The following is a 72,089-nucleotide window of genomic DNA, read 5'->3' as shown; positions in this document are numbered from 1 at the left end:
TGTTTATTATTAATTCATAGGATCAGCTGAGGATTTGACTACGAATTCAGAATAATAAAGTGAGCATTATCATTCCATGGGATCGTAGATTCGACCATAGAATCGGAGTAATTAATATTTATTTATTACCATTTATGAGACCAGTTGTGGATTCGATCATGAAATCGGAGTAATGAGATAATACAGTTATTGTTATTCTATGAGATCAAGTCGTGGATTCGATCATAGAATCAGAACAATTGTTTATTGCCATTCCATGGGACCAGTCCATGGAATAAGAGCAATTGTTATTGCCATTCCATGGGACCATTCGTGGATTCGACCATGGAATAAGAGCAATAATAGATTATTCTGGGAATTCAGTAGTGAATGTCACGGCAGAATTAATCTTAATTAGGAATAATTAACTTTGTGGCTCTATACTAGCAGAGGAAGCTGTCTAGGAGCATTAATCATCCCGATATGAGCTTTTTGGTAAGTCATATCCTTTATATAGTCAGGGTAAACTCGTTGTTTGTTCCTGAAGACGTTATCGCTCTATACTAGCAGAGCGAGCTGTCTAGGAGCCGTCCATCTCGTGATACTATATAGAAATAATCACTGAAAGTGTTCAGTGTTCATGAGATATGCCGTTGTCCAGTCGTGAGACTACATATCTACATGTACTCTGAGAGAAAGTACTCTCCGTTGAGAATTCAATGAGAGACCCGTGTCTCAATACTCACGTCTGATTGCTGGATCAGAGCTTCGTATAATTATGAGTTTATGATTTTATCCCTTGTCGAAAATCCACCATCTACATTAAGTCCCCTGCTTACTGAGGAAAGTTGTGTTCCTCAGTCAGTATTAAATGGTCCGGCCATAAATAATAATACCAGTAATTGAACTTAGTCGTAAGTTGAGACGTTACCGGATTTAGAGAGCATGAGCAAACCACGACTTGATGAAGGCTTCAATGTCATGATTGGAGCGTCGTTTGATGAGCATAAATTGATGTTGAACCGCTGGTTTGGACGACGAGTCCGTGGTCGGTTAGGATTCGCGGGTCGGGCCCAATAAGGAAATCCTTGTGAAATTAGGTTTTGGAAATAAAATTTGGTATAAAAGGAATTAATCCTTTTCTTTTTTTTTTTATTTCTCCTTCACACACACGGCCAGCCCTTCATCACCTCTCCATCACCTTCACGTCAGTAGCGAGTGGAGGAAAAAAATTTGCCGGAACTTCGCCGTCGTCCGACCTCCGTCGCCGGCCAACTTCCGGCCGACTCGCCAAGGTTTCTTTTTTTTTTTTGCTGATTTCATGAGTTTTTCATGTTTTGATTGTGATGAAGTTATATACATGTGTGTATATTAGTGTGAGTTTTATGAAAAAACCCTCGTTTTTGAAAACGTATGTTCGTTCGATCGTTAGTTTTGAAAACTAACTATAATCCCTGATTTAGGAGAGATTCTTTTTTTAGTATATGAACCTAGTTCCAGTGATAAAACTTAGTGTATGAGCTTTCATGTGTGCCACGGTTTTATCATAAAATGAGTAAATTTTCACGAAATCGAAATAATCCTTCGTTTTAAAGGCAAATTACGACGACTCGAAGGGAAATTCATATGATGAACTTGTGTCCAGTGATAAAATTTTGCTTATGAGCTTTCATGTAAATACAAAACTTTTGAAGTAAACCTTCGTTTTAAAGACAAATAACGACGATACGAAGGAAAAATAGTTTTTTTTATTTATATATATATATGCAGCCGTGACATATATTGTGCAAAATATGATGATATATTTTATTTTCATGAGTTTGTTTTCATTAAATAAAATCCTTGAGAGTTTATGTATGCAAGTTGCATTAATTGCTGCTTTTTTCGAAAAATCAAAGCGTGTGTTTTGAGGAACCTTCGAAGATAGACAATATATTTATAATGAAATATTTTATTGTTATAAACTTCATAGGTCAGTTGTGTGAATGTTCACATTATGAAAATTGTGTCCGTGATTTTATGAAAAATCAGTTTCGGAAATTAAATAAAGTTTCGTTCATTTTGCAGTTTTCGAAGAGACGAACGATTTTGAGGTGTTAACTCTTACGGCATAACTACTACCATTAGTAGAATTGTGAAGAGGTAAGAGTTCAGAGTTACCTTTTTTGCTGATGTTGGTTTGTTTACATAGTAGTAATCTTTGATCTCCCGGTTCCAGAAAATGTCGACCAACAACAACAACAATTACGATTATTGGTATTCCTCTTCTTCCTCTGGCTCTTCTGATGAGGATTCCGATGCTCCGGTAGCGAAATCAAAGGCTAGGGTTCCCCATGAAGGGGCGAATCCTAATGTTCCCTTGGGTGAGCGAAGAGTCTCTTTTGCTGAACTCAAGAAAAGAGGAGTTGAAGACAAAAAGGAGGATGCCCGTCAACGTGAGAAAGATCGCACCCGGTGTAAGAGACAGAGGGTTGAGGAGAAACGTCGATTCTTGGATGGAGTGCCTTCTGATTCTGATGCTGATGCTTCTGAAGGAGAGATCACATTGGAACCATCCGAGCGTTACATTAAGCCTGATCGATATGAAAGAGAGCATCAGAGGACGATGAAGAAAATTGAAGCTGAAGCTGCAGCAGAAGATAGCTCGGATTCAGATGATGATGTTATCTTCCGTCCACCGGAATTCACCAATGATTCTGACAGTGACTCTGAAGAAGATGATTCCGAGAAGGACAGTGATGATGAATCTGACAATTCGGATGAGTCCGACGAGTAGTTTTACTTCCATCTTCTTTAAACGTTAGAGCATTCCCTTTTAGTCTTCATAGTGGATATCTTTCTTTTGACTGTTTAAATGACTTTACTTCAATTAGACTTTTCTTCTGAATGATGAACATTTTTTTAACATCGATTTATTCTAATCCATGACATGGACCAATGTCCATACATCCAAATTAATCATGACTTTTCGATTTTCATGAGAAGTAACATAACACACGACTGAGAATTCATGACGTGTACAAGGCCGCGTGGCCTATCCTTTGACCCGTGATGTTCAGTCCCTAGTGCGTTATTTTCCTCCGCGTCTTCAGTATCGATCTTTGAAGCCTAGGGTTTCAGTGAAACTCGTAACTGTGTTGACTATTCGTGAGTGATGACTATCGCCTGATATATATATATATCTTCAAGACTCCAAATCTATGATCCACGCAAATATTTCTTCCATTCCTGAGTCAGTTTCATCGTGCAGAGAAGTTTTGATCCTACCTCCTTGTCATCATGTCGAGCAATAGCATTTCTTCTCAAGATGATCTTCAGTCGAAGCGTGAAATAACAATGTCTATCTCAGTAAGTTATACACTTATTCTTCTCCTTTCTTGTCTCTGTTCGATCGATATTGTTGATCACAAGAGAATGATTTGTCGTAGGACTGTAAGAAGAATGATACTCCTCATAATGCAAGGCCTAAACGGACTGTTAGAGCTCCTGCCCGGTATGGATCGGCTCGTGCTGAAGTTGGATCGTCTGTAAGTAAACTTATGACTCTTGAGATTGTACTGAGTCCCGGGATTAACACTCCTTCGTTTCATCGTAGGCGGATGTCCGGTCGTCGTCGATGCTAGACGAAGAAATAGTGGAAAGTCCGTGACCATGGTTGAGGTTGAGGAAAGCAGCAACTAGGCATGTGAAGATTCTGCAGGATCCGTGGAGACTAGAGACAGTGTCCATGTTCGTGAATACCCAACCGCTGGACTCTTATTCGAAGCTCCATTGATTAATACCTTCCCAGACAATGAAGTGGTCGGTGGATTCGTGATTCCCAAATGTCATGCGCCTTTGTACACAAAGATTTGGAAGAGGTATGGTCACATTGCTACCACAGAAGCGTGGAAAGGTTTTCTTCCAACACTTTTAACCACGGTAGCGGGGCTATTGACGATCATCGAGGAAATGAACCAGATGCATTTGCGAGACTTCAAAAACCATTAACTGCACAAATGGGATGAAATGATCTCGAATTGTGAGATATTTCGATTCAATGTAAGCTGGCCCCGTCGTCGTCTTGAGATAATCAAGGTTCATAAGGCGGCAGAGGCTGCCGATGTAATTTCCATGAATGCCGCTTTACTAGATGAGGAGAGGATACTGGCTCTGGAGTCAGCAAGGGTTGAGAAAGCGGTCGAAGACTTGAATGCAAAGACCATGATTTTTCAGAAGAAGCTTGACGAGGCTTCTTACAGGGATTATACGTTGCTGGATGGTTTGCTATGAGTGAGCATTTGTGGTTGTTGTTTTTTGAATAAATCTGAGTTTCTAGTTATGTGAAACAGTTGATCATGGTATGAACGAATTTTGCTCATTTATGAAATGTTTAATGAGCAAAGGAGCATTCACATGCTCTTTGGAGGAATGAAATTACATTTTTGAAAATGCTTGAAATGATGAAGAGGTAGTTTGTTTCATGGATCAGGCATAATAAGCTTTGAGCCATTTGCCATTGATGATGTTTCCTTCCTTTCCTCCATCGATTACTAAAATTTTGTAATATCCTCTAGACACTGCTTTGATAACAACATATGACCCTTCCCATTTAGGAGAGAACTTAGGAGCATACATGTCTTGTTGAATGTGCTTTGCCGTCTTTAATACCACATCTCCTACTTGAAATGTTCGAGGTCTTACCATTTTGTTGTAGGCTCTAGAGATCCTCTGTTTGTAAGCTTCCACATATTTTTTCACCTTGGTACTCCTTGATTCAAGCATATATATCTCAGCGATCCTTGATCTGGAGATTTCAGCCTCATCCCATTGTACACCACTGGATGCTGCAATCCTGGTTGAGGGAACTTTGATTTCTGCTGGAAGTATGGCGTCGGCTCCAAAGACAAGGGAATATGGTGAAGTACCGATCGAGCTCCTTGGTGCAGTTCTGTAAGCCCATAGAGTCATGGGTAATTGCTCATGCCATGATCGAGGATTGTCATGAATCGTCCGACTGATAATCCTGATCAAAGTCTTGTTGGTACTTTCTGCTTGACCATTTCCTTGTGGATAGTAAGGTGTGGATAAGATTTGTTTGATACCATATTTATTGAGCAGATTCTCAACATCTTGATTGGAAAAAGGAGTTCCGTTATCTGTGATGATATGCTTAGGAACTCTGAATCTGCATATTATGTGCTCTTTAATGAAGGCGGCAATCGTAACTCCAGTGGTGCTTCTAATAGGAATAACTTCGACCCACTTGGTAAAGTACTATGTCGCAGTGATGATGTATTCATGTTGTTTTGAAGATGCTGGATTGATCTTCCCAATGATATCTAGTCCCCAGATGTAGAAAGGCCACGGACTATTCACAGAATTCAACGGGAGACAAGGAGTGTGGATGAGATTACCATGGGTTTGGCATTGGTGACACCTATGAACGTGTGGGGATGCATCATCTTCCATGGTTGGCCAATAATATTTCTCATGAATTTGAAGAAATAGTTTCCTCTTTCCTTGATGTTCTCCATCATGTACTTCCTTCAGGATTGTAGGGATTTCGTGTTCGGCTAAGCACCTCAGTAAATTCCCACCAAAGATTTTGCGGTATAAGATTCCATCGAGATAGAAGAATCTCTTAGCTTTCTGAATGAGTTTGAATGCTTGCTTCTTTTCCAGTGGTAGTTCGTTATCCCGGAGGTATTTGATGTAAGGATCCTTCCAATCCCTGGTGCGGTGGACTGTCAAAATCTCCAAGTGATGAGGAGGTGTTTGGCAATCAGGACAAGATCCTTGTAAATCTCTTGACTGAATTTCCATGGATGGCCAGTAGTATCCCATTATTTGAAGCTTTCTGTAAAGTGTTACCACTAACGTTTGCCCGCAGATTTCTTCATGTATGCGCTTGAGTTGTTCTTCCGCTTCGTTGCTCCCAAGACATCGTGATAGAGATCCATCAGGGTTTCGATAGTATAGTCCTCCATGGAGCAAGAAGTAGTTCTTCAATTCTTTGAGGCTGACTTGGCCTTATGAAACAGAGCTGCTCAATTCATGAATGATGGGTGATCGCCAATCGTTTGATGGAATGTCTTCTATCTGAGTGAGCCAAGTTGAAGATACGGTACGCCTTTGTACAGTGATCGTTTTCTCCGCTCCTTCAAATTGCAGCTTGGAGGCGAGAGTTGCTAGGCAATCAACATACCTATTGTTAGTCCGTCCAGTATGGACGATCGTTGCGTCAGCAAAATAGGTCAACAGTAGCTGAGCTTCAGTTCTGAATGTAGCAAGTGTGATTTCCTTGAGAGAATACGTTCCATTCATCTGGTTGACCAATAATTTTGAATCCCCCCTTATCTCAAGGTGTGTTGCTCCTGCTTGCTTGGACAAGGATAATCCTAATAGGAAGGCTTCATATTCTGCTGAGTTGTTGGTGCAGTGGAAATCTAACTTGAACGAATGTGAGAAAACTTCACCAGTATTATACCCGCTCCTCTGGTGTCACTACTAAGGGTGGCAGATCCATCAAAGTATAGAAGCCATGTTTCTTCCTTGATGACCAAGATGTCTGGGAATTCGCCGGGCACTTCTTCATGTAGTGTTGTTGTGTCTTCCCCTGGAAAAGCAGCGAGCAAGTCTGCGACCGCTTGACCTTTGATGGATTTAGGTGGCGTGCAAGCTATGTCAAATTATGACATCTGGAGTAGCCACTTCGCTGGTCTCCCTATCAAGGCTGGCTTTGATAACAAGAACTTTATGGGATCAGCTTTGGAGATGAGTACGACCCTTTTAGATAGTAAGTAATGTATGAACTTCTGGATTGCATGTACCAATGCCAGGCATGCCCTTTCGGCCTTTGGATATCGGAGTTGAGCATCTCTCATTGTGCGGCTGAAGTAGTAAACCGGTCGTTCGACGCCTTCGTCGTCTTCCTGAGCGAGGAGTGCGCCGATGGCGACGTCACTGGAGGCTGTGTAAAGAGTCAGAGGTTGTCCCTGCACTGGAGACCTCATGACGGCCGGTGATAATAATATCTGTAATATTTTATGGAAATCTTCTTGTTGAACAGCTGTCTAGGTGAAGCTTTCTCCTTTTTTCAGCAGAGGTGTGAACGAAGCAATGAGTTGAGCTAATCCAGGAATGAAGCGTCGAATATAATTTACCTTGCCCATAAAGATCTGTAGTTACGTCACGGTTCGTGGAGGAGGCATAGTGGTAATAGCTTTTGCCTTGTCTGGGTCGACTTTGATCCCTTCAGCCGTGACCAGGAATCCTAAGAATTTTCTGGAAGAAACTCCGAGTGCGCACTTTAAAGGATTCATTTTTAATTTGTATTCTCTGCATCTTTCAAACACCTGCATTAGAACTTCGAGATGAGATGCTCGAGTCTTCAATTTTACCACCACATCATCAACACAGTCTTCTACTTGCTTGTGCATCATGTCGTGGAATATGGCAGTCATGGCTCGTTGATGGGTGGCACCAGCATTCTTTAATCCAAAGGCATCATAGTGTAATGAAAATTCCCAATGGGAGCACGGAACGCAGTCTTGTTGGCGTCATGTTCATACATCTTGATCTGGTTGTACCCACTATAGCCATCCATGAATGAGAACATACCGTGACCACTGGTTGTATCGACGAGCATGTCAATGTTGGGTAGAGGAAAATCATCCTTTGGACAACATTTTAACAAGTTCCTGAAGTCGACACAACATCTGATTTGACCATTTTTTTTCTTAATAGGTACCACATTCGCTAGCCACGTTGGATGAATAATAGGCTTGATGAACTCTGCTGCCAACAGTTTCTGGATTTCAACCTTGATTTGCTCCTCGACTTCGTGTCTAAATTGTCTGGGCGTTTGTTTGACAACTTTTTAACCAGGGACGATGTGCAGGTGATGAGTGACGAGTTTGTCATCCAGGCCTGAAATTTCTTCGTACGTCCAGGCGAAGACATCTTGATATTCTTTCAACAATTTTATCAGCTCAGTCCGCTCCTCTGGTGATAGTCCTGAACTGATCAGGATTGGCCTTGGATCGTATTCAGTCCCAATGTTGATTGTTTCAAGATCGTCAGTGGTAGAGTCAGTGCCGTCCTGTAGTTGTCGTGGGGCATCTTGGACTTCTTGTTCAAGTGATAGCTCACTCTGACACGATTCTTCATGGTGAGGAGACTTTTCATCGTTCTCCCCGATTAATTGCTAATCTTTCCGTCGACGATAAATGACTCTCCCTTCTACATCTCGATCGGTCGTGAAGTTTGACACTGGAGTTGAGACTTGACCATTATGGCATTTAGTCGGTGTAGTAGGTGACTTGATCATTTTAGCAGCTGAGGATGACGGATCGTTATCAGCCTTCTCAATAGTCTTCCAGCTTGAAAGTGGAGCATTGCGAATCCTGCTTGGAGGTTCGGGGACGCCCTTTTGAGATTCAAGGAACTCAGTATCATAAACGGGAGCATAAGGAGATGATGAAGCCGGAATACGAACGATCTTGTTGTCGAGCAGAGCCTTCATGCATTTATGGTATGTTGAAGGAACCACCTTGTTATCATGGAGCCATGGGCGTCCCAGTATTATGTGGTAGTCAGGTTCTTGCTCGATGACATGAAACTTTTCTTTCGATCGAATCGGCCCAACCCTCAAATCTATGTATGCATATCCATATGTATGGCTCTGGATTCCTTCAAATCCTGTCATTAGGATGGGATAGCGAACGATTTTACCTTGTGGGAATCTGGCCATCCTGAGAGTCTTCATAGTGACAATGTTAGTGGAAGCACCGGTGTCGACAAGAGATCTTCTAAATTCGGTGCCTTTGATGAAACCAGTAACATACAATGCTCGGTTGTGTCCTTCATCCGTCATGCGATCTTCTTCTCCAAAAGAGATGTTGTCGATCGAATGCACAGGCACTAGGGAGACTTCTTCAACTGATGGTGTTGGTGGCGTTATTTGCACGCTGGATGATATCTGGTTGAGTGCTGAAAATGTGTCTGTGCGCTGATCCCTGGAGAAATGTAGGAGTTCACATAGATTTTCAATCAAATGTGTGACCTCTTGTTCCACCGTCTTCTCGTATGTGGTGAAGCTGTTGATTTGAGGGTCAGATGACGCTTCAGTCCCCGGTGTTGAGGCTTCTGGAGCTGAGATACCGCCTAACTCGGATGTTAATCTTATGAGAAAGTCGAGGATGTGGTTTATCGTCTCCTTCATCAGGTCCATGTTCCTAGTATGGACCTCTAGGATTTGATCCAATTCTGTCAAAGTCGGGATCCCTCTGCCTTCAATGCCGCCAGGTGTAACATGAGGAATGTTTCCGTTTGAAATATTCTGATCTGAATTAGTTGAATTAGTCCTAACACCAACCATCTTGTGGAATTGTGAGATTGCAACCGAGAGAATGATCTCCCACTGTGGTCGCCAATCCGTAGATAGGGAAAAACGATTTGCTGGTTTTTAAGGAATTGAGGAGACGACCGTGCGGAGGAGACTCCTCGAACCGAGCGAAATTTTAAACCTCACACAGATGCACCGCTGCAAAGGGGGTGCTTTAGATTCGAGAGATCAATCTGTAGTACTCCGGCCTAAATCAAGACAATGACCGTTCCAGAGTAAATTCGGTCACAAGAGAGGATGGGTTGATTTGTAGGAGGGAAGCTGGGAAATGTGTGGAATCAATGGTAATCAAAGATTGTGGGTGTGTGAATTCTGAATATGATAAGCTCTGAATGATTGAAATTGCTCAATTGAGAGTAGTTGCTCAATTGATGAGTTGATGATCTCGTGTTGTCAATGAGACGTGAGATTGATGATACTGTTGATGCTGATGATTCAATCATAATTCGGAGACTTATTTATATTGCTGGAATTTTAGACACCATGATCCCATGAAGTGTGACAGTTGATGGAATCAAGGAGTGGGGAAGTGGAGATCGTGTTTGAAACCAGTTGCTCAACGTGTGGAGACTTGGTCGATTTTCCACCCACTACCTCGTGAATTCCTTCAAATGATTGCATGACTTGCTCACATTCCATCGTGTGTTTAAACACACGTGCCGTAGACCGCCGGACCAAAACCCTAAGTGATACCCCCCAAAGTGACACGATTGACGTCTCGTGGTATGTTAGTCAATTGATGACTTCGTGGTTTGATGGGACGATGAGTCCATGTAGTTGCTGAGTTGAGCATGATGTTCTGAAAGTCATGAGTTGAACATGTCATGAGACAGAGGTATAGTTCTTACGATGAAGTGGGCAAGTATTGCTCAATCGATGGATCGTTGAATATTGATTGTTGAACCAATATTCCTTGGTTTGAGCAAATATTCATCATCTGAGCAAGTGTTGCTCATGTGATGAATTGTTGAATATTTGATCATCTGAGCATGTGTTGCTCATCTGATGGATTATTGGCAGCGTACCAAAATATTAATTAGAATACTGTTCGTTGAACCGAGCATAATTAATAAAATTAATGACCATGAGGTCATCGTAAAATTATTAAGGTTGGAATCTGAAATATGATCCTTGGATACAGAAACCCTAATTTGATCAATTGTTGATCAATTTATGGTTCGTCAGAATTTTAACCATGGGACGAAGGAGGGAGCGACTACATGGGACCGTGGATCAACCATATAGTGTCCATATGCTCACGTGAGCAAATACAAAGAACTCCTGAAGAGTTGACGATTTGTTGGTGAAAGAATGATTAAATGCCGGTTTAATCATTTATTCGAAGATGCTCATCTGAGCCTTAGGTGAGAAAACCTAATTAATTATGACGGAGTGAGGGACCGACCATGGGGTCATGAAACCGGCCCTGGGTAGTCACGTGACCGCCTGATGATCACTTCATGAAAATCCAAAGTGTTTGGAAGAGTCTTGGACCTAATACGTGCAATTAGGTTAAAAGATCAAGGTGAGATAGGAAATCGATAGCAATAGACAAAGTATATCTAACCTCAAAATCCGGTATTATAACTCCCGAAGAGCATCCTAGATTATTATTCACCTCACAAGTTGAAACTTGTGGAATCACAAAGTCTGAGACAAAGATACTTTGTGATTTCCATATATCTTGTTTGAGTGAGAAGCTGAACAATCAAAACAAGATCAAGATACTCGAACTATCAAGATAAAGATAGTTGGACCTGGCTTAAAGAATCCCAAGATGAAGTCTTTTTAGTCGCTAAACCCTAGAAGGGTTTTAAGGAGAGAACGACTCTAGTTTACAACTAGGACACACATAATAGTGTTAGGGATTCAAATATCCCAATTGTTTTAGGTTCTCCTTGTGTAGACTTTCAAGACCAAGGTTGCTTTAGGTTTAAGCTAAGATAGCTTTGGAATCAACCCATCAATAATCACCGTTAGATGAAAAACTTGACTTGAGATTAACATAGTAGAGTATACACTCTGGTTAGGATGAACCGTAGCGAATCGTGTACAATTACATGTTCATGTGGGTTAGCCGAAACTAGCTAATTGAACGATAAGCTTAATCATTTTCATATAACACTTTAAGACTTCTCTTGGATCACACATATGATCAAAAATGTCTAGATAATGTTTCTAGAGAGTTGTTCAATGCCGATTATCTCATAGAAATAATTATGATACATATGAAACTATTCGACAGGGTAAGTATGTGTATTGTACCTGTTCGTGAATGTTATTGTCATAGTACGTGTACCGCGTATGGATACCCTTAAGATAAAAACGAGTTCAGGAACTCACATATCTTTTATGGTATGCATACCTAATTTCGTTTTGAAACCAACAGATCTTTTTCGGTTTGCATATTAGGTATGCATACCTTTCCTAGTTCACGATCAACGGACTTTTTATGGTATGGATACCGGGTATGCGTACCAAAAAGTCGTTGCTGAACTATAGCTACGCCGGTACGTGTACTGGGGTACATATACTGCGGCTCTGGACTTATAATAGTTCTCCCAGTATGTGAACTGGTATGCATACTGTCATGTATCCAGATTAATAGTAGTTCGATGTCTCTCTAATACTCAATATGAAATATTCCCGAATAACATCAATGACACATATCACTGTTCCAGAATATTTCAAATGATTAAATCTTGAATTATGATTAGTCTATAAATAATAAATTATTCTAAACCAAATTCATCAAGTATGAACAACTGTTCATAAGCTTATATAGTTATATTTCGAGAAGATATTCAAGATAAACTTAACTCGAAATTTTTATTATGCATATACTGTCTAATTTAGTCATGCGACAATGTCTCAAAGATAGAAAAGTGAAAACTTGAGATATAGGTGGTTCAATTTTCACTTACCTTTTGATGTTGAAGATCTCCAAAGCTCATGTTAGTCTTCGCCTTCAAACGGTAGAACGCAGTGATATATGAATCTCTACAACACTCTTCTATCTTAATCCGAGACTGACTAAATGTGGACTAGAAATCAAGATTTAGTTTTAACAACTAAATTTGACAACAATCTTAAGATATAAACACTTGCGAGTTCGACCGAGCAATGCTCTAACAGTCTCCCCCTTTGTAAATTTTAGTGACAAAACTATCAATATATATGGATTAAAAAATAAAGCTTTTGTAGATGGGGAAAAACGATTTGCTGGTTTTTAAGGAATTGAGGAGACGACCGTACGGAGGAGACTCCTCGAACCGAGCAAAATGTTAAACCTCACACAGATGCACCGCTGCAAAGGGGGTGCTTTAGATTCGAGTGATCAATCTGTAGTACTTCGTCCTAAATCAAGACAATGACCGTTCCAGAGTAAATTCGGTCACAAGAGAGGATGGGTTGATCTATAGGAGGGAAGCTGAGAAATGCGTGGAATCAATGGTAATCAAAGATTGTGGGTGTGTGAATTCTGAATATGATAAGCTCTTAATGATTAAAATTGCTTAATTGAGAGTAGTTGCTCAATTGATGAGTTGATGATCTCGTGTTGTCAGTTTGACGTGAGATTGATGATAATGATGATGCCGATGATTCAATTATGATTCAGAGACTTATTTATATTGCTGGAATTTTAGACACCATGATCCCATGAAGCGTGACAGTTGATGAAATCAAGGAGTGGGGAAGTGGAGATCGTGTTTGAAACCAGTTGCTCAACGTGTGGAGACTTGGTCGATTTTCCACCCACTACCTCGTGAATTCCTTCAACTGATTGCACGAATTGCTCACATTCCATCGTGTGTTTGAATACACGTGTCGTAGACCGCCAGACCAAAACCCTAAGTGATATCCCCCAAAGTGACACGATTGACGTCTCCTGGTATGTTAGTCAATTGATGACTTCGTGGTTTGATGGGACGATGAGTCCATGTAGTTGCTGAGTTGAACATGATGTTCTGAAACTCATGAATTCAACATGTCATGAGACAGAGGTATAATTTTTATGATGAAGTGAGCAAGTATTGCTCATTCGATGGATCGTTGAATATTGATTGTTGAACCAATATTCCTTGGTTTGAGAAAATATTTATCATCTGAGCAAGTGTTGCTCATGTGATGAATTGTTGAATATTTGATCGTCTGAGCAAGTGTTGCTCATCTGATGGATTATTGGTAGCGTGACAGAAATATTAATTAAAGTACTGGTTGTTGAACCGAGCATAATTAATAATATTAATGACCGTGAGGTCTTCGTAAAATTATTAAGGTTGGAATCTGGAATGATGATCATTGGATTCAGAAACCCTAATTTGATCAATTGATGATCAATTCATGGTTCGTCAGAATTTTAACCATGGGACGAAGGAGGGAGAGACTACATGGGACCGTGGATCAACCATGTAGTGTCCATATGCTCACGTGAGCAAATACAAAGAAATCCTGAAGAGTTGACGATTTTTTGGTGAAAGAATGATTAAATGTTGGTTTAATCATTTGTTCGAAAATGCTCGTTTGAGCCTTAGGTGAGAAAACCTAATTAATTATGACGGAGTGAGGGACCAACCATGGGGTCATGAAACCGGCCCTGGGTAGTCACGTGACCGCCTGACGATCACTTCATGAAAATCCAAAGTGTTTGGAAGAGTTTTGGACCTAATACGAGCAATTGTGCAAATTAGGTCAAAACTGTGAAAATTGATGGGACCGGCTTCCGTGAGCCAAAGAGCCAATATTGGTCGTTCAAGATAGGTTGCTCGTGTCCCCAAGGCGTCCGCGTCTCAGTCCTGAGAATTTTGATATTTTCTAGCGTGCAATTGAGCATCCATTCGAGAAAATATGTCAAAATTAGGGTTTCGACGAAACTGAGGAAAACACCATGAGATGATGAAAAATAATTATAAAATAAGGAATGATGAGGTGTGGGACCGCCGTGGTCAAGGCATGGTCGGCCGGTCGTGATCACAGTCCCGTGGTGCTTTTTCCTTACTTTTATAATATTTTGATGATTTTATGAAAAATTCATAAATTTTGAGAAATTTGATGAATTTAGGGAGTTTCCATGAATTGAAGGAGTTTTCATGAGTTCATGGAAGCAAAATATTAAAATAATAAAAACACTGGCCTGTGGGACCATGGAGGCATGGCCGGCCGGCTATGGCCCGGTCCCATGAGTTTTAATATTTTTTAATATTTTTTTAGGTATTTTTGATGATTTGAAGGAATTTTTCCCAATTTGAGAGAAATACCATAAAATCAAGGAATTTGATGAATTCAAGAAAAAATAAGATAAATAATAATAAAATAATAAAACAAATGGCGTGTGGGACCGACTAGGGCATGGCCGGCCGGCTAGTGGCCCGGTCCCACAAGTTTTCATAATTTTATTTTATTTTATTATTATATGATGATTTGTGCAAAACTACAATGAAATCAAGGATTTTTTCATGAAATTAGAGAAATAATAATAATAATAATAATAAAATAATAAGGCATGGCCGGTTGGCCAATGGTCACGCCCCACACGCCTTCCTTAGTTTAATATTATTTTTTATGGATTTATGGAAGTACCATGAAACCGAGGAGTTTCCTCGAGACGAAGGAAAATTGATCAGATGAGAGAATTTTCATCAAATCATGGAAAATAATAAAAATGTATTAAAAATATAAAACTAGTGTGGAACTGACCACGGCACGGTCGGTAGGTCGTATGTCCGTGTTCCCAGCACCTTGGTCAATATTTTTAATTATTTATTATTTTCTTCCCTATTTTGCATAGGTTCATCGTTTCGTTGTACTTTGAAATACTCGTTCGTACGGTGACTATTAGTGCATCGTCGTTGAATAACCTTTCACCATTTGAATCGGGGCTTACTTAGAGGTAGCTCAGACTCCCGGTTGTTGATTATTTATTACTAATTGTGGAATTGAGTGGAGAATAATTCACAAAACTGAGTAATAAGATGTTTATTATTAATTCATAGGATCAGCTGAGGATTCTACTACGAATTCAGAATAATAAAGTGAGCATTACCATTCCATGGGATCGTAGATTCGACCATAGAATCAGAGTAATTAAGATTTATCTATTACCATTTATGAGACCAGTTGTGGATTCGATCATGAAATCGGAGTAATGAGATAATATAGTTATTGCTATTCTATGAGATCAAGTCGTGGATTCGATCATAGAATCAGAACAATTGTTTATTGCCATTCTGTGGGACCAGTCGTGGATTCGACCATGGAATAGGATCAATTATCATTGCCGTTCCATGGGACCAGTCGTGGATTCGACCATGGAATAGGAGAAATTGTAATTAGGAATAATTAACTTTGTGGCTCTATACTAGCAGAGCAAGCTGTCTAGGAGCATTAATTATCCCGATATGAGCTTGTCGGTAAGTCATATCCTTTATATAGTCAGGGTAAACTCGTTGTTTGTTCCTGAAGACGTTATCGCTCTATACTAGCAGAGCAAGCTGTCTAGGAGCCGTCCATCTCGTGATACTATATAGAAATAATCACTGAAAGTATTCAGTATTCATGAGATATGTCGTTGTCCAGTCGTGAGACTACATATCTACATGTACTCTGAGAGAAAGTACTCTCCGTTAAGAATTCGATGAGAGACCCGTGTCTCGATACTCACGTCTGATTGCTGGATCAGAGCTTCGTATAATTATGAGTTTACGATTTTATCCCTTGTCGAAAATCCACCATCTACATTAAGTCCCCTGCTTACTGAGGAAAGTTGTGTTCCTCAGTCAGCATTAAATGGCGATTTTCCGGCCACAAATAATAATACCAGTGATTGAACTTAGTCGTAAGTTGAGACGTTACCGGATTTAGAGAGCATGAGCAAACCACGACTTGATGAAGGCTTCAATGTCATGATTGGAGCTTCGTTTGATGAGCATAAATTGGTGTTGATCCACTGGTTTGGACGACGATTCCATGGTCAGTTAGGATTCGCGGGCCGGACCTAAGAAAGGAATCCGTTTTAGTGCAGACGCTCGTTCGTTCGTTAGTTTAAGAAACAACAAAATAGACCCGAGTCTAATGATAAAAATTGTCTATGAGCTTTCACGAAAAACAAAATTTTATTTTTAAAATATGTGAGATCTCACAAAGTGGAATAAACTCTCGTTTCAAAGGTGGATGCTCGCGTGAAGGAGCAAAATATATATATTTTTCAAATTCACGTGAGTTTCACATTAAAATATATTTTGTAAAATCAATGTTTTGATTTTGAACAATTGTTGAAAGTAGACAACCATACATGGTGAAAGAATGTCTATATGTGAGTTTTCACAATCATAGAATAGACGTCTGTCCAGATTTTGAGAAACCAGTGAATGTTCACATTGTAAAATTTACGTGGGTTGTTCACGGTTTTGTGAAAATCATGTCAGAATTTTGCTCGTCTTAGCAGGTTTGAAGGAACGAGCAAGATTTGAAGTATTAAATCATGTACTGTTAGTGGAATCGTAAACAGGTAAGAGTTGAAAGTTACCATTTTTGCAGACGCTGATGTGAGCATCTTTATTCCATGATTCGTTGTTTTGCTGAATCCTGCACTTTGTATAAATGATGCGCTGAATGTTATGCATCTGTCACAGCCACTTTGCAAGAATGACTGACTCCCATGATGACACTTTCAAAGACGATGTTTCCAAGGATGACATCTCCGCGGGTGTAACTTCAAGAAATGGTACTTCTGGGACCTCTGAATGATGGTGAGAGATCCTTCATACTGAGTTGTACTCCTGGTTATTTCATCAACTATACCACAGGATGATCATGTAGTGAGGTTTCAGATCAATGTAGACTCCTCGGAAATGGAAGAAAGTCTTCGGGGCGGAGCACCCAGAAGTAAGGACTACAGGATGTTAGCAAATGACGTGCAGTCTCCAGCCGTTTCTTTGGTGAGTTGTTAGCGCTCCTTGTGTCATGACTTTTTTCTGCCCGTGCAATTAGGATCACGAGACCAAGGTTTTGTTATTTCTTTTCAGACCTTTTCTCCATCGATTGACGGTCTTCAACTTGTTCCCAGGCAAACAATTCAGGAATCCAGTACTGATGAAGAAGTCGATGTAAATATCTCTTTCGTGCAGGTGATCGCGGCATCTCCTTGAATGAAATAATAATAATTTTTGTTGATGAATCTAGGAAGAAATCATTGTAGATAAGAATCATGTTGATGAAGCACACTCTTCTTTGGGAGACGGGAATATGGAGAATTCCCGAAATCCCGAACCGAATGGAGATAGCGGTGTTGTCAACGGAGATTCTGGCATCGTCGAACCTTCAAATGATTTAGAGACTCCCTTAGTAAGTATATCTCCTGTAATTTCTTCAAATAAGTATGATATCGCTGATTCGTTAATGAATGAATGAAAATCCATGTGAATTTATGGATAACTTTGCCGAAATACGTCACTGGAAAATTTCCGACTTCAGATTTTACTAGAAACGTTGTAGAATCTTCGTCCGAAGTCGGATTTTCGCGGTTTGAATATGTATCTTCAAGCCCAGGAAATTTCCAAGCTTTATCAAAGAAGCTCTTTGAAGTTTGAGCATGTTTAGGGTCTGAAAAAGGCGAAATAGTGAACTTCCAGGAGACCTTCAGAACTTTTTCAGATGGCATGTTGCTCCATGTTTTAGCCACATCTCATTGCTCGTTCATCGGATTGTCATGAAATTTTGAGACGTTGTAGTGGAAATCCATACGAAGAGAATGGTATATAACCCATCTTAATATTCCTCGTATATTGCTCCCAGTTTGTCTTTTAGTACAGGGCAGATTACAGTTTCTTCAGACGAGGTTACCGTAAAACGTATTTTCATGACTTTCATGCTATTTGCTCGTGCCTTGAGTGTATAATGATTAATCTTGATAATGTTGGATTGCTTGTATGATGTATTTTATGATCTCATTTGGTTTCAATATTAAATGACTCTAATCCTCATGTAATCTTCGTATTAGGTGCCAAATGCCGAAGTTGAGGATATTGAAACCAATGAGGATAACTCAAACTGCCCTGGAGTTATTGATGAAGAGACAACCATCTCTGCACTTCAAGGCCATGAGAAGGTTGTCATTGAAGTCTTGGAAACTCAGATTGTTGCTGCTTCAGTGATAGAAGAAACCGAAACACCAGTAGAGAATACTGAAGAAACTGTTGCCCTGGAGGCTGCTCCAGTAATTGAGAACCGCATAGTGGTGCATGAATATCAAAGTGCAGGAGTTGCTTTTGATCCTCCGTTCGATGCTTCACTACCGTATCATGAACTAGTTGGCGGATTCAGCGTTCCCATTGGATATGCAGGCTTGTACGAGAAACCGTGGAAGATGTATGGGCACATCGTCGTTACCAAGGATCCGGAGCATAGTTATTTCTTGACGAGGCAAGTAGAATCCATATTGCGTGTTATAAATGATATCCGCATCACAACTGGAAATACTGTCACCCGGGATGTACTCTTTGATTGGGAGTACAACTTGAAGAAAGCTGAAGAACTTGGCTTCAATCTGAAGTGGCTTCGTCAAAAGATTGATGCTATAAGGAAAGCGGTGGAAGGTGACACTTCTTTCACCACCAGTGATGCCGTGTTGAAGAAGATGTATGAAGAAAAGCAGAAATCTTATTTTGCTGACTTTCTTTAGTTTTCTTTCCATGATATCTTGAACCTTGGACTTCTGAGAGATGTGAGGTTTTATTCTGGTCTTGATTTCTTGATCGGTTTTGGATTGTGAAATCGATCGTCTTGACAAGTGGACCGCCAGTCCCCAGTATTTTGTTAAGTCTCTCCCTTTCGTTTTCCCTTCTTCTAATGAGACCTAGATAGAGGACCCAGGTAAAAAAATTGATGTGAAGACCTAGGTGGTCGAAGTTGGAGGTAACTTGATGAAGGCTTTAGCGGAAGGACCTGGTGGACACCGATCGATTGTGGAAGTTATGAATCCCGTCTAAAAATTGTTGTTTGCATGTTGTACGCTCAAGAAGCTGTAGGAACCTCATACGACGTCGGAATCTGACGATTGACCCCAAATTTCGAAGCTAAGAGACGTAGGAATCATATGCAACCAGAATGCTTAAGTTTGGAGATGTCTAGGTAAATAAATAAAGTATGCACTTTCATAACTTGTAATCCCGTGCAAATTTTCAGATTTCATAGACCTGACAGTAAATGTCGTATCATTCGGCTCGTATGTCTGATTGATGCGCCCTTTTGGTATGTTGTATAAGAGACATAGAAGAACATCTTTTGTTGAGGAAGCATTGTCCCATTCCTCACCCATTGGTACGTTTATGTAAACCCATGGCCCGGAGCATGTCGTATCTCATTTGTAGAGGCGATGAGAACATCTTGGAGGAGACTTTGGATTATGCCCACCAATCGTGCCAGCTTTGGGAAGACTTTCATGTGAGCATGTTATCATGTCTACACATCTTGATATGAATCATTAGTTCTTGGAGAAGTCTGCTTCATGTGTAACACTTAAGAGAATGATTAGTTGATGAAGCCCTGAGGATGTTGCTCCTGAGACCGTTGTTGGTGCAGAGACCATGAATGATTACGCTCCAGAGATCCTTGTCGATGCTGAGATCATGGATGGCGTTCCTTTAGAGATTATTTGATGTTGATGCCATGGTTGGAATTGCTCCAAAGACCGAAAAATGATAGAACCATGATTATAGATATAATCTTTGCTCCTCCATCCAGTGAGCCTTTTACATTCACGAACTAGTTGATGACTTGAGCGTCCCTAAGATGAAGGTGTACTGAGAGTTCAACCTGAATGCTCTTGAAAGCATAACTTTACCACGAACTGGCTTTGTCAGTGAGTCGACATTGTTGTGGTAGATGGCATTAAGAGTTTTCATACTGGATGTGATTGGTGAAGAGAGAAAGTTCCTCAATCATGCAGGGGCTTGTGATGTAGCGAAAACCCGTTGATGAAGTTTCACGAAATCACCTCAGGTTTCCCAGTGTATATTGAAGGAGTTAGTGTCATCCATGTATGAATGATGTTGCATATGCTTCAGAAGTCTTATCATGGGATAATGAAGACTTATCGTTTAGTTACACTTTGATGTGCTGGTGTTGAATCAATGTGTCATCGTCGAGATATTTGTGCTGAAGCTGTACTCTTTGATTGGGAGTCCAATTTGATGGCTTCTTAGATGCTTGAGCGTTGAAGCGTGTATTCCTTAAGCATCGAATGTTTGATCATCTCGGCCCTGGAGTATCTTCCATTGATTCATCATCCCTTTCGTTGCGGTAGTGGGATTCGACACTTGTGCAGACATCAGAGCTTTCTGATTTTGTGGAACACATGGACTTGCAGGAGAAGACACCCAAAGTGTTATTTGCCATGTTTGGACATCATCTCGGTAATGAATGTTTCAGTGCTTGATTCGGAGGAGCGTCAGATTCAACCACTTGGTAAAATACTAATGTGGTGAAGCTACCATTCATAACGTCTTGCAGAGTTGCTAGCATAATTAAGTCCCCATGCTAGGGTAGCATGTGAGGAAATAAATAACATAGACATGGAATGAGACTTGCCTGAGTGCGAAACCTTTTGATGAATGTCTATGCATCTTTTGCAGGTTCTTGCTTCAACCTCGTCGAAATTCCTCAAAGTACTCTGATGATGGAATGTCCGTCAAATATTCTGGATCAGAACTTTCTTCGTTGGAGAGATGTGTAACCAAAGGCGCTTTGTAAGTACCCATATTTTCAGCGTGGATCCATGCTCGTCTGAAGGACATGTCATATCCTGGATCTTCCTGATTATGTGAAACTTGGTTTCTGTCCAGGTTGAACTTATGTTCACTTTGAGAATGATGTAGCCATAAGTATTTACGAGCGCTCCTTCAAGGTCTCTGATTGAGATGGAGCATGAGTACCTTCATGTTCGAGTGATGCATGTGGATCCGATGGTTTTCAGTGGAATGTTGTTGATGGCGGTGTCAGCATCGATCAACGTTCTTCCAAATTCGTTTCTTCTGAGATTGATTGTGGTAAGCAGTCCCCAGTCGTACATCTCTTGGTCTGTGGCTGGAGACTCAAGAAATATTTCCGGAATGGACTTCTTGACACAATGTGGTTCAATACTGTGAACATGTCTCTCCTTTGTGCCTTCGACAGATAACGCAATTCACGTTCGACCAAGGATTGAACTGTCGCTTTGATAGGTTGTTCAGAGAATGTAAGGATTCTTATTGGGAGAGGATTCTTGTGTACTCCTCCAGTCCCATTTGAAGCTATTTTGGATCAACCCTCTCTTTGAAAATGTGCTTCAAAACTCGGCAGTCGCTTGTGGGATGATTGACGAACCTGTGGAAGTCACCTCTTTAATGGAAAAAGGAAAGTCAGGTGCTTCTTGATCAGGAATTCTTGTGCGTTGGTCAGAGGCTTGTGCATCTTTCTTATCCTTCCTTTGTGCTTTCGAAGGAGCTGAGGTATGCTTGCGCGGCGGTTTGGCTTTCCGTTTGCTCCCTTCTGCAACATCGTTTATGGAAGGCTGTAGGTTTTACTGCTTCTTGATCAGACGTCCGCTACCTCGAGTGTCTCGTGGTTCCAGCATTTGTAGCTTTTGTTATTTCTAGTGAAGCGGGCGCAGTAGTTGACGATCTCTTCGAGGCTTCGTGAAGCTCTGAGAAAGTCTGGAATCGAAGATTTTGCAGTAGAGCTCTGTAAACCGGGAGCATGTCATTGATGCACAAATCTACTAGCTGCTGCTCCGTGACATTTGGATCATGACAATCCAAGGCTTGGACTCTGAATCTTTTCACGTAGTCATTGGGGTTTTCACTGACCCTCTGAAACATTCTTCCAAGGGCAGAGAGAGTGACTTGCTCTGACACAAAGAAGTACTTCCTGTTGAAGGAATTAATCATTTCTCCCCAATTATTGATAGTCCCTGGTGCGATGTTGTTGTACCAGGTATATGCTCTGCCTTTCAAGGATTTTGAAAACTCCGTGAGACGAAAAACATGGTTATGTTCATGCTCTCCCAAGGCTTCGAGGGAACGAGAGACATGTTCTCGAGCATTGCCAGTTCCATCATACAGAGTGGAAGTTGGAGAAATGTAACCCTTTCGGAAGGGGAATCCTCTGCGTAGCGGCAAGATAAGGAGGTTGGTGACGACAGACATGTGATGTCTTGTCTTTTCCATGGTTCTTCGGAAGGTGCTCCACGTATTCCCGAGTAATGAAATTTGATGGTTCCTTTGCTGATGAATCTGCAGCTTTGTCGGTTTCATCATCATCCACTGTATGGATTGGGATTACCTCAGGATCAGTAGCATCTGAGGATTTCTCCTTCTCTTTTCCTTTTTCTTGAGTTTTCTCTGACAACTTGTCAGTGAGAGTTTTGAGATAATTACACAGCTCCTTCTGTGTAGCATCCACGTCAGTCTGATTCTTTGCAAGAGTCTCTTGCGCTTTGATAAGATCAGCAATGGTAGGTGGTGGATTTCCTATGACTTCTTCAGGGTGTCGACCGAACATGGTATGACCTTCAGCGTGAGGAGGAGTAATGTCACCACCATCAGTCTTGGAGGCCGGAATCGTTTCCGAGATATTCTGATTGTTGTTGTTGCTAGTGCTAGCACGGTTTGTGTTAGGATTCATAACTAAACCTGACCTGAGATCAACCATCTTGTGAAATTGTGAGATTACAAACGAGAGAATGATCTCCCACTGTGGTCGCCAATCTGTAGATGGGGAAAAACGATTTGATGGTTTTTAAGGAATTGAGGAGACGACCGTACGGAGGGGACTCCTCGAACCGAGCGAAATGTTAAACCTCACACAGATGCACCGCTGCAAAGGGGGTGATTTAGATTTGAGAGATCAATATGTAGTACTCCGGCCTAAATCAAGACAATGACCGTTCCAAAGTAAATTCGTTCACAAGAGAGGATGGGTTGATCTGTAGAAGGGAAGCTGAGAAATGCGTGGAATCAATGGTAATCAAAGATTACGGGTGTGTGAATTCTGAATATGATAAGCTCTGAATGATTGAAATTGCTCAATTGAGAGTAGTTGCTCAATTGATGAGTTGATGATCTCGTGTTGTCAGTTTGACGTGAGATTGATGATACTGATGATGCCGATAATTCAATCATGATTCAGAGACTTATTTATATTGCTGGAATTTTAGACACCATGATCCCATGAAGTGTGACAGTTGATGGAATCAAGGAGTGGGGAAGTGGAGATCGTGTTTGAAACCAGTTGCTCAACGTGTGGAGACTTGGTCGATTTTCCACCCACTACCTCGTGAATTCCTTCAACTGATTGCACGACTTTCTCACATTCCATCGTGTGTTTGAACACACGTGCCATAAACCGCCATACCAAAACCCTAAGTGATATCCCCCAAAGTGACACGATTGACGTCTCGTGATATGTTATTCAATTGATGACTTCGTGGTTTGATGGGCCGATGAGTCCATGTAGTTGTTGAGTTGAACATGATGTTCTGAAACTCATGAATTGAACATGTCATGAGACAGAGGTATAATTCTTACGATGAAGTGAGAAAGTATTGCTCATTCGATGGATCGTTGAATATTGATTGTTGAACCAATATTCCTTGGTTTGAGCAAATATTTATCATTTGAGCAAGTGCTGCTCATGTGATGAATTGTTGAATATTTGATCGCCTGAGCAAGTGTTGCTCATCTGATGGATTATTGGCAGCGTGACCAAAATATTAATTAAAGTACTGGTTGTTGAACCGAGCATAATTAATAAGATTAATGACCGTGAGGTCGTCGTAAAATTATTAAGGTTGGAATCTGGAATGATGATCCTTGGATTCAGAAACCCTAATTTGATCAATTGATGATCAATTCATGGTTCGTCAGAATTTTAACCATGGGACGAAGGAGGGAGCGACTACATGGGACCGTGGATCAACCATGTAGTGTCCATATGCTCACGTAAGAAAATACAAAGAACTCCTGAAGAGTTGAAGATTTTTTGGTGAAAGAATGATTAAATGCTGGTTTAATCATTTATTCGAAAATGCTCGTCTGAGCCTTAGGTGAGAAAACCTAATTAATTATGACGGAGTGAGGGACCGACACAGGGGTCATGAAATCGGCCCTGGGCAGTCACGTGACCGCCTGATGATCACTTCATGAAAATCCAAAGTGTTTGGAAGAGTTTTGGACCTAATACGAGCAATTGTGCAAATTAGGTCAAAACTGTGAAAATTGATGGGACCGGCTTCCGTGAGCCAAAGAACCAATCTTGGTCGGTCAAGATAGATTGATCGTGTCCCCAAGGCGTCTGCGTCTCAGTCCTGAGAATTTTGATATTTTCTGGCGTGCAATTGAGCATCCATTCGAGAAAATATGCCAAAATTAGGGTTTCGACGAAACTGAGGAAAACACCATGAGATGAAGAAAAATAATTATAAAATAAGGAATGAGGAGGCGTGGGACCGCCGTGGTCAAGGCATGGTCGGCCGGTCGTGACCACGGTCTCGTGGTGCCTTTTCCTTAATTTTATAATATTTTGATGATTTTATGAAAAAATCATGAATTTTGAGAAATTTGATGAATTTAGGGAGTTTCCATGAATTGAAGGAGTTTTCATGAGTTCATGGAAGCAAAATATTAAAATAATAAAAACACGGGCGTGTGGGACCATGGAGGCATGGCCGGCCGGCTATGGCCCGGTCCCACGAGTTTTCATATTTTTTTAATATTTTTTTTAGGTATTTTTGATGATTTGAGGGAATTTTTCCTAATTTGAGAGAAATACCATAAAATCAAGGAATTTGATGAATTCAAGGAAAAATAGGATATATAATAATAAAATAATAAAACAAAGGGCGTGTGGGACCGGCTAGGGCATGGCCGGCCGGCTATTGGCCCGGTCCCACAAGTTTTCATAATTTTATTTTATTTTATTATTATATGATGATTTGTGCAAAAAATACCATGAAATCAAGGAGTTTTTCATGAAATTAGAGAAATAATAATAATAATAATAATAATAATAAGAAACCGTGAGGTGTGGGGCCGGCTGGGACCAAGGCATGGTCGGTTGGCCAATGGTCACGCCCCACACGCTTTTCCTTAATTTTATATTATTTTTTATGGATTTATGGAAGTACCATGAAACCGAGGAGTTTCCTCGAGACGAAGGAAATTTGATCAGATGAGAGAATTTTCATCAAATCACGGAAAATAATAAAAATGTATTAAAAATATAAAACTGGCGTGGAACTGGCCACAGCACGGTCGGTAGGTCGTGTGTCCGTGTTCCCAGCGCCTTGGTTAATATTTTTAATTATTTATTATTTTCTTCCCTATTTTGCATAGGTTCATCGTTTCGTTGTACTTTGAAATACTCGTTCGTACGGTGACTATTAGTGTATCGTCGTTGAATACACTTTCACCATTTGAATCGGGGCTTACTTAGAGGTAACTCAGATGCCCGGTTGTTGATTATTTATTACTAATTGTGGAATTCAGTGGAGAATAATTCACAAAACCGAGTAATAAGATGTTTATTATTAATTCATAGGATCAGTTGAGGATTCTACTACGAATTCAGAATAATAAAGTGAGCATTACGATTCCATGGGATCTTAGATTCGACCATAGAATCGGAGTAATTAAGATTTATCTATTACCATTTATGAGACCAGTTGTGGATTCAATCATGAAATCGGAGTAATGAGATAATATAGTTATTGATATTCTATGAGATCAAGCCGTGGATTCGATCATAGAATCAGAACAATTGTTTATTGCCATTCTGTGGGACCAGTCGTGGATTCGACTATGGAATATGATCAATTGTCATTGCCATTCAATGGGACCAGTCGTGGATTCGACCATGGAATAGGAGCAATTGTAATTAGGAATAATTAACTTTGTGGCTCTATACTAGCAGATCAAGCTGTCTAGGAGCATTAATTATCCCGATATGAGCTTGTCGGTAAGTCATATCCTTTATATAGTCAGGGTAAACTCGTTGTTTGTTCCTGAAGGCGTTATTGCTCTATACTAGTAGAGCAAGCTGTCTAGGAGCCGTCCATCTCGTGATACTATATAGAAATAATCACTGAAAGTATTCAGTATTCATGAGATATGCCGTTGTCCAGTCGTGAGACTACATATCTACATGTACTCTGAGAGAAAGTACTCTCCGTTGAGAATTCGATGAGAGACCCGTGTCTCGATACTCACGTCTGATTGCTGGATCAGAGCTTCGTATAATTATGAGTTTACGATTTTATCCCTTGTCGAAAATCCACCATCTACAGCTTCAAAACTCCAGAATCCAATGGTTGATTTCCATGGTTCTTCTACTCCTTAAATTCTTCGTTACTTCAAGTTGCAATGATTCTGAATGTGTTCAACCCAACTTCCTTGTTGTTGAAAATCTGTAGCGATAACAACTTCGAAAAGAGATTTTCAATCGTCATTATACAGAAACATAGTATTATGATCTTCTCGAAAGTTCAGTTGTATCTGAAAAGGAGGGGGTACAACAACCTCACCCAATATTTCGATTAGCAATCTGTATGGACTAACTCTAATATACCTTTAAGAGAATCAACTAGACAGTCAGACTCAATCTTAATAAAAAGTATATCAAGGAGTTAATATCTCTATCTCTCGATTTGATATTTACTCAAGCAAATGGAAATCTGCGAGTGTTTATCAAATACTAGAGAAATAAACTTGGATGGTACCAGAGACCAATATCCAAGTGTCAATCAATGTAAATCAACAACCAAAGGTTGGATATTCTAATTGATTGATCTTAATAAAATATAATGCGGAATAGAAATAACACAAACACCAGAAGTTTTGTTAACGAGGAAACCGCAAATGCATAAAAACCCCGGGACCTAGTCCAGATTGAACACCACACTGTATTAAGCCGCTACGGACACTAGCCTACTACAAACTAACTTCGGTCTGGACTGTAGTTGAACCCTAATCAATCTCACACTGATTCAAGGTACATTTGTGCTTCTTACGTCTCTGATCCCAGCAAGATACTACGCACTTGATTCCCTTAGATGATCTCACCCACAACTAAGAGTTGCTACGACCCAAAGTCGAAGACTTAAATAAACAAATTTGTATCACACAGAAAAGTCAATGATAATAGATAAATCTGTCTCCCACAGATAAACCTATGCGTTTTGTTCCGTCTTTTGATAAATCAAGGTGAACATGAACTAACTGATAACCCGGACTTATATTCCTGAAGAACAGCCTAGTATTATCAATCACCTCACAATAATCTAAATCGTATGGTAGCGAAACTAGATATTGTGGAATCACAAATGATAAGACGAAGATGTTTGTGATTTCTTTTTATCTTACCCTATCGGAGATATAATATCAAGTCAATTATTCAATTGAACTCCTACGATAGAAAATGGAAAGATCAGATCGCTCAACTACAAGAAAGTAGTTTCGTCTGGCTTCACAATCCCAATGAAGTCTTTCGGTCGTTAACCTACAAGGTCTCGAGAAGAAACCTAAGGTTAAAGGATAATCAACTCTAGCAAAACCAACTAGTATCACACAAGAGGTGTGGGGATTAGTTTTTACAGTTGCTAGATGTCTCCTTTATATGGTTTTCAAACCAGGGTTTTCAATCCAAGTTACCTTGGTAACAAAGCATTCAATAATCACCGCTAGATGAAAAACCTGATTCAACCAAGCTAATATCTTTCAACCGTTAGATCGAAACTTAACTTCTCACACACAAATGAAATGTATTCAGTTAGGTTTGAGTAACCGTACCTAAACGTGTACACTTGGTTGGTTCACAAATAGTTAACCAATGGTTAGCCATATGAGCACTTTCATATTAACCGTATTCATCTTTCTCATAACTAGTTCAAATGACTCATAAGAACTAGTTCAAGAGTTGTTCAATTGCTTAGGTATTTATTCATAGACACAATTGAAACAAAATCAGTTTGATTCACTTGAATCAATTCATGAACAATATAGCCACGGTTTGCAAACATTGTATCCTTATAATTTATTGTTTTAAGTTCATGAACAACCGATTTGAGAAATAACCAGCTTGGGTACGCGTACGGATATGCGTACCTAAGGTGACTGGTTTACTAGTTTGCAAACTTACAAACTAAGCATAAATTTTTAGGATGAAAACTTCTGCAGGTACGCGTACGGGTACGCGTACTCAACCTGTCTCCTTCACCAATGCCGCATGCACACATATGCACGCACTTGGTTTCCGGCACATGGATTTATACACTAATGTGAGAACACACTATATATGCTTATATCCATAGTTGGTAATCTCAAGTGCACATTTCAATCATTGAAACATTCTTCTATAATGTTATAACAATCGTTATTCACGACTATCGTCATCAAAGCTACTTTCAAGATTGAAACGTTTTCATGACTTGCGTCACGGGTAAAGATGAAAATGGTTAAAGCAAAAGCTCACCAACACATATTTCGAGAAAAAGATACGCGAGTAAACTCGGCTCGAAATAGCAAATGTGTATGTATGAAAACTATCATACTTATACGAATTTGTCTCAAGAGTAGGAGATAGAATAGACTTTTGAGTGACATATAAGTTCAAGTCTCCACATACCTTTTTATCGGATGAAGTTCCACTTATTCCTCGAGTAGTTCTTCGTCTTCGTCAGATGATCGCCATGGAGTCTGGAGCTCAATTGCACTTAACTATCCTATACCGAGACTTAGTCATAAGTTAACTAGAAATCAAGACATATAGTTTTGATCACTAATATTGACAAACATGCTTGATATAGCAACGCATGCGAGTTCGACCGAGCAGTGCTTTAACAATCTCCCCCTTTGTTAATTTAGTGATAAAACTATCAATACATATGGATTAAAAAATAGATAAAAACTTTGTAGCTTCACGTCCACATGCTTGATCTCCTTGGTGCTTCAACATTACTCGAAAACTTCTTCTTTTCCAAGTACTCCCATGATTCCAAATGTTGTAAGTTCAGCATCATAGTTGTTGAAGTTTCGTAGCCATAACAATGAGAAAACAAAAGCTCTCAATCATTGTTATACAGTGTCATAGTATTATTACACAGCATCAAAGTTCTCATATCACAACTTTGACAACAATACTATGGTGATATGTATCACTCCCCCTTAGTCAATACTTCGTCTCAACACGAAGAGTACTCCCCCTTACATAATGATCCGAAAACCATATGTATTCGTAGTGTGAATTACGTATTAATTCTCCCCCTTTTTGTCAATAAAATTGGCAAAGGTACGAAAACGGGATCCTAATGAAAATTTTCATGGAGACACTTCAAGACTAAAAAAAAGTACATATCAACTTTGTTTAGATGCAATAGTAAAACCGAAGCTAAATGCATTCATCACGGAGTTTATAAAGATACAAGATAACTCCTCAAATATTCCACAACCGCACTCCCCACAAAGATATGGCAATTAAGCGCAAGTTCAAAAGAACTCTCCCCCATTTGATGCCATTCCCGAAAGAACAACAAGAGCGACCTTACTTTTACGAGAAAATAAGGATTTCTTTGGACACCAAAAACCACAAAATGATTTTGTATCCAAAATTCTCAATTAAACTAACCACAAGAGAACTCATGATTAATTTAATCGGAATACACAACCAAAATAACCACAAACGAATCTATGATTAGTCTAGTTGGAAATGCTCACACAAGAAAACTTATGGAGCCGCACAGTATATACATAAAATATGGATCAGGGAAGATCAATACTGCGGAATATACAAGGATTCATTATATCTCCATCACTATTTGCATAACGACATACAATTGACATAATCCTTGTAAACAAAAGATTTTAACCTATCTTCCATCAATAAATGACATAATAGGCTTAACTTTTGTTTGTCAAAAGTTCATCGATCTTGTATCAATACATGCATATCGACATATAACCGAGATAACTTTTGACAATATATGGGACGATAATAGTTCACGGACGCAAACACACATATCCCATAACACATTGCAATATATAAAACTATAAAGATTAATACTGCAAAAATCATCTTCCAAACCAAACTTTAGAATTTAAACAAATAAATCTAAAAATCATGAAGATTAAAACGTTGGGCATAGCTATGTGTACTCACAATAATGGTTATTCCAAACCCTAGTTATCCTTCTTAAACAAAAACAAGAATAAAATTCTTTTAAGAAGTTTCCTAGGCAAATAAACTCAGTTTTCTTTGATTATTTCATACCTTTGAAAAGGTCCATCAAAATAGGAGTCACTGATATCCTTGATTTTCTTGACCGTAGAGACGCCATGTTCATGAGTTAGAACATTAGTTTTTCGGTCAACGATGCGACCAAGTTGCCTGGCCTTGACGCAATCAAGGATGACCTTCTTATGGTTCCTGATCAAGATGTTTTGATTTTCAAGGATTTTTGCTTGTCCATCAATGAGTTGGTTTATCTTCAATTGAAGGTTAGCAACCTCGTTCTTAACCTCAGGCTGAACGAAGATTAAATCCTTGACAGATTCTCCTATCCAAGAGTTATACTCTTTTCTTTCAAGCATCGTTTTCAAAATCAGATCTTGAGTTGAATCACATCCTTTGAAGTCTTCTTCCATATCAGTGTTTACTTTTTTTTGAGGTTCAACAGAGGTTCCCATAGACATATTTTTCTGGGAACAGGATAAACACATACAAGGCATATATATGTTGTCAATCAAGGGAGAAACCCTAGATTTCCTTAGAGAAGACTTGGACGTTCGTGGACCTGGAGAAAATATCAGAAACAAGAAGGACCCAAAAGGGAATACAAATTGTTTCTCAATATGTATCTTTTAAACAAGGCTCAATACTGAAAAGTTAGAGCAAAAGAAATACATTAGATACAAATAGAGTAGCAATAACTCAACCTGTAATACAGACATCAACAGAATGGATGATAGTGGTCCTTAAGACTTGAGCATCTCATAAACAGACATCCTTGTGACTCTCAAGTTACGCACAAGGATGTGAGTACATATAGTTAGGTAACAGGATGAGATATGATCTCACCATGAGTGTTTAGAGATATAGGGATATCATCAGTCAATCTGTTTTTTGTATTCCTTTTCTCTCTTTGACTGTTTTTTAACTCCATAGAAGTTTCCTACAGTCCTTCGAGAGAATCCATTATATGGAACCTTTTGCTGACTAAGTCTAGGACCTCTAGAAATTGGTTCTAGAGGATTAACTGAGATAGGTCTCCACCTTCTAGACTTATATCTACCAGTTTTATTCTCAAAGACACTGGGAAGTTGTGTTTTTGTGGTGTGGTTTGCACCATGAGAAAAAACACGATTCTGGTAAAGATTTTGAAAAGAGTGATCTTTAAAAATATTTTTATGAGAATTCTGGTTTTCTGTGGGAGTGAGATCCATTGTTGATACCACCAGATGATTATCTCGTTTGACGGTAAATAGAAGAAGATTTTGAAGATCGGAGATCTGTTTCTTCCTAGCAAAACAATGTTTAACACTATGATTTCTTTTCCCACAGAAGGAACAATTTCTTGGAAGAGAATTGTTGAAGGATATCTGATTCAAACCCATGTCCCGTTTGGAAGTTTGCCATTTATATTTTGCAGGGACTTCCTTTGGTGAGTTTTCTTCATGTCAGGTAACTTAGCACGTGATACAGAAGAATTTATCATTACAGTGTTTTCCTTAGTTAAGGAGACAGACAGTTTTTGGGTTAGGTGAAAAGATGCAGCAATATTCTCTGTTTCAACACGAAGGGTTTTCAATTCCGAGAAGTGTGTCTCAATTAAACGTTTTTCTATAATTGTTCCCTCTTTAACAATATTCTCAAGGATGCTAATTTTTTCTTGTTGTAGCATATTTTCTCGAGTGAGTTTTTTAATATTGTTAGAGAAGGATTCAATGATTTTATAGAGTTCACGTTCTCGACTAAGAGACTTCTCAAATTCATCCAAGAGTTGAGAATGATTGTGAAAATCAATCGCCTCATTTGGTTTTTCTTTGGTTCTGGTGTTATTCCTTTCTACTTCTGACATCCTGTCAATTGTCTCGTTTATTTCTCTGGATTCGGAAGAATCAGCTAAGGAATTATCCTTTGAGGAAAAACCAAGACACTTGACATAGTCAAAAGTATGGGAAGACATAGACTATGCGTAGATATGAGATACTACTTTGTCCACCGAATCAAATTGCTACAAACACAAACTTGTAAGGTCTTGAACGTGTTTGCCTGCTCTGATACCAATTGAAAAAGCGGGGGTACAACAACCTCACCCAATATTTCGATAAGCAATCTGTATGGACTAGCTCTAATATACTTTTAAGAGAATCAACTAGACAGTCAGACTCAATCTTAATAAAAAGTATATCAAGGAGTTAACATTTCTATCTCTCGATTTGATCTTTACTCAAGCAAATGGAAATCTGCGAGTCTTTATCAAACACTAGAGAGATAAACTTGGATGGTACCAAATACCAATATCCAAGTGTTAATCAATGTAAATCAACAACCAAAGGTTGGATATTTCAATTATATAACAAAATATAATGCGGAATAGAAATAACACAAACACCAAAATTTTTGTAACGAGGAAACCGCAAATGCAGAAAAACCCCGGGACCTAGTCCAGATTGAACACCACACTGTATTAAGACGCTACAGACACTAGCCTGCTACAAACTAACTTCGGCCTGGACTGTAGTTGAACCCTAATCAATCTCACATTGATTCAAGGTACAGTTGCGCTCCTTACGTCTTTGATCCTAGCAGGATACTACGCACTTGATTCCCTAAGCTGATCTCACCCACAACTAAGAGTTTCTACGACCCAAAGTCGAAGACTTCAATAAACAAATCTGTATCACACATAAAAGCCTATGATAATAGATAAATCTATCTCCCACAGATAAACCTATGAGTTTTGTTCTGTCTTTTGATAAATCAAGGTGAAAATGATCTAATTGACAACCAGACTTATATTCCCGAAGAACAACCTAGTATTATCAATCACCTCACAATAATCTAAATTATATGGTAGCGAAACTAGATATTGTGGAATCACAAACGATGAGACGAAGATGTTTGTGATTTCTTTTTATCTTGCCCTACTGGAGATATAATCTCAAGTCAATTATTTAATTGAACTCCTATGATATAAAATGGCAAGATCAGATCGCTCAACTACAAGAAAGTAGTTTCTTCTGGCTTCACAATCCCAATGAAGTCTTTCAGTCGTTAACCTACAAGGTCTCGAGAAGAAACCTAAGGTTAAAGGAGAATCGACTCTAGAAAAACCAACTAGTATCACACAGGAGGTGTGGGATTAGTTTTTCCAGTTGCTAGATGTCTCCTTTATATAGTTTTCAAATCAGGGTTTGCAATCCAAGTTACCTTGGTAACAAAGCATTCAATAATCACCGTTAGATGAAAAACCTGATTCAACCAAGCTAATATCTTTCAACCGTTAGATCGAAACTTAGCTTGTCACACACAAATGAAATGTATTCATTTAGGTTTGAGTAACCGTACCTAAACGTGTACACTTAGTTGGTTAAAAAATAGTTAACCAATGGTTATCCATATGAGCACTTTCATATTAACCATATTCATCTTTCTCATAACTAGTTCAAATGACTCATAAGAACTAGTTCAAGAGTTGTTCAATTCTTAGGTATTTATTCATAGACACAATTGAAACAAAATCGGTTTGATTCACTTGAATCAATTCATGAGCAATATAGCCACGGTTTGCAAAGGTTGCATTCCTTATAATTTATTATTTTAAGTTCATGAACAACCGATTTGAGAAATAACCAGCTTGGGTACATGTACGGGTATGCGTACCTTAGCTACCTAATTTGAGTTTACAAACTCAGCAGAAATTTTCGGTTCGAAAACTTCCGTGGGTACGTGTACGGGTATGCGTACCTAAGGTGACTGGTTTACTAGTTTGCAAACTTACAAACTCAGCAGAAATTTTCGGTATGAAAACTTCCGCAGATACGCGTACGGGTACGCGTATTCAACCTGTCACCTTCATCAATACCGCATGCACACATATGCACGCACTTGGTTTCCGGCACATGGATTTATACACTAATGTGCGAACACACTATATATGCTTATATCCATAGTTGGTAATCTCAACTCTACATTTCAATCATCGAAACATTTTTCTATAATTTTATAACAATCGCTATTCACGACTATCGTCATCAAAGCTATTTTCAAGATTGAAACATCTTCATGACTTGCGTCACGGGTAAAGATGAAAATGGTTAAAGAAAAAGCTCACCAACACATATTTCGAGAAAAAGATACGCGAGTAAACTCGTCTCGAAATAACAAATGTGTATGTATGAAAACTATCATACTTATACGACTTTGTCTCAAGAGTAGGAGATAGAATAGACTTTTGAGTGGCAGATAAGTTCAAGTCTCCACATACCTTTTTTTCGGATGAAGTTCCACTTATTCCTCGAGTAGTTATTCGTCTTCGTAAGATGATCTCCATGGAGTCCGGAGCTCAACTACACTTAACTATCCTAGACCGAGACCGAGACTTAGTCATAAGTAAACTAGAAATCAAGACATATTGTTTTGATCACTAATATTGACAAACATGCTTGATATACCAACGCATGCGAGTTCGACCGAGCAGTGGTCTAACAGTATCACAATTTATTGTTTGAAAGTTTTTGGAAGATTGCATTCCTTATAATTTATCTCATAAGACTTTGCAATAGTACTGCAAGTTCATCTTCCAAAAACTTTAGAATTGAAATAAATAAATCTAAAAACATATAAGATGAAAATCGTTGGAAATAGCTTGTGTAATCACAATATATGATATACCAAACCCTAGTTATCCTTCTCGGACGCAAGAATAAATTCTCACAAGAAGTTTCCTAGTACATAAAATAAAATAAGGATGGCTATAACTCGTATGTAGTCCATGACTTGCGCTTTGAGAGAGCCAAGGTCATCAAATGCTTTTCCCAACTCTGAATTAAGGAGCTTGATATCTATTTTGGCTGCAGACAACTGCTCGAACACCACTTTGATGTCACTCATAATATTTCCAACCAAAACAGAGGACATATGAACCGGTATTAACCCTGCATGTTCTTGAGAAAAGTAACAAGATATGGTGACAGGGTTATCGTAAAACTCAACAATACCTATGAACACCACTCTCCATATCTTTTTTATCTTCCGTGTTGTTTGAAACTTTAGAAGCATTCATGGTTTATGAACAGTCACGAGTTATATCATCCCCTGTATATAATTCTAAAGTAGACGTACCTTTAGTGTATATATCTTACACAGTTTTTAGGTCAAGAAAACTGAATGAAGAAAGATCATTTTCTAAAATCTTCTAAAGGGTATTAACTCATTACTTGAACGGGTTTTCGATCGGTCATGGGACCCACACGGTTACGAATTCGTGAGTTCACGATGTTCGTGACCAAGTTAATTCCTAAGACAGGTTATATTGACAATAACAACATTGTTCTAAGCTCAATAAATGTGTATTTAGAGCACAATAATTAGTTGGTATTAACATCAAGACATTTGGTGTGACTGTTTCAAGGGCAACCCCTATGAAAGTGTTTGGAACCATGTTTTTGTACATGAGTAAAAATTTTCCATAAAACAAGATACATCATACACCAAGAAGGAAACAATTTTCCTTCTTGAACAAGTGCGTCCTCCCTTAAAATGTTATAGGAGGAAGCATTGTATGCCATAATTAGGTTATGTTGTGATAAGCATCCAATAAATGGCCATCATGAACAACAAGATTTTTTGGTATACCTTCTTGTATAGTACTTGATACATTTTTAGCGCAATTTTTCTTAGGAGAGTTACTGAGGGATAGAGAAGTATATTTTTTACCTTTGTATATCCTTTTCCTTGTCCTTTTAATGCCTCGTCTCAATCGGTTAATCAGCATTCCGAGTTCAGAAATCCTGTGATCAGTTCTTTTCTGAAGATTTGTAACTATATAAGTATGAGTTTCTGAGAAAGCTTTCTTCGAATTGAAGTTATCTTTCCTTTTCCCATATATTTTGAGCGTTGCAACACAATTAATAATTTGGTGCAAGGACTTTTGTAAAACATGAATCATATCTCTCTCAGTTACTGATGAATAATATTTTAAGAAACTTTTTTGTGGAAACAAGGTTTCACACTAGACGATTTTCCTTTAGAATAATTCCTGTAAGGTTTGTTATGACCTTCTTGTTTACACTGAGAATTTTTTTTCCTAGATCTAACGGGATCAGATTTTATTTTCTTTTGTGTACTTGATATACTTTTAAAGGTACTTGAAATCATTTCTCTGACAGGCTAAGAATCATGAGGATTTGTGCTTTATAGATTTTCTGGAGACGGTACTGAGTTTTTCTTTACTTTACCACATGGTGGTTTTAGTCTAGATAGCTCTTTTTCCAAATTATCAATCATTTAAAGTTCTTGGATTAAATCATCTTTTGATTCATTGAGTTTTATCTTCAAGAGCTTTTCTATTTCATTGCTTCCTTGAGTCGTTTTTCAAGAAAAACATTGCTTCACTGTTTTGATTGAAGTAGTTTCTCAAGAAGGTTAACTCTGTCATGAAGGAAGGATTTAGAGCACGTTTCGTGGTCAGATTCCTTAACTGTACAGACAGATTTGACTACAGGTTTATTATGACAGTTAATGAACCTGTTGTGCAACTATTTTCTCAGAAGGTTTGATAAACTACTCTGTTGTACACACATGAGAGGTGTATTTCCGAATAAGGAAATCTCTTTCCTCGTGCTGTTTTTTATTCTGGGAAGTACGTACAATGAGTCTTTACTTGGTAAATTAAAAACCATGCTTTGACTCATTTGTTATAGGTTTGATCGTCTATAAACACAAACTTATTAGGTTTTTCGTGTTTGCTTGCTCTGACACCAATTGAAAACTTGGTGGTACCAAAATACACCACCAACTTTTTCTTAGGCAACCTTATGGACTAAACTCGAATACAATTCTGAGAGCTCAACTTAATGAATCTCAATCAAGGAATTATATAAAGGCTTATATCACTCTCTCACAATTAGAATGTTAACAAAACCAAGTCCGTGAACCTAATTATGTGTGAGAGTACTTGGACGCTTCCAAATATCAATATCCAAGAATCAATCAAGTCGTATCCAATAAACAAGGATGAATATACCTACGTTGATTTATTAACGTACGACCTGTGATATTTCAATTATAAAGAAAAACAATATAATGCGGAAAAGAAATAACACAGACACCAGAAATTTTGTTAACGAGCAAACTGCAAATGCAGAAAAACCCCGGGACCTAGTCTAGATTTGAACACCAAATTGTATTAAGTCGCTACAGACGCTAGCCTACTATCAGAACTTCGGACTGGAATGTAGTTGATACTAAATTAAACCGGAACAACAACTCAGTTACAGTCGCGTTCGTTACGCCTCTTGAATCCCAGCAAGACTCTGCGCAAATGATTCTCTTAGCTGGCGTCCTTTACAACCTAAAAGTTGCTTCAACTCAATTGAATACTTTGAACCAATCTGCTTCCCACAGATAAACCAATATGTGATTTCCGTTTTGATCAAAGATCAAGATGAGGTAGGAAATCGATAGCAATAGACAAAGCCTTGGTAACCTCAAAATCCGGTCTTATGACTCCCGAAGAACATCCTAGATTAGTATTCACCTCACAAGTTGAAACTTGTGGAATCACAAAGTATGAGGCAAATATACTTTGTGATTTCTATCTATCTTGTTTGAGTGAGCAACTCAACAATCAAAACAAGATCAGGATACTCAAACTATCAAGATAAAGATAGTTGGACATGGCTTCAAGAATCCCTAGGTGAAGTCTTTTTAGTCGCTAAAACCTAAAAGGGTTTTAAGTAGAGGAAGACTCTAGTTTACAACTAGGACACACAAAAATAGTGTCAGCGATTCAAAGATCCCAGTTGTTTTAGGTTCTCTTTATGTAGACTTTCAAGACCAAGGTAGCTTTAGGTTTAAGCTAAGATATATTTGGAACCAAGCAATCAATAATCACCGCTAGATGAAAAACTTGAGTTGAGATTAACATAGTAGAATATACACTCTGGTTAAGATGAACCATAACTGAATCGTGTCCAATGACCTGTTCATGTCGGTTAGCCGAAACTAGCCAATTGAACGATAAGCTTAATCATTTTCACATAACTTTAAGACTTCTCCTGAATCACAGATATGATCAAAAATGTCTAGATAATATTTTTAGAGAGTTGTTCAAATGCAGATTATCTCTGAAAAACGAGGGTCTAACAACCACACCAATATTTCATTTAGAAATCTGTATGGACCAAACCTCAATAATATTCTGAGAGTGAAAACTCAATCAAAGAATAATACTAAAGAGTTTATCCCTTTTTCTCAAATCAATCAGCAAATCAAAACAAATAGAAATCTATGAACCTGATTGATGTGAGAAATGCTTGGACGGTACCAAAGACCAATATCCAAGATCAATCAAAATCCTATCCAACAAACAAGGTCGGATTTATCAATAATGATTGATTAACGCACAACCTGTGATATTTCAATTATAAAGATAAACAATATAATGAGGAAAAAAATAACACAGACAGCAGAAATTTTGTTAACGAGGAAACCGCAAATGCAGAAAAACCCTGGGACCTAGTCCAGAATAAACACACACTGATTATAAGCTGTTACACCAATTTCCTACAACCTATTCGGACTAGATGTATTACCTGCTTCAGCTGTGTTCAAGCACTTATAGAGCTCCTATCAGAACACCGATTCTCTTTAGGAATTCTTCTCATAAATCTTCTAGCAGAACGTTAGTTCTCTTTATAAGATGCACCAACATGATTGATACTTTTCGATCTTTTGTTTTCACAAAACACCAGTTCGATTTCCCTTTAGATGTGAATCAAGGTTTTGGAAATCTTGTGTTTGTTTTGAGAAAAACAATTACTAGATAAAAGTAATATCAAAACAAACTTGTAGATTAGGGTTTATTATACTCTTTAAAGATGAAAGATAAACCTAATTATTCTACAACAAGAATAACTAGAATAAATCTAGAGATATTTTGTTTAAAACTTCTTAAGGATTTTACGAGATACCTTAATCGAAGTTTTCTTTCTAGTTCCGATTTCGACTAACAATTGTTGGCATAGGATCGGGAACTGAAATCTATCAAAACCTAGGGTTTATGATCAACAACTCTTGAATGGTCTTATATCATAAGAGAAGACCTTAGAATAGACAAGAGGTGAAAAACCTAGATCACAAGTTGTATAATGAATCACGAAGATTAAATCCAACTCGGCTTTGTGATCCCCAATACAAAGACTTTTATCTCACTCTTGTTCATGAAGAACAAAAGACATGGAAAACAACCTTATGAAGCTTACACCAATTTTCCAAAGGGGATGAAAAACGTGTAGCACTCACGAACCCTTTGTTTATAGTGAAAGGTAACTTGAAAGCTAAGCAAAGCTATTTTCCTTTTTCAAGACTCTCCTAATTTTGGGAGTCTTTCCTAAGTTACAACTCTTGCCAAAATAATTAAATAAATAATTAATTTAGCAAATATTGTATTTATGTGAATAAATCACAACTTATGTTAGGAAGGAATCACAAACACTTTAATATGGTAATCAAATATGGTTGGAGTAATAGCTATCTTGCCTAGATAAGGAAACATCAAAAACTTGACCAAAAATGGCTTCTAGTCACGTAATTGGGCTCAAGCCCGTGAACCGTTACAAACAGTTTGTGGATTGTTTCCTACTAACGAACTATAACAATTACAATAACACTTGTAATTGTTACTTTAATAAATCACTCATGAATTCATCGTTATAACTTGGAATTGGGTGATACTTGGCTCTTTGAATTCGTAAGCTCATTCACTATAACGTGAGATCCTTTTCAGGGATAAAGGTTATTGTCACAAAAGTCGTGGCTTAAATAACCTCGAGTATATATACATAAATGTACATTTACCGTCATAGGAATTGTTCCATAGAGTGAGCATTTGTTTCGATAGATTAGAAAGGTAGAATTGAACAAGAATCCAAACGAAAACAATTACCACATACCTTTGTTGATGAAGTCCTTGTAGTCTTCAAACTTCATCCTTCAAGGATAGCTTCGATTATACTTCTTAGACTTAATCTAGTCTGAAACTATCTTTAGTATACTAAATCAAGAATTCATTTTGGTAACTAAAATTGACAACTAACTTGACATACCAACACTAGTGGGTTTAACCGAGCAATGCTCTAACAATCTCCCCTTTTGTCAATTTTTGTGACAAAACCATTTTACATATGGATTGTACTTGTTAAAAGCATTACAGCTCCAAAATCCGACATGCTTGATTTCCTTGGTTCTTCAACTATGTGTGTGTTCATCCTGTACTTATTGAAGATCCATCATAGTATTATTACACAACATCAAAGTTCAATTGTATCACAACTTTGACAATAATACTACGGTGATATGTATCACTCCCCCTTGGTCAATACTTTTTCTCACAATGAAAACCACTCCCCCTTACATAATGATCCGTAAACCATATGTATATGTAGTGTGAACTACAAAATAATTCTCCCCCTTTTTGTCAATATAAATTGGCAAAGGTACAAAAATTGTGGGATCATAATGAAATTCTCAAAGAGATTATTCATGACTAAAAGAGAACATATCAACTTTATTTTATATGATATCGCAGAGTCGAAACTTAGTGACTTCATCAAGGAGTTTATTAAGATACAAGTTAACCCCTACATGTTTCATAACCGCTTCTCCCCTCAAAGATATAACAATTAAGCACAAGTTCATTTAAAAACTCTCCCACATAGAATGTCATTCCCGAAAGAACAAAAAGAGTGACCTTTCTCCAGGGAGAAGGATTTATATATTGAATTTTAGAAATCCCACAAGGAGATACGAGCTAAGGACCAATCATTGAAAGTCTCTCATGAGATTGTGTTACTAAAAAATAGAACCATCTCATGGTAATAATACACAATATGTAATCATTAAGATCAAGTATTGTGATCATCTTTTTTAAGATACAAACTCGTATAAATAAGAATTGATATGCTTAGATGGAAGAATAACCTTTTCCATAAGGATTTACACCAAGAATGGTTACCATAAGTGTACGAAAAAGTTTCTTTGACAATAAAAACCAACATCCAATGGCTTTGATTATTGCTTATAACCTGTTATACTTAAGAATTTCAACCACAAATCAAGTTAGGTAATTAAGAATCATACACGTGGTATTTAGCCATATTCATCTTAACCATAACTAGTTTAAATGACTCAAATGAAACTAGTTCTAGAGTTGTTCAATTGTTTATATTATCATAGAAGTATACAAGAACATAATTTAAACAAAATCGGTTTGATTCACTCGAATAAATTCATGAACATTATATCCACGGTTTGCAAAAGATTTCATTCCTTATTATATAAATGTATTAGTTCATGTCACAACCGATTCTAGAACATAACCCACTCAAGTATATAAACGGGTACGCATACATAAGTAGCGGACTTGGACTATGTCCGACAGTACGCGAACGGGTACGCATACTATCACACATCCAAAACATCTGTTGAACTCAGTATGTGTATGGGTACGCATACAATAGTTCTTGAACTTCAACTGAGTTCGCCAGTACGCGTACGGGTACGCATACTATGGTTCCCGGTTTTGGACTTTACACAAATGTGAATACACACTATATTTATGTCCAATCATGGTTACATGTTCTGAACCCTCATTTCAATCATTGAAACATTATTGGAAAGCGATAATAGCTGTCTCACACAAACTATTAGCTTCAAAGCAATTTTCAAGTGATCAAATGATCAATACGAAACATTCTGAGTCTACATCGAATGACTGTGTCACACAAATCATGTAAGATATTACAAAGTGATTTTCACATGATCATCTTTTGACTTTCATGAAGAATAAAAGATGAACTTGGTTAAGGCGTAAGCTTACCAACACATAATTCGAGAAATATGTAAGCGAGTTAAACTCAGCTCGAAACAATAAATTGTTCCACATATTCAAAAATTACCCAACATAATATGTTCGCCCCAATTCTTTTGCAACCCTCACCGCATTTACAAGGGCTTCTTGGTGAGGATGCACTTTCAACACAATCAGGTTGTGTTGAGGTGAACAAAATCTTGCTCACCACATGTATTCGAAATAAAATCATGCATAGACTCTAGGAATTTAACAACTTCCTTGAGACTTTCAATAACTGTTCCATACCTTTTTAAGATGTTATCCGTTGTCGAACTCTTGTCTGGGAGATCCTTCTTAATATGACTCGTTGCTTTATTGATCTTCTTTAGTACCCATTTTTGAGCAGCTTTTGGAGCAACGTATTTCTTTTCTCCCCAATATAATTATGAAACTTATTGGGGGGAATACTAGAAGAACTGATATTATGAGACTCAATTTTTCTCCAGTTTGGAACATCAGATCTTGTCATCTTAACATAATCAGATCTGATTTATCTCGTTTAAGAAATTTGCAATTCCTTTGCAAGTGACCTGGTTTTCCACAATAAAAGCAATGTTTAGTAAAATGGAAAAAGTTATGTTTAGTGTTACCTGAATGTGTACGTGCTTGCTTCGGAGCTTGACATAATTTCCTCTTTTTGTTATCGGCAGTTGGTAGAGATACTTCACTTTTATCAACCGTGGAAGGTTTTGGTTGAGAGGAATCTATAGCTCTGACAAATTTTATCTCTTTGCAAATACCAGGAGTGTATATTCCTTCATAGCCCAATTCTCGTGTATCACGATGAATTCTACATGCCCCCAATATCGAGGTTAATTTATTTGAGTTGATATTCAAGATAAACTTAACTCGAAATTTCTATTATGCATGTACTGTCTAATTTAGTCATGCGACAATGTCTCAAAGATATAAAGGTGAAAACTTGAGATATAGGTGGTTCAATTTTCACTTACCTTTTGATGTTGAAGTTCTCCAAAGCTCCTGTTGATCTTCGCCTTCAAATGGTAGAACGCAGTGATATCTGAATCTCAACCACACTCTTTTATCCTAATCCGATATTGACTAAATGTAGATCAGAAATCAAGATATAGTTTTGATAACAAGCTTGAGATAGCATCACTTGTGAGTTTGACCGAGTAATGCTCTAATGGAAGTAGAATATTGATTTTTAAGTCACCTGGATTCGGATTCCCATCCTTCAACCTCGATACTTTCTGCTATTTTCTTTCACCCACCGGAGAAGAATAAGAAAAATGAGGGTGAACAAGTTTGAATAGAGTTTTGGTTCGGGTTCAAATTAACTGATATGGATTCTTTACTTTATCCATATAAGTTTTGGTTTAGTTAACCACTTAAAGGACGTTTCAGTCATTTCAACACGACTCACTTCCAACCAGGACCCGTTTGACTCTGCCCGTCATTTTACTTTAATTGAAACCTTGTCTGGATATAATGTTTGACTCAAATGTTAGGGTTTCTATGATGATAGCCCTAAAATCAACCCAACTACATGACTAAAAAGGCGACAACCTGGTCCTTAACATGTACGTAAGATTGTATAAAGTTACACAAATTATAATTGACCAAAGAAACTTGGGTGGAAAACCGACAATAACGACGACTATCTAAGACTGTTCATGATCGGATTACTAAAAACTTTCATGATCGGATTACTGAAATCAACCAAAAACTCACTTAAAACACCAATAGTCGTAAAGTATAATGCAATCGTAATATCTTCAAAGCCATTATAATTAGCCCAATATATGCCACAAACAATAGACAAAATTTAGTGCAATGCAATTATTACAGACCCTAAGACGTACAACGACACAAAAGGAGCAAAACCTTTGATATTTCTTATTAAAAATCGAAACTTGCAATCTAATGGATGCTTTTCATCATATATAAAAAAAATTAACCTATAGGTTGGTAGAGTCCAACGAATAATCCAAGTTTTCAATAAAGGAGGATGAATGCTAAAATGAAAAGAAACTAATGGAAAGAAAATACACATAATTCATTTTTCAAAATGGTAGGAGATTACTATCTAAGACTTTGTATCTTCATTTATTTTTACTCAGTATAAGATCTACACAGTATAAAGTGATATTCAAATCATATGAGATCAAATCTTGGTATCACCGATTGAGATAAACAAAAATAGAAGTTAGTCTTATTTCGTTTTAATTAAGAACACACTTTCATTAATAATACATTAAAGAAAATAATTAACTAAGAAGCTACCAACGAAATTATATGCTTAAAAAAATACTAACAAATCAAAAAGATTAAACTCCATTTTGAAGTTCTTGTAATAGTTTAATTAAATGGTAAACATAAGTTTCACCATTTTGGACCTTTCCACAAAAAGATCGTAGTTCTTGGAACCTCCAAAAACAGAAGCAATTCAATCAATGGAAAATAGAAAACAAGAGAGCTTTAATTAGTCAGAATAAATGAAATATATACGATGTGAAGAAAAACAAATTGTACATGAAAACGATTTCTCTCTTAATCAGGATAAAGTCTTGCATTAGCCTTAAACACAAATAGGTAATATATTTTTTTTCAAAACCTTACTCCATAACATAGACTAAACAAAAATCCTTCCACAGCTTGTGAGAAACAAATTATAAACAAAATACAATCAGTCAAATGTCTGAGAAAGTTACTTACCCGGGTAAAATATTCGTTAAAGCAAGGAAAACATAAAATAGAACCCTTGAATAGAGAATTCAACCAAATACAGTCATGAATAAAGAAACACAAATCGCCTATTACCGTCAAAGAAATGTCCATTTGCAATAGGCAACGAAATAATAGTTGTATCATACTTCAAATCTATTCAAAATTATAATTAAACATATAAACCCCTGACTTAATCAATAATGCATGTCACTCCACTTTATTCATTACCAAAACCCAACGAAAAATCTTTATCGGATATTAATGGATTGGAATCTTTACCGGGATAAGTGGATTGAGAATTTTATAAATTTTTAAAGATAACTGTATTATGATCATAACAGACAATCACTGAGAATAAAAATTTCACATACAGATATACTATCAAATGAATTAATAATATGAATCCCTCAAGTATAAAGCTACTCACCTTTACAACAACTATTGACTTCTATAAAACTTCAAAATTATCAAAAGCTTCTTGATTTGATGCACACAAATGAAAGATATTCTCATAACATTTCGAAATAGATGTGTTTTGGATATTTATGGTAGATTTTCTCATTTTGTATTCCAAGATTCTTCATGTTTTGCACCCAACAAAATACGTTTGTCTGGAGAAACATAGCAAAAACAATATCTAATTTGAGAGTAATAATCCCGTCAAGAGCCTATTTATTTGGACGTTTCACCATTCATGATTTTTTAATGATATTTTCATCACCTGTTTATTTTGAAAGAGACTCTTCATTCCAAAAATTAAAATGATGAGTGATATTTCAGTGCACAATTTATATGAGATTAATTCAATCCCTTTTTTTCCTCATTAAATTAATTCAATTTGTTGAAATCATCTATATGAAATCATATTTTTATAGTGTTTGTACGGGTGTTGTTATTGGTTACAAAACCATGAAGGAGGCCTTGACGCGTACTGAAAAAGCGGGGGTATAACAACCTCACCCAATATTTCGATTAGCAATCTGTATGGACAAACTCCAATATACTTTCAAGAGAATCAACTAGACTCAATCTTAATAAAGTATATCGAAGAGTTATATCTCTCTTTTTTGATTCAATTCTTTCTCAAGCAAATAGAAATCTACGAGTTTAATTGAATACAAGATAAATCACTTGAACGGTACCAAAGACCAATGTTCAAGGATCAATCAACAACCAAAGGTCGGATTTCCAATTGATTGACTCAAACGCACAACCTGTGATATTTCAATTATATAACAAAATATAATGCGGAATAGAAATAACACAGACACCAGAATTTTTTTAACGAGGAAACCACAAATGCAGAAAAACCCCGGGACCTAGTCCATATTGAACACCACATTGTATTAAGCCGCTACAGACACTAGCTTACTACAAACTAACTTCTGTCTGGACTGTAGTTGAACCCCAATCAATCTCACACTGATTCAAGGTACAGTAGCGCTCCTTACGTCTCTGATCCCAGCAGGATACTACGCACTTGATTCCCTTAGCTGATCTCACCCACAACTAAGAGTTGCTACGACCCAAAATCGAAGACTTTAATAAACAAATTTGTATCACACAAAAAAGTTTATAAAATAGATAAATTTGTCTCCCAAAGTCAAGGTGAACAGGAACCAATTGATAACCCGGACTTATATTTCCGAAGAACAACCTAGTATTGTCAATCACCTCACAATAATCTTAATCGACGCGGCGAAAGAATATATTGTGGAATCACAAACGATGAGACGAAGATGTTTGTGACTACTTTTCTATCTTGCCTATCGGAGATATAAATCTCAAGACAATCGTTACGATTGTACTCAAAATGATAGAATCAACAAGATCAAATCACACAACTACGAGAAAGTAGTATCGGTCTGGCTTCACAATCCCAATGAAGTCTTTAAGTCGTTAACCTAGTTTTTAAGAAGAAACCAAAGGTTAAAGGAGAATCGACTCTAGCTAATACAACTAGTATCACACAGGAGGTGCGGGGATTAGGTTTCCCAGTTGCTAGAGTTGTCCCTTATATAGTCTTTCAAATCAAATCAGGGTTTGCAATCAATGTTAGTTTGGTAACAAAGCATTCAATATTCACCGTTAGATGAAAACCTGATTAGATTCAAGCTAATATCTTTCAACCGTTGGATCAAAAACTTAGCTTGTTACACACAAATGTAATGCACGATTTTAGGTTTGTGTAACCGTACTCAAACATGTACATTTGTTGGTTCAACAATAGTTAACCAAATGGTTAGCCATATGAGCACTTTCATATCAACCACAACTAGTTCAAATGACTCAAATAAACTAGTTAGATATTTGTTCAATTGCAAGGAAATCTTATGTAACTACACAAGACACAATCGAAGCAAAAACGATTTGATTCACTCTAATCGGTTCATGAACTTTATAGCCACGGTTTACAATTTGCATTCCTTAGTTAATATAAATAAGTTCACAAACAATCGTCTTTAGATATAACCAGCTTAAGTTCGCAGACTTAGTTCGCGGACTTAAGTTCCCGGAAGGAGTTCTCAAACTCTAGCAGATTTTCTCGGGTCGAGAACTTCCGCCAGTTCGCGGACTGAGTTCACGGCTCTTGTTCCGGTTTTCTTGATCAACAAAGTTTGCAAACTTCGGTTTAAGGAAAAATGACTTATACATATATGTGTTGCCACATAATGCTTATATTCATCATTGGTTATATGATCTAAACTCTCATTTAAATCATTGAAACATTCTTAGAGGACGTTATATAGTTGTTATTCACAAACCATTTTTCGTCAAAGCCATTTTCAAAATGATTGAAACATAACATGACTTTCGTCGCTAGGTAAAGATGAACTTGGCCAAAGCGAAAGCTTACCAACACATATTTCGAGAAATAGATAGGCGAGATAAACTCGGCTCGAAATAGCAAATGTGTATAATCAAAGTCTATATAGCAAAACGAATTTTGTCTCAAGATAGGATATAGAGTAGATAGACTTTTGAGTGATAGATAAGTTCAAGTCTCCACATACCTTTTAGTCGATGAAGTTTCACCAGTTCCTTGAGTAGTCCTTCGTCTTGTATGATGATCGCCATGGAGTTCTTGAGCTCAACTACACTTTATATCCTAGTACGATACTTATCTATAGTAGACTAGAAATCAAGACTTATAGTTTTGATCAGTAACATTGACAACATGCTTGAGATAGCGCCGCATGCGAGTTCGACCGAGCAATGCTCTAACACGTACCAACTGTCTCCATATGACTAAGGTAATTTCAATACGATTTTTTATTTTTTATTTTGTTTGTTTGCTATTAGTTACAAAACCAGGAAGGAGGCCGTAACTATTGTAATCTCATATCAATACAATACTCTCCCTATATGATTCCTCCGTGGAGGTAGGCAAAACTTGCCGAACCACGTTAAATCTTTGTCATCTATGTTTATCTCTAAATCCTAACCCTAATTTTCAATAATCATCATCAAATTATCGTATTTAGTGCCTAAAAGTAATTTTGGGTACAAATAATATATTGCTCGGCCGTTCGTGGATTCATAACAGTAAAGCCAAGTTCAACACACCTCTGCTGCAGAAATCATCATCAAGGAACCCGCCTGGTGATGCTGATGAATTAGAAGACCCTGTCGGCCACTCATCTCCATAGAAAGATGAACCTGATCGGGTAATCACGCTTGAAGAAAATATGAAGTTGTGCACTCTTGGATCGCCGTCACAAGTAAGTCGTACTCCACATATCTCACCGGCACCTGCTATCCCACAACTTGTCAAAACTTGGGGACTTGACCCGACTATCAATCCCATGTTGACTCGAAGGTGCGAATGGGAGGTTGATCCTTTTCAGGTTGTGGAAAAATGAACTCTTCCTTGCAGACCTTGTATTCGCTGATGTGAGACAGCGAAATTCCCTCTAGATGTGAACATGATTGTAACTCCAGTTGATCCTTCGTGTGTTATAAATGGCATTATGTGCAACATCCATGATTTCAAAGTATTTGTAGGTTGAATTTTACATTGGAGAAATAACATAAACAAAAATAAATAACAAGCCAATGAGTTATGAATCTGATGGTTAATTTTCTTTTAGATTTAGTGTTTGCAGTATTTTCTTCGGAAGTTATAGTGATTAGGATAATCAACCTCAAGTATATATGAAGTGCATTTCAGATGGAAATATTTTTCTTTGTTTGCATCACTAATTTTTGTTTATGTTTATAAGAGACTTCATGAACAACCCTTTTCCCCATTTGTTATAATATTGTTATACCCATAATCTATGCTATGTAAATTACTTTTGTATAAGAACGGTTTAGTATGTTTCCGATTATGCTGTATAAAAACTAGCATAATGATATTTTGATTCCATCAACAAGGTTTTTTTTTAGGATTATCCATTTTTTGTGTTTCTATAAATTAATCTTTTGATTTTCTCTTTGAAAAACGACTAAGGAAATGCATCTTGCATTGTCGCTTGAGCATTTAACTTTTTCGTATACAAAAAATGTTATCATCTTGACACTACGTAGTATTGGGCCATTAGCCGTGTAATCGACTTATGCAGAGATGAGCTTCCGGTGAGAAGCACGAGTTACTAACTTTTAAGAAATCGTGAACCACGTACTTAACCGCCTTACAAATCTCAAACAGTTATGCAACATATGTACTTTTAGATATTTAAGATTAGTCAACTAAATTAGCTTTTTGGAAGCAACAAATTTATCACATAGCAAAGGTACACTGTTGGAAATTTAGGGAAGGATGTTTGATATACAAAGATGTTGTAGTTCTGACTAAGGCTTTGTGAAGATTCTTTTAGATAATTATTTCGACCATTCCCAATCAAGTGGAGAGTACAATGGGTATGTGAAATAATGCCTTTAGGATACAATGAAGTGTTATAAAAACATAACTGAATTCAAGGTTAGACCCTTTGATTCAAGGCTACGAACAAAAAAAAAAGTTTTGATGATTCTTAGAGAAGAGAGAAAATAAAAAAGCTTTATAATGTGATAATTAAGAATCAATTTATCACTACTTATAGGGATTTACATATGCTAAGGATTCCTTTTCATCACCAACAGATACCTACAATAGGCATCAACAATGGCGAAGAGACATCAGTTCAATTTCAAACTAATAGCGTGTTTGGATACCAGAAAAGTTGATAAGTTAGTCTGGAAACTGCTGGCTTATAAGTCAATAAGCAAGTTTGGCTACATTACAAAGATAAGAGCTAAAATATGTTCCTTACTGTAAAACTATTGTGATACAAATTATAAATTTGTGGAATCCAAAATATATCAAACATCCAAATTTAAAAATAACAAGGGAGGAAGATTGTGTTATGCGTATATCTAGGTAGACCTTTATGAAAATCTTGTGGTAAAATGACCTCTTTCTTGCATATCATGTATCAGCTGATGTGAGAAGACGAAATTTCATCTAGATGTGAACATGATTGTAACTCCAGTTGATCCTTCGGGTGCTATGAATGACATTATGTGCAGCATCCATGATTACAAAGTAGTTGTAGGTTGAATTTTACATTAGAGAAACAACATAATCAAGAAAAATAATAAGTCAATGATTTATGAATGTGTATTGTGATATAAAGAAACTACAACCATGATATAAAACGAGAAAAATGTACAAATATAAATCACTATGGAGACAACAAGCATACTTGAAATAACGCAAAAATAAATAAACAAAAATAAAATAAAAGAGAAAAGGATTTACATGTGCCAGTTAAATCCCTTAATTGTATAATTTATAATTTTCTCCCTTCTTTTCGGGAGATCGAATTAATTATTTAAAAACCAACATATTATAAGAGCTTTACAAAGTTATTAACAAAGGAAATGACAGATAAATCAACAACAAAGATATGTATGTTTACATATCAAGCAACAATTTGATAACTAGATGACACAATTAAGTCCAGAGAGTATACCTACATTATTCCTAGTTTCATGACCCTTGTTTCCAGCTTTCCCTAATCCGAACACGTTGATCTAGTAATAAGAGTTGAGCGGCTGGCCACTCGTTCCTCTGGGAGTTCATTCAGATAATTCATTGGTTCTTTGGGATTACCTATAGAACACACCTTGAGCTTTCCTCTTGCGACCACCATACCTGATACACGCAATATATAACCTCGCCCGCATAAGAGAGACATCCCTCAATTAATTACATAGATTAGAAGGGAATATATAGTATATATACTTTAACGACCCGGGACTATGACATTGGACTACTAGATGTTTTTTGTTTTTCTTTTGAATGAACTTTATTAACATCTTATCATCCACAAACTGAGTTGTACAACTCTGGCCAGTAAAAAAAATGTTACTGGATGGAAATTTCCAACAAGCAATGTGGTAGATTTTGATTTGAGGAAAACAAGTTGTAGCTTGATGGATGTATAACAGGAAAAAGAATCACATAAATTTTCTTTGTAAACCTACGACCCATAGATTAAATAAATAAGAAAGATTTATAATCATATCTTTAATTTAATTGTTAAAGGGCTTCAAGTATGTTTAGCAATTTAAAATCAATCAACTATTCCGTGCAGATAGTAAAACCCATTACGGTTCTGGTTTAAGGTCATTAGTATGACATTCTAGATTAAAGATCACAAGAATATTACATAATTTTCAAATCAATTAAATCGAAGGAAATCCAGAAATTAGTAAAAGAATACCAACCGACGGAGATTTCTATAAGATTTCACCTCAACATCCAAAGGAAAAAAAATAGGTGATACAAATAATTGGGAGTCGAAAAAAACCAGTAAAGAGAAGAGAAAAAATTCAAGATTTACATGCTTTGTAATCGACTATAACCGATAAATCGTAAGCCATCAATGATATTTGGGGTGCAATAATTAGTATGATATGTGAACCGGTGATGATCAGTAGATAGGGAGTATCGATGATGACAACGAGAAAAGGAAAAAAAAACAACGCGCATATCGATGAGACTTGAGAAGTTGCATCATAATCATCAAGTAGACAAATTTCAATCTTTTCTCCCTTAAATTCGTAATGAGACTGATCAGTTTTCATAAGTTTTCATCACCCCTAAGAAAACCATACAAAGAGTTATACTTCTAGATTATGGTTTGGGAGGAAGACGAAAGAAAGAAGAAGTGGAAAGCAAAAATATCTTTTTACACATAGATCGAGGAAAAGCAAGAAGTCGAGATTTTTTGCTTCATTTAGAAGTTGCTTCTTTGCTTCTAAAAGATGATTAAAAATGAGACATCATACTGACTTTCGACTTTTTGACTTTCAGAAATCGAAAAGTCACTTCTCCTTGTCTATCGAAACAAACTCTAAACTGAAACGTACGCGCTATCCCATGATACCCCGCAATCTGACCTGTCGGTCGACCATAATCTGAGAGGGGTTAGCATCCACCCAAGACCTCCCGTTGTTAAGGCAAGCAAAATGCATCTTTATCGAAAAAATCCTATATGTACATGCTTAGTATATGTATAATTTCTATTCGTTTCACTAAAATTAACAGTTAACCCAATTGGTAATAAAAGTAATGACCCGAGTTCGAAACTCATACACATTAAATTTTTTATTGACTAATAAGGTAAATAGTTTGCATTCTATTATCCAGGTAGCCGTTAAGAAAACCAAAAATAAATAAATCAAGCGGGTTCTGCCAACAACAAAAACGAAAAGAGTTAAAATGTAAACCCCGGCAAGAGGGCCATAAGACAGTAGACAGTGAATTCATTGACCGTTAATTACCAATCACTCTCCTGGTTCTTTGTTTTTGCCGCGCCTTTTTCCGAATTATGTAAGTACTTTCCCTCCAAAACTCCGATACAATTGTTCTACACATTATTGGTGCATGCACAGTAGTTGCGTCAGCCTAGAATGTTCTTTACTCGACTCCGTCTAAAATAACAAAACCACTGGTTGACTCGTTTTTAACTCTAAATGAGACCGAGTCACTGGATCTCCTTAAGTCGAGTAAATAAATATTTGGAAATGAACAAAATATTGGATTGAGCGTTATTGGATTGTCTATGTCCTGTGCAGAAATACTTCAATCCTTAATAGCTGAGGGATAGCATCATTTTTCATTCACCCCCTTTATCTAGAGTAAGAGTGTGGTTTAGACGTAGATCTTAGTTTATTTTCTTAATACACTTTCAGATTTCTTTAGAAATATTTATTTGTTGGAATTTATTTTTGCTTTTTCGTTGCAGATGGTTTTTATTTTATATGCACAATTATTCTTAACGCAATAAAATTATTTAATAATTAATAGAAAATTTTACCATTAGAGTGGCAATAATAATAAAATAGATAAATTTTTTTTTTTGAAACGAAAATTTAATCTTGATTCACCGGGTAAACGGAGAAAAAAAATTATTGCGTAAAATCAATAAATAAAATGCACACTATACAAAATAACTTTGATAAAAATTTGCTAAATTTCAATCAACAATCATACTAATAAGTTACTTAAATTGATAATCCTTTTGAGAACTTTAATTTTATACTTTTATAATATAACTTACAGTTAAATGAAAATATAAAGCATAAATTCTTGCAAAAAGTTATAAAAGTTCAAAATTAACCGTCACTTTTACTTATCTAATTAGACGAACCGAACTAGCATACTCATGTATCATTTTACTCCGAAATTCCAAATACAAATTTTTTTCTTCTTCTACATATAGTCCAATGCAGATTATTAATAACTTTATTAGAAAAATAATCACAGAGAAACATTAACTCGAACGAGTTAAAATTATCATAACTCACTAGGAAATCATAGAGAATCCCGATTCTTACGATAGTCATTGTGAACACAAGTACACAACACGCACATACGAGTAGAAGAGTGTGGGAGAGGAGGGCCGTTGGTCTCTTTCCCAAAATCTCTTCACCTCTCCTCCCTCATTGGGTTTCTATCTTTCTCTCTCTTCTCAATGCCTCTTAAAGTATTCGTCAATGGCGGTTCTTATCGAACCCTAATTTAGATACTCTTATATTTTATGATCGATTTTGGTACCCTGCTTGCCTATCTACGCTACGATCTGAAAAAGAAACCCTAGATTTTGTTGCGGTGATTTGATTCTAGTATTTGTATATATATATGCTCTTTTGTAGGATTTTGATTCATTAGGAATTTTTGAATAGGGAGTTGTTTAGGTTAGGGCAGAAGTGGATGGAGTCCGAAGAGATAAAGTCAGAAAATAATCGTTCAAGGAAGAGAAGGAAGAGAGATAATCCTGTTGAGAAGATTCAGAATTCTGTGAGTAAGAAAGCAAAGTTAATTGTTGAGAAGAAACCCAGGAAATCATTAAGAACTTATGTGGGGAGATATGTGAGGAAAGAGTTTGAAGGATATGGGGATTTTTTGGGGAAAGTTGTATCATATACTGAAGGATTGTATCGAGTTGATTACGAAGATGGGGATTCTGAAGATCTAGAGTCTGATGAAATTACTGATATTCTAGTGCCGGAGGGAGGTTTGGACTTGAAATTAAATACTAGAAAGAATAAATTGGATCGATTGATTGCCACTCGTTATGCAAAGAACAATAGATTACCATCGAATAAGAGTGAGACAGTTGAAACCAGTAAGGCGAGTTCTGATGATGAAATTGATGTTGAACCAGAAGTGGTTGAGGAATTGGTATCTGATGATGATGACACTGACTCTTCAAGTGATTCTTCTGAGTTTGTGAAAACTCGCCAGTTTGGGAATGATATCCCACTTGCTCCACCACCTTTATTGCCTCCTTCCTCAGAGAGTATTAATGTACCTGAGGAATGTGTTTCACAGCTCTTCTCAGTGTATAATTTTTTGCGGTCGTTTAGCATACAATTGTATCTATATCCTTTCCAACTGGATGATTTTGTGGGGTCACTGAACTATGCTGGCCCTAATACTTTGCTGGATGCAGTTCATTTCTCGATCATGCGTGCATTGAGACATCATCTCGAAACGCTTTCTACCAATGGGTCTGAGCTCGCATCGAAATGCTTAAGGTATGCACAAAAATGTAATTATCTATCTTATATGGAGCTGTACACGTAGATTGTAATATTGATGACATCAAACACCACATAGCTACTGTTGTTCAACATATATGACGTATAGCTCAACAGTTATATGAGGAAGCAGTCTTTGAGGTGCTTCAATAGTGGCAGAAAGACGCCTTTATTAATATTTAATAAGCAGAACCTACAGAAAAGTTAGTAAACTAGTATAGTAAATAATGTTCTCACCAAACTTCTCAAATCTCCCATGCCTTTAACAATACGACGTTTAATCCATTGTTTGGCAAAAAAAGAAGATCCATGTGTGGAACCCAAATCCAGCAGTTACGCATCGTATAACTCAGTAGGTGTCGTGTTATATGTCCGGTATCCTTGTGCATTCAAGTTTTAATAACTTTTGTGAATAATTGCTGTTTATGTGTGTATTTATATGCAATGTTGTTTAGAACTTAGATGCAACATCCTCTCCTTGACTGCAGGCGCCTGGATTGGAGTTTACTTGACACGTTGACTTGGCCGGTGTATGTTGTCGAATACCTTCTGGTAATGGGTTACGCAAAGGGATCAGAATGGAAATGGTTTTATGACGATGTTCTAGACAGGGAGTATTACAGTTTATCTGTTTCTAGAAAGCTGACAATTCTGCAAATCTTGTGTGATGACGTCACAGAATCTCCAGAACTAAGAGCAGAAATTGACATGAGGGAGAATTTGGAAGCAGTGACAGATTGTGATTTGGTTGCAGTTCCTTCAGAAAATGGGCCAAAGAGAGTTCACCCTAGATACACGAAAACCTCAGCTTGCAAAGATGCTGTGGCAATGGACATAATCACCAATTTGCAGGAACCAAAAGCATGTCAACAATCAAGCTCCTTGGCGTCTGATGTTACTGAACTCAAACCCACAGCTCTTGGAAATGATGAAGATAGAAATAGTGATGAGTGCCGGCTTTGTGGAATGGATGGGACATTGCTTTGCTGCGATGGGTGTCCTTCAGCTTATCATTCTAGATGTATTGGCGTGAGCAAAATGCTTTTACCACAGGGGTCGTGGTTCTGTCCTGAGTGTACTGCTAACAAGGAGCCAACTCTCAGAGTTGGAGCAAAGCTGAAGGGAGCAGAGATCTTTGGCGCTGATCCCTATGAGCAGGTTTTCATTGGCACTTGCAATCACTTACTTGTGTAAGTCTTTGTACTCATTTGCTACATTTTAACTCTTTCTTGTCCTTTCTTTGACATCATCATACGGTAGTTGTTAGAAATTTGCAGCATGCTTGGCCAAGATTTTTCACTTTCTGGAAATTTGTTTATCAAAGTGCATTATATTATAATTAATGCGAATTGCCCTTCAAACACCCGATGTTTAACTTTTGTGCTGCTTATTGACTATCCTTTTAAAATCTGACCGCAGACTCAAATCCTCGATGGATTCAGAACCATTTTCCAGATACTACAAACAAACTGACATTCCCAAGGTTTTATGCGCACTGTGTTCATCTCCGCAACACAAAACACTCTACTTAGAGATACTAAAGGGGATTTTAGACTACTGGGGCCTACCAGAAGACAAATACCTGTCCTTGCCTGAAGAAGATGAAGCCACGACAAAGCAGGGAGAGGTGAAGGAAGGCGCTTTGGTTTCAGTTCCAGCTTCCACCTTTTCTTGCAGGGAAACTGATAACGGGAAGGATAATTGTTCCAGCAATTTAGAGGAAATTAACAACGAGAAAGGGGCGCTATCATGCTTGGATAATGATGAAGAATTGTGTTTAAATGACTCGACCCTGGATACAGTTAACCTAGCAGATCGTCCCGGCCTTAACAGAGATGACATTATCATGTCTGAACAAGTACATCAACAAGTGGATTTTACGTGTCATGAGCAGCTCGGAAGAGAGTCTGCAGCATCTACAGAAACGATCAGCATCCCTGATGCTGGCCCTTCCAACTCAACACACCAAAGCTTGGGTGAAAAAATTGACGTGATGCCTGTTACTTGTGTCTCTGCTTTGGGTAATGAGTCTATTGCTGTGAGAAACAACACTGGTGATCCAGTTTCATCAACAAAGAATGGCTCTGTAAACAGATCCTACGAAATCATAGAAGGTAGACAGAACGTTGCTTGTAAGACTGTTAGAGGAGATAGAGATGCTGATTTTTTATATATGGGGGCCCTATTCAAGCCCCAGAGTTACATAAATCAGTATAATCTTGGTGATATTGCTGCATCTTCAGCTGCTAGTCTTGCTGGTCTTTCGACGGAAGAAAGCCGAGTTTCTGTATCTCAATCTTCATCCAACCCTAGGAGGATTGTGACCGAGAATATCTCAATGCAAGTTAAAGCATTTTCTTTAGCAGCCACTCGATTTGTCTGGCCAAATCCCGAAAAGAAGCTAACAGATGTAGTCCCAAGGGAAAGATGTGGCTGGTGTTATTCATGCAAGACCGCTACCACATGCAAGAAAGGATGCTTGTTAAACTTTGCAGCGTCTAGTGCAATTAAAGGATCTATCAAGATCCTTGGAGCTATTCGTCCAATAAAGAATGGAGATGGAAACCTTCCTGGTATTGCATCATATATTCTTTTCATGGAGGAAAGCTTAAGTAATCTGGTGGTTGGACCGTTCTTGAGCCCGAAGTACCGGGAACAGTGGCGTAAGCGAGTTGAACGAGCCTCAAAGTTCAATGGTTTAAAGCCCTTGTTGCTTGAAGTAAGTGTTTTCTTGTATATATGATTTGCAAAAATAAACCTTGCTGGTGCAGCCCAGCGTCCATGCGAATTAGGCCAGAGAAATAAGCGATCACGTCTTTTTTTCCAGGATCATTTTGTATAATTATGGCTCAACACTATCTGTTCGTTTTTCTTGTACGAGTTTGATTGTGAACTTAAGATTGTGTTTGCAGCTTGAGGAGAACATTCGCCTAGTGGCTTTGTCCAAAGGATGGGTCAAGCTGGTGGATGATTGGCTGGTCGAATCCTCTGTTACCCAAAGCGCTACAGGCTCTGTTGGACCGACTCCCAGGCGAGGGGGGCGGCGTAATAAGAAACAATCAGCCATTTCTGAAACTGCAACAGAACCTGGTGATGATAATCCTAAGGAGTTTACTTGGTGGCGCGGAGGGAAACTTTTGAAGCTTGTATTTCAAAAAGGGATTTTACCATGTCCAGTCGTTAAAAAGGCAGCTCGTCGAGGTACTTCTCTTATGTGGCTTAGTTTCTTGCCTTTAAATTCAATGTTTAAGTAATTGGAAATACATAAAAAAACAATTAGAAAAGAAGGCTTATACTGTAGTAATGCAGGTGGTTCTAGAAAGATTCCTGGTGTTCATTATGCCGAAGTCTCTGAGATTCCAAAGCGAAGTAGAAGGTTTTCTTGGAGAACAGCAGTAGAAATGAGTAAGAATGTGTCACAGCTTGCGCTTCAGGTTTGTTCTAGCATTTTTTTGCTGAATACATGTACACTTGTGTGTTGTGACCATGTTTTCTAAGTACCGGATTCATATTGCAATGCTCAGGTTCGATACCTTGACCTTCATATATTGTGGAGCGATCTTATTCGCCCGGAGCATAACACTCAAGATAGCAAAGGAGCAGAGACCGTAATTTCTACCTTCAGAAATGCTCACATTTGTGATAAGAAGGTTCAAGAAAATAAGATTAGCTATGGATTAGAATTTGGTAATCAGACACATTTACCTTCCCGTGTCATGAAGAGTGTTCTTGAAGTGGAGCAGAATCCTGACGGGAAGGATAAGTATTGGTTATCTGAAACACAAACTCCTTTGTACTTGATAAAAGAGTTTGAAGACAATTTGGAGAAGGCTCCTTTGTCACCTCCCAAGAAAGATTCATATGGATTATCGGAACTTCAAAAGAAGCAGCTAAAAGCCTCTCGGAAGGATATATTTTTGTACCTCGTGCACAAAAGGGAGAAACGTGAGAACTGCTTGTGTGCCTCTTGCCAAGCAGATGTTTTACTTGGGTATGTTTTGTCTCCTTCTCTTTGATTCTAGGCGTTCTTTTTTTGTTTGTTGAAATTCTGTGGAGCTCTTTTGGTTCTACTTGCTAGTTCTTTTCACGAATTCTATAGTTTGGTTTTCAGGGATGCTGTAAAGTGCAACTTATGTGAAGGTATGCATTTATTTTCCCTCTTCATTAGCTACTCCATGCTATAGTGAAAATACATTCAAAACTATTTAATCTATATTTTAAGTGTTATATCTTCCATAGACATGAGAATTAGTATGATACACAGGTCAGTGGTGTACAAGATTCACCCTTACAGTTTACTTTGTACATATAATTCTTTAGGCCCAATTCCTTTTTGTTCCCCACTTTCCAGTAATTCTGATGATTATATCATTATCTTATCAGCTCACTGTTTTTGTTTTTGACTATTAACTGCTCGACATTATCCGCTGAAACCGTCACTATGGCATAGGTTTCATTTATATAAATAAATGCCGTCTGTTGATGGTTGTCATATAGATCCATGCAGCTGACCAGGATTTTGTTAAATAGTTGTTTGGCTGGTGACTAATTGATCTCTATCCTGCCATTTTACTGGTCAGGTTTCTGCCACAAGAATTGCACCCAATCTTCTCCAGTTGCCCTGAAAAACGCGGGGGAAATTACAATCACATGTAAAAAGTGTTTCTGTGCCAAAGCTTATGCGCTAAATGAGAGCAATAAGAAACAAGCTATCAGTAAAATGAACTGGCAAGGTCAAGAATATCAGGTGGCAATGGCTTCCCGTGAAGCTGTCCAGCAAAATACTATTCATAAACCATTAGCATCTGCTGGAACTCAAATGGTAAAGAAATTGGTCATTTGTGGTCCTAAACCGCCACCAAACAGTGTTAATGAATCCGTAGCATCTGTTGGAAATGTTGAAACTCAAATGGTGAAGAAATTGCCTATGGCTGGTCCGAAATCAGCCGCAAAAGGTAAGAAAGTAAAAGCAACTGATGAACATTTTGGAGTTATATGGAAGAAGAAGCAAAGTGCGGATACTGGAAGCGAATTTCGGCAGAACCACATACTTCTTAGAGGCAATGCGCATATAGACCAGTTGATAGCGCCCAAATGTGTCCTTTGTGAAAAGCCGTACAATCCTGATCTCATGTACATTTGCTGTGCAAATTTTTGCAAAAGTAAGTTTATACATGATAGAATTTTTAATATTATGAGATCATTTTCCTTCCCAATGTAGGTTGCTTATGCTGTAATGTGTTTCTATGTGCAGATTGGTACCATGCTGATGCCTTACAGCTCAAGGAAACTCAAATTTTTGACGTTGTAGGGTTCAAGTGCTGTAAATGTCGTAGGATTAGATCACCTGAATGCCCTTATGCTGATCCTAACAAAAGGAAGACATTTGTTAGAGCTCCTAAGGAAGGAAGCGCAGGAACAGCTCTGTCTTCTAAAACCATCCTCAGACAACCTGATGTGCTTGAAACTACTCCTATAGTAATAAACACAAAGATGGAGATCATTGATCTGGATGAGGGTTTAAGACCGAGGAAGAGTAGTGTGAGGTCATCAAAACAAGGAGGCATGGGAATGTATCCTTCGTCTGAATATGTCATCAAACAACCAGAAGTAGTTTCCAGCTCAGATTGGAAGACAGAGGGCCTGATTGCAGAAGACAATGATCCTCTTTTGTTCTCTCTTGAAAGGGTGGAGCCAATATTGGACATCAAATCGGAAGCCGAAATTGAACAGTGTGATGCTGTTGCACACGCACCATCTCATGGGCCACAGAAGTTACCAGTTAGAAGGCAAGTTAAGTCTGAGAAGGATGGAAATGGCAGTTCTATGGGAAGTTTTAATTTGGAATCCCCGCCCTTAGTCGTAAATGATTTCGTGGGATCTGAGCTGATGCCTCCTGAGGCGGAGTGGGACTTTCCTATTGATGATAGTTCTAAAGACGAACCCTTTAATTTTGAGGGTTTGAACTATGACTCGATGGAGTTTGAGCCACAGACTTACTTTTCTTTTACTGAATTGTTAGCATCAGATGATGACCAGTTGATCCAGTCTGATACCTCTATGATGAACGACATGTCAGATGATTGGAGGGACATCCATATCAGTGGCGCAATTTCACCACTAAAAGTGGAGCAGTGTGACTTGGGTTCTACGGGAGGTCAACAACATACTCCAGTTGTGGAACAGCCTAGCGGCACTGTGAGTTGTTGTATGTGTTCATATTCAGAACCAGCCCCAAATCTTTCTTGCGAGATTTGTCAGATTCGGATTCATGAGCATTGTTCTCCTTGGGTAGAGGTTGGTGGACATGATAGGTGGAGGTGTGGTAACTGCAGAGATTGGCAATAGGGTCCATACCTCATTTTACGTGGATTAGGGCAGTGCCGGTCCTGCATTTTGTGGCCCGATGCAATTTTTTTTTGTGCCCACAAGAAAGGAGCTATATGTAACAATTTTTTTATTAACATTGTTAAGTGTTAACTGATGTTCGAAAAGAAAGGAGAAAGAAAAAAAAAATTGTTCACTTGGAAAGCATTAAGCATTCAATTATAATTGTCTGAAAATCGATACTCTTTGTACATTCTTAATAGCAAAATTGTTAATAATGGATGTATAATCCAAGTTTTTAGTCATTGCTTGTTCAATACCCAATATGCCTAGTCCATTTAATTTTTCTCGTGAAATTGTGGATCGGAGATAATTTACAAAATCGTTTAAGCTATCCATGCATGATCCGTATTCTTTGGATTATGCAGCACATCTTTAGGTTTTCTCATACACATTAGAATCATGCATGGCAACACTATCAATTCCAATAACAAATCTATCTAATTATATCTTTTGATGACCCATGAGTTAAAGAACTTCCGAGCTCTATCATGAGTCTTTCAGGCTCTCATCATCAATAGCGATTAGTATCAAATAAGAAAACAAAGTTCTCTTCATAAATTTCAAATTGCTCAAATCTAGTACTAATCGTAGAAAGAGCACAAAGTTCTCTTCATAAATTGCAAATTGCTCAAATCTCGTACTAATCGAACAAAGAGCTCGATCCAATGAGTTACGAGTATAACTTATGCAGAGATTCTGATGCACGGACTGTAATGGCTCTAGCTCAGCCACTAGGAATTACAACTGCATTAACTGCATAAACTTGTCTCTGTTATTGCCATCAAGAACAACAACAGAAAGGCAATGGCCAAGAGTTATCTTTGAACCGATTCAGAAAACCTTATGCGTTTCATCACTTCATCTGCCCCCACCTTGGCACATATCAGGGATGATTGAGGAAATAAAAATCAGATTTAGATAGATCCCGCTTATTTAAATAATTCAACACAACTACAAGGAAGGAAATCAAGCGACAGATGGGTTAGCCAATCATGCGGCAGATATAAGGCAAACGGGGAGTTTATCAACCAAAATATGGGACCAGACAATCCCATCTTTTATTAGTCAAAAATTATTCCAAGATTCCGTGGATACCACGTCCCCACGACAAATTGTAAACTAATTTCCTTTTATTTAATTCTATGCATAAAAAAAAATCTTATCACTTGCGCTTCCAAATGGATACTTTTTATAAAAAACATTTGTCCCCCAAAACAGGTATAATATCCCTTTTAGCCGCGAATAAATCAGCAACCTCTTGTTCGAATCCAGTTGTTCTATATGTTTCAAGAAAGGAAACGAGTCCCCTCAATTGTTGAATGGTCCAATAGATATCGGTATCCTCTGTTTGCAATAGTTTACTAACCGAGGAATGTTTCAAGAGTTTACATGGCTGATAAAATATCATGCCAAATAACCATACTAAGCAAAAACTTAAAAATCTGCTATCCTGTCTTATTATGCATTCTCATCATCATGGCTCAACTTTTATTCTTAATTCTTCATACTTCTTTGTTAAATAAACCAAATGTTCTTATTTTTGTAGAGCTTGACACCATAATGCTGTAGCACTTTCTGCTTGACTCTCCAACTTAATTGCGACAACTTTTTAAGAGGATGCTCTCTGAATAGTTGACTATATCTTAGGAAACCTTCCACCGCTCCCGTGAAGCCGAAAACGACACAAATTATCTTGTCTACCTTCTGAAAAATGGCGTGAGTGTACACTGAATCTGTCTCATCTCATTGTTTGCATCAATCAATGATGTGCAGAAGATTCGACATTTTTATAAATTGCATATCAAGTTGCTCTATCGGGGACCATGAATGTAAGTGTGTGTCGTTTAAAATATGTTATAAATATCTGATATTGGGTTTGTAGTAAATAAGTCTGGTTCTACCTGCCACTATTATCGAGACATTGGTTCAAAAAAAGATTTCTTATTTTAAAGGTACCGTTAAGTTTGATCTTTTGCACGAAAGATTGCAGAATGTCTCCCACAAAGAAAAGTTAATCGGGCTGTTTGAGTTTTGATTTCTTAAAGCAGCTAAATATTTCCTAGCTCGTAGGTTGGTAGTAAAGGATACTTGTGTTCTTCTAATCGACTATGATTGTTTAGACAAAGCTAGTGGAAAATAAAAGTTGATACAATTAAATGATCATTTGTAAATTACACCCAGAAAAATGGGCTCAAATTTCTTGAGTAAAGAATGTCACTAAAGATAATAAAAGATTTTTTCCAGATCTATATGTAATGTTATCATGTATAATATCAACTGAGATGGCTACACACCAGGTGAAGAAAGTTGTGGAAAACTATGTATATTTTTGAACTTTTACACTTCATATTCTTTAACCAAGATTTTCTCCTACTGAGTTTTCCTTGCCAAGGTTTTAATTAGGGATGCAAGTCTAGTGTTATCCGCAGTTCGAAATATTATACTCTTTTTTCTTTGTCTGGATTTTTATCAGTCATGTACAGGTGTGGCAAATGTGCAGATCCAACGTTGTTCTGGGTTTTATTCAGATTTTTTGACAGGAATTTGAATACGCTAATGATCTTAGAACGGTTATCATCATTAAAGAAGATGTATGTCCATAGAGTTTCTTAAAATATTGCTTGAATTATTTGGTTCAAATTTTTATTGCACATTTTTTTTTGACAAGATTTAACAAAGAAAAATGAGCAGTGTCATCAACATTGTTATGAGTTTCCAGGTTTTTCCCGAATGGGTTTCCCGATTTGTTATGAGTTTCCGGATTTTCCCCGAGTGGGTTTCCCGATAAAAGTTTACAAAAGCAACGTATTTGCAACGAACAACAAGGCTCAAAGTGTTGTATTGTTTTTTGTAAGTCCAATTTTTATCTTACCAGATTTTTTTGGCGTCTTAGCGAGGCGGCGACTCCAAAGGGGGTGATGTATAGAATCGAAAAATGAGTTTAGCCGACTCACCTTAAATGATCTAGATAAGTCTACTTAAATGTAAATTAACCCTTTACTGAATTAACATTACCGTTTTTTATCACGCTTGTTATCACCTATATAGACAGGTGTCAAATATATTTTATAAAGCTCAAGCAATCGTACTTATAAATATAGTATTTTGTTTCGTACGAAATGAAGTCTGTTCTATGTAATAATAATAAAAAATAGTCTATGCACCAGATAAGTAAGAAATTAAATCAAGCTTCTCGTCTCTATTTTGTCTTTTCAATCTCTTTACGTACATATAATTAATAATTTTTATTACAGGTAGAGCAAAAAATGGTCCATAAAGTATGAAAATCATAGTCGGGTCGCTAACTATTATCAATTGAATATTTTTTTATAATGGGACAAAAATATATGTTAGAGCACTGTTTGGTTGAACATGCCAAGCGGTTGGTATGTCAAGGTTAGTTGTCATGTTTTGGTATAAAAATTCATAAGTCGCTTATTAGATTACTAAAGTCAACTTCGTCAGGTTAGACTAGGAAGTCTAGAAATGTTGAGACATACAAGTATTACTCTAAAGACCTGAAGAATCCGAAGACGTATCGACATCAACGAAGTCATCATCCTTCCACTTAACTTGACTTGTTTCCATTTCTATATCGTTGCTTTCAAGTCGTTTCTGATTGAAAACATAACATGCGAAGTTATAAATGTGAATCTCTAGTATTAGAGACTTGATCATCTTATTATAATCAAAGTGTCAAGAAAGAATATATCAATAGTTGCGAAGATTTATATTGGTATATTATATTACGAAGTATAGCACTTATATTTTGAACTTCGTAATTGCGACATCAACATAATATCTGTAACTTGTTACTAGATTGTGTAATGTACATAGGGTTGATTTCATTCCTAGAAAACTACGTTTTAATTACAGAGTTTAAGGAAGTAGACTTACGAATTTTTTTCGACATTGAAGGCCCGGTTTTCATTGAAGATCTAAGGTTGGACCTATCCTAACCTATATAGGGAATCAAGATAGAACCGATCCTAATCAACTTATGTTGGGAGTCAAGGTATAATCGATCCTAACCTATATAGGGAATCAAGGTAGAACTGATCCTAATTAACTTATGTTGGGAGTCAAGGTATAATCGATCCCTACCTATAATGGGAGTAAAGGTAGAATCGGTCCCTACCTACATTGGGAGCCATGGTAAAACCAGTCCTAATATATGCAAAACCGATTTCTTTAGTCACATGCAAATTATTTTGGAAATCGAGTTTGCAAAATAGGAAAGTTCAAGATGTCCACATAATAAATAATTTGAACATGAACACAAATCTTATATTTTATTGTTCAAAGATATTCCTTGATGCTCAAGGTGAGATCCCAAACCGAAATGTTTGAGATTTTTTTTTTCTTTTAGATTTTCGAATGTATATGTTTTGTTTCACCAGCTATCAAAACATATCTTCGAAAAGATATGTTAGTTAAGTGCTACCTTATATTGAGTTGTCCATGAGGGATTTCGGTTATACAGTTGGAAATTAGTTAGGATTAGACAAAACCGAATTTAGGTGCTTTATTGCATATCTTGAGAATATTTTCGTTTATGGAAATTCCTTGGTGTCCAAACTACCTTGGTCTATAAATAGTTAAGTTTGTTCTTCTTGCAAATTTATCCCGAGGCAGGCACTTCGTTGCTTAATCATTGTTGCAGCCGATTAATAGTATTACTTGTAATACTATCTTGAAGAAGAGAGTAACCTAATTAGGCGAAATCTCTTATGTCCGCTAGTTTAAAGACTTCTTTGGGATAAAGAAGTGTTTATATAGTACCGTTGGTGGGAAACTAGAATTGCATTGTTATTTTAGTTTTCAGATATTAATTTGGTTGACTAACGGTTGTTAAGTCTTGATTGCAGCTAGTTTGATTATTCTTGAGAGTCTTTTCTTCCGACATAAGGTCACTCAAACTAGATCAAGAGATTAACAGTAGTTCAGATATGTCTTTAGATATGATGTTGACTTGTGATCATCCATTGTTAACCGACTCCATTTTGTGCGATCATAAGTTGGAATCGGAATTTGTTATTGTGCAGGTACAGGAGAAGACTTTGAAGATTTGAAGCCAATTTTTTTTTTTTGGGTTATTTTGACTTTGGGTTCCGAAAAACTGACCAGTACTGCGTTTGAGTCCCGAAAAGTTGCAAATTAGAGTTTGGGTCCCAAGACCAAACTTGTCTTGACCGTCACAACATGTAATTTTAATTATTTATTACGGTCCGCGGGTTATAACCCCAAAGGGGTTATAACCCATCTACAAAAAACCCATCCAAACAAAAGTGATACAAAAACCTCAAATATCATAAACTGTCTAAACTACCCTCCCCTAATTCAACCCAAAAGAAACTGAGAAAGAAAACGACCCACAAAATTCCTTTCCCCGACTTCGGAACAACATCACCTCTGTTGTATCGTTCTTTTTGAACGCTCTATATGTGTCGCAAACACTGTTGTAAACCGTTTTTCTCCATTTTCTCTTGATTGTAAACAACTTTTGAGTATCAATGAATCAATTTGAGAGGTTTTTCATCATGAGTAGCTAAACCCAATCCCAGGGGTGACGGAGGAAGCCATTCTTCCAAAACTTATGTGGTAAAAGTTATTTAAATTTATTTATGCAACTCTTTTATGATTAATTGCACCGAATAAAAATGGAGTAAATGATTTTTATTAATCAATTGTGTTTTCTCTTGATGGAGTATGCTTAGTAAATTGCTTTTGATACTTCATGCTCGCGATTAACAGTGGATGTTTTCAAAATCTAATTTAGGCAATGATTAGAATCACAATTTCCTTTGATTGGAGTTATATTGTCTAGAATTGCATGATAAGAATTGTTATTGAATCACATAAATTTTGGTGAATGGTGGAATCCTGATCCCCGGTAAAAATTCTCTCCCATATTTTGTTAATATTGTGCATATAAAATTATTTTTTATTTTTATTAAGTCTAAAAAAAATTATCCTTCACAAATCCGAGAGTTTGAACCTTCACTACTACAACCACGAAAAATCCTTAATCATTTTGGCGCCGCCGACGCGGAATTGTGTTTAGGTAGAATTTTTTTTTTTAGATTCATTTTTCTTTGTTCTTTTTTACGTTCTTTGGGTATTTGTCTATGTGATACAAGTTTTGAGGCTTGGATCGAAAAGAAAAAGAAGAAGTTGTCAAAGATTTTTGGCGATTTCATAAAGACTAGGAGCAAAGCTTAAAGCAAAAAGAACGGAAAGAAGACGAAGGACTTTTTTTTTATTATTATTTTTTAGATATTTTTTTATTATTATTTTTTTTTTAGAAACTGTAATTAAAGTTTTTATTTTTGTAATCTTTTATTTTTGGACATTATTTTTTTTCCGGACATTGAACATTGGACATTATTTTTAAAACCCTACGGAAGGGTTATAAATTAAAAAAAAAAATTAAATACAAACTGTTTGCAGGGAAGGACGACGATTACTATATCGTCTCAGCCCCTCGGGTTCGCACACTGACACTGGAGTCAGTTGCCCGAATCGACTACAGCGGTTCTTCGCCCGTCTGGTACGGGAGGTAAACTTCTAAACACCCGCGAATCTCCTGCAAGCGAGTTTACTGTTTGCCTTAAGGTGAATATATGCTGAGGAATTGAATACGACTGTTTTAAATTCCTAGTAAAGGGCAAGGCCTGGCCAATACAAGATAAGGGTTCAGATTTCATCACCGTTCTCTTCTTGCCGCCTTAGGAAAACGAAACCAAACGCGATCCTAAGCCTAAAATTTTGACTAGAAAGAGACCTATAAGGTAACGAGCTTAATAGGAAACTCGTTCGAAAAATATTGGTTGCTCTTTAAGCACACTTCAAAGTTCATGATGGTTTCTGTGAGTTGAATGCGTGACTGCGCCGCCTTCTAATGCGGTGAGGCCTTGGGTATCAAAGCTCTACTAAGCTTCCCTCGTCTCTATTCGACTTACTTTGACTCGGATTGATTCCAGAGGGGTTTGCTCAAATTGCAACGAATTCCCTTTCGAAAGATAGAAGCTGGTCATGACTCGGTCTAGAAACAATCTAAGTGGAGCCATCATGCTTTTTGTTTGCTAGAATTTATAGGTTTGATTTGGTCGAGTCAGCCTTGTTTGTGATTGTGTAGAATTCCTCTGTAGTTTGTGTTTCCTCGGTGATGAATCCTTTTCAGGAGACGCCACCTGAGATGACGTTACGAGAATATATGTCTAGAAATTCTCGTTATCAAGAGACGTCTTCGGAAATGACTCTTGGTGAATATATGCGTGGGCAGCGATATATGGATACTCCAACTTTTATTGAGGAATCACCCCTAACGATCTATGAGAAATATTATAAACATAGACCATGTAGTTGGGAACAAAGCTTGAGAATTAGTGAATATCAAAAATTATATTGTGATGATGATGAGGAGGAGGATGGTGATGATGATTATGATGATATTTCTAGTTCAAATCCAAATAATTTTAATAATTATTTACCTATTCAAAAGGACGAGGATTTGACTAGAAATACCCCAGTTTTAGACGATGATTACGAAACCGATGATGGTTTAGAGGAACCAGTTTATCTTGAGAGTACTGTTTTCGAGTCAAACGATTTAGAAACAATAGTCTTAGATGAACTCGTAGAGATTAGCGGGGATGAACCTGACTTAGAAAAATCAATCGCCCACTTTCAGGAATCTGATGACCTAGAAATTAGGGAGATTATGACCAGTCTACCTAGAGACGCCGAAAACTCTAAGTTTGGGGGTGATTATCATTCTCCATGTTCTTTAACTCTTACAAAAATCCCTCACGTGGGACTTGACATCAATGCCTCAACCATCTTAAAAGACTATCTTCGTACTCGTTTTCCCGAACTTAATAATATTCAACACGAGTCTCAACTGTTAGAAACCCATCCTCTGGTTGATGAGGTTAGACCAGGCAATAATACCAAGATTGACTTTGTTTTCCCACCAAAAACTTTTCTACCAATTGTGGGAACATATAAATTTCAGATGTGTCAATTATTAAGTTTTGAGACTAAACCTAATTACTTTAGGAGATTAGGGTCGACACATCTTTTTAAGGAAGACCACCACTCTCTTTGTGGTCAGTTGTGTAAGTCAAATCTGATTGACTTTAAGGATCCCCAGTTATTCAGGTTGTTATTATTTTTAATTGAGTTTTTCCAGACTTTTAAACCTGAACTGTTGGATCTTAGCTATGAGGAAGTGCATCCAATGAAAATATTCTATCAAGATCCTTTCATTGAACCTGAACCACAATGGGACATAGGTATCTTAATCAGGAAACTAGATAAGGGTATGCAGTATATGTTCATTTTCTTGGCTTGTTGCAGATTCCTTTTACTTGTGATAGCTCTATTTGGTTTCGATAACCCACAATTATTTCGGCTATTGCTATATGATTCGAGGTGATTAAACCTTTCTTAGTCTGGCTGAAGACTATAAACTTAGCACTTCTTGGGAGGTAACCCAATCTCATGCAACTCGGTAATATCCTTCCTTCACTCTTTTGCTTCAAATAGTAACTGTCTCTCCTTGTTCATGCTTTTAATTTCATCTTTAGAACATTGAGGACAATGTTAATTTAAGTTTGGGGGTATGGGAGAAACTTTTTAGTTGCAATAAATAAACTCCAGAGCCTAGAAATTTACGCCTATTAAGGATAGCACTAACCAATCTAAGTGGACGGAAACATTTTTGTTTTAGGAGTTGAGGAACCAAACTGACTAGATGGAAACATCTATAGATTCTATTCATAAAAGCACAGAGCTCAGGTGTTAGAATTAACATGATAGTTTCGCCATATCTCGTCGAGTCCTTTTCACTTTCTATTTTAGTTTTCTTTTATTTCAAGTGATTTGGTGGGGCACACGATTCAAGTTGTTACCTTTGCTAGGGTGAAATAGAGTGACTGAGTTACCTTTTCAAAAAAAAATAAAAAAAAAATAGACCAGACCAGTAGACCAATCGGAATAAATACTAACACTTGGATAACAATATGTGTGTGTTCTCCCTGTCTTCGTTGCCTAAACAAGCGTGGAATGCAGGATCCACGGGAATCACCATGTAATCTGCTGACAAGAAACATGCGCTTCGGTCCACAAGGTCCAATCATGTTGTTAGTTCTTAAATAAATGTGTGTTTAATAAAGTCGACCACTGGTACCCTTGTATATGCCAGTTGTGTTGACCTAGAGTTAGGATTATTAACCACTGGTTCCCTTGTATATGCCAGTGTGTTAATATTAGTCAGACCGGTATCTCAGTCATTTAGGTTAGGTTCATCTTGGCTGAGGCCTTCAGACAGATATGGGAAACACCGTTCGCTTTTCAACCATCTACATTTTTCTTTTTCCATCTTCTTAATCTTTTCATGTGATTAGTCTGACTCCGAGTATGATGTCCATCGTGAAACTATCTTATTAGAGCTCTGTCACTTATATGAATTTTAGTATGCTTGAGTGCAAACTCGTGTACATCAATTGGAATTTCTCATCAGGGTTCTTCCTCTTAGAGTCAATAATTGTATGCCAACCAAGGAGGTTCTTTAGTGCTTCCCAAGGTTTTGCGTAAATAGCTAGGGCATGGAGTAAAGGTTTTGTGGGTACACCTCTGGTAAACCCTCCGGAGACAACACTCCGCCACTAGGGCCACATAGGGGTTCAAATGATTTTCCTTTCTAGAATAAATTTGCTCGAGGACTAGCAAATAATAAGTTTGGGGGTGTTGATAGACGCATTTATGTGTCTAATATGTCTCTATTGTATGTATTGTTAGTGCTCAATTTTGTATTTATTGTGTTCTTTTATGTCTTTGTAGGAATTTTTAGAGAAATAAGCCCTTGCGGCGAAATGGGCTCAAAAAGCAGTGTTTTACACCCCGGAGAAATGTATCGTAGGCACCCCATAAATGCACCGGAAGCATCTCAGAAATGTCCCGGAGGAACACATAAAAATTACTATTTCCACCCAATTGCTATTCGCACCCAAGCTCTGGTTAAGGGGCATCCATCTTCTCTTTAAATTCAAAAACAGCTTTTTGGCGGGAAAAATATATTCAAAACTGGCAGATTTGTGATCGAGAAAATGAAGGTGTTTTAGTGCGATTCAATCGCTGAAATTTGGTGGGAAGTTGTGATATGGGATAGGGAACACATTGTGGGCATCGGATTCGATCGGAATTGGCTGGAAATCCTGGTTTGAGTCACGAGCTCAAAACAGAGCAACGTGTCCTGTAACACGAGTTTGATTGTGTGTTTGCCATGCATGGAGTGTTTTGGAGGATTTCGATGACTTCGTAGGCGTGGGGAAGGTTAACTAGAGCGTGCAAGATCAAAGTTTACGTGTGTAGAAGCCAAAAATGGAAATTATTGTTAAATATGGGCAGCGAGCAATGACGGGATTAGTGGGAGATTATACG

The 72,089-nt window shown here is 37.5% G+C and overlaps 1 protein-coding gene across 1 annotated transcript; it reads left to right on the top strand.

Annotated features, from left to right (window-relative positions):
* Positions 1-54,108: 54,108 nt before the first annotated feature.
* LOC113310655 (DDT domain-containing protein PTM-like) lies at positions 54,109-61,784 on the top strand. Its single transcript, XM_026559391.1, has 9 exons — positions 54,109-55,250; positions 55,742-56,443; positions 56,673-57,972; positions 58,166-58,454; positions 58,563-58,687; positions 58,778-59,244; positions 59,365-59,393; positions 59,834-60,415; positions 60,508-61,784. The coding sequence occupies exons 1-9, from the start codon at positions 54,424-54,426 to the stop codon at positions 61,599-61,601; spliced, it is 5,415 nt and encodes a 1,804-aa protein (XP_026415176.1). The 5' UTR covers positions 54,109-54,423; the 3' UTR covers positions 61,602-61,784.
* Positions 61,785-72,089: the final 10,305 nt, after the last annotated feature.

The sequence above is a fragment of the Papaver somniferum genome, chromosome 9 (assembly GCF_003573695.1).
Source record: "Papaver somniferum cultivar HN1 chromosome 9, ASM357369v1, whole genome shotgun sequence".
Lineage (NCBI taxonomy): Eukaryota > Viridiplantae > Streptophyta > Magnoliopsida > Ranunculales > Papaveraceae > Papaver > Papaver somniferum.
Note: the sequence above shows the minus strand (reverse complement) of the source record. Positions and strands in the feature narration are given on the sequence as shown.

Bases quoted from the DNA above. Each gene is read 5' to 3' on its own strand.
- LOC113310655 (XM_026559391.1), top strand. From the start codon at position 54,424: ATGGAGTCCGAAGAGATAAAGTCAGAAAATAATCGTTCAAGGAAGAGA. The intron at 56,444-56,672 runs GTAAGTCTTTGT...ATCTGACCGCAG, and splicing joins ACTTGCAATCACTTACTTGT to ACTCAAATCCTCGATGGATT. The intron at 59,245-59,364 runs GTATGTTTTGTC...TTTGGTTTTCAG, and splicing joins CAAGCAGATGTTTTACTTGG to GGATGCTGTAAAGTGCAACT.